Below are 69099 nucleotides of genomic sequence, written 5' to 3'. Positions count from 1 at the left end.
GCCCCGCTGAGAGGAGAGTATTCTCATCTCTTCTCCTCTTGGCCCGGGGATGGGGCAATGTCAACTGCTTTAGCCAGGATTTCAGCTGGTGACACTGCCATAAAAGCAGCAGTTGCTGTTTCCAGGAGAGCCCTGGGCAGGGCTGTGGAACACAGAGCCTGTGTTTGTGCTGGAGTGAGCTGGCTTTGGCTGCAGGGGGTGGGTTCTTCTCTTGCTGCTTTGGTGTCTTGTTGATGCTGTGCCTAGAACTGTACAGGATTTTTTATTTTTATCAGTTTCTGAGAAACGAGCATTTTCCAAATCTCTTAGGTTTTGGTTTGGAGGAAGCATCTAGAAAGGGTTTTTGAAGTCCAGTGTTGTTTTTCTGGGCTTAAAGACATGAGTGGAGCAGAGAGCCCATGTTCCTGGCATTTGGAAGGGGAAGGTTTTGGTAAATCCCCTGTCCAGTGCAGACATGGAGCATGCTGGGCCCCCTTTCCTGGGCTGCTGCCGTGGTTGCCACCACCATAACAACCTTTCAGAGTAAGTGTCTTCTAGTGTGTGTTTTCTGTGTGGCCAAGAGGGGTGGCTGGGTCAGCTGAAGGAGTCACTGCAGTGTAGAATGGGGAAAATCGTAGAAGTCAATTTTCTTCCCCCAGGCAGTTATCTCCCTGATAAGCTCTGGGTGATGACCTTGGTCCTGGTGAGGAGCTGGATCTCTCATTGATTTACAGAATAATGTTTTGGGCTTTCTGCCGGCAGCACCAAGCCCTTGTCCCGTGAGTGACTCCAGCATCACTCCAGGCTGCCTACCTTCCTCCTTGCTCCAGCACTGCTGAGGACTTCTGCTTTCCTAGAGGAGGCTTTCAGAGACAGACAGACCAGTCAGATGCCTGACTAATTTTGTCCCTAAAAGAAGAAATCTTTCCCATAACTAATTAGGATTTCTAAATTAGGAAGCCACAGAGAATGACCTGTTCATTAAAGGGCAGGGAGTGAGCTTGGCTGGTCCCAGGCTTGCTCCGAGCTTCCTGCTCAGACAGAGGCATCATTTGAGTGTCCTTTGCCTTAATTCTCTTTGGCCATGGACTTGGGATATTTCCCTGCTGCCTTGGGCACAGTGCTATGGTGCCAGAGTGACAGCTGGGATGCCGATGGGGAAGCAAGTGTGTGCGAAGAAATGGGCTGAGTATTGGGCTTAAGCTTTGCACAGAGCAGCATGGGAGGCTGTAAGGCCTGTGTATAGTAGACTTTCATGGGGTGCCTGCCACTTGGAGGTCTAAGTTGAACCTGGAGCTCTGTTTTAAGCAGAGATGGCAAAGAAGAAACACAAAACAGCGGCAGTTCCTGAGTCCCTGGATTCTGGAAGCTCCTGTGCAGGGAGACCTGTGCAGCTACAAATACCTGACTCTCATACGGGCACCTAAAATGTGCTTGCGCTGAGGCTGTGACAGTGACGGCTGCGTGGCTTATTGTTCTCATTACAGCAGTCGGTGGCTCTGAGTCAGCAGGTTTGGATTTGTCAGAGCTGGGGTGGTTGCACCGAGGAAGTCTGTGCGGATCTGTGGTGCTTAGTGAAGGGTCTGGCCCCGATTCTCTCCTTCTGTCAGGGGTCATTGGCTTTGAGCCTGGACCCACAGTCACTGTTGGCTTATGCTGTCACTTGAGCCTGGAAGGGGTTGTATGTGTGGAAGCTGGAGAAGAGTCTCCCTTGGGAACTCCTTCCCAGCCCCTGCCCTGTGCTTCTTGGGTCTATAAAGTCTAGCATCAGTGCTGCTGGTGAGGCACCATGCTGACCTGTCCAGTCCTTCATCATCACCTTGACTGAATTACAGGTGGTGGAAAGGATGGTGGAAAGAGACTGTCTGATGGAGGCATGTTGCAGTATTTCCTTAAGCCTGAAGATCCATCCTTCCTCTCTTTCCAGCCCTTGGGTGGATATTTGTGGGTTGTCCAGGACCTACGTGTGCCTTAAAGTGAAGAGTGGGAGATCTGAGCAACCATGTCCTTCACCGTGGGAGCAGTGTCTGCTTTCTGCAGCATGTCTCCTGTCCTGGTACAGAGCAGGGTGCTGGACCCAGCCTCCATGGATGTCCCTTGTCTTGGATGGCAGCTGCTTCCTCCACCCTGCCTTGCTCCAAGGAGGTGAACTGTTTAGGGGTGCATGGTGGCACGGAATCATGGGTTTGGGTTGGAAGGGACCTTAAAGCTCATCTCATTCCAATCCCACTGCCACGGGCAGGGACACCTTCCACTAGCCCAGGTTGCTCCATGCCCCATCCAACCTGGCCTTGGACACTTCCAGGGATAGGGCAGCCACAGCTCCTCTGGGCAACCTGTGCCAGGATCTCCCCACCCTCACAGGGAAGAACTTCTCCCTAATATCTAATCCCAAGACGAGCTGTTGGGCTGAAGTTTTGTATGACTGGGACAGGAGTCAAAGTTCACTCTCCTTGCAACTTGGCAGGGAGCTGTGGGACTGTGTGGAAAGGGTCAGACATGTACTGGGAGAAGCAGACATGGGTGATTTGGTACAAATTGTCATGTCTACTTGTCCCAATACACAACTGAGGGGGCTCTGAATGCAGCTGACGGTACCCTGCCTGGTGTGCGCACGCCCATGAACATGCTCATGTAGACTCCTCAGGGGTGGGAGCAGCAGACAGAGCCTTAAAATCTGGATTATAACGCTCTGGAAGAGGATTTTCTTTTCATCTTCTGCTGATGGTCTGGGTTTTGTCCTCTGTAGGGCAATCCTGGCTCCCCAAGGGGCTTAGCAGTGTCCCAGGCGGGGTCTGCCCTGTGTGGGAGCTGCAGTGTCTGGGGGCAGCTGGCTCTGGGTGCGCAGCATCCCGGGTCCAGCAGGATCACAGTGCCAAGAGGAGACTGTGCTGATTCTTTTGTGCTCAAAACACGAGATAAATGAGGCTGAAGCTGCAGATCTGCAGCTGCCAGCAGGTCAGCAGTTTTGCTTGGGCACTTGGCCTCTTTGTAGTGATGAAATGAGGTAGCAGGTTGGTCCATCCCCCGTTCAGAGACCAGCCCTCTGCCCACCAGCTGTAACTGGACCCTGTGGCCATCTCAGTACACTGAGATGTCCCTGATGCCTCCTCAGTCTCAATGCTCCTTTGCAAGGTGCTGGCGATGGGGTGGAGGTGCTGTGCTAGTGTAAAGCTCATCCTGCGTCTGAGATGATGCTGAATGAGGATTCACAGCCCGGCCCTGCTGCCAGGTTCCTCCCACCGACTCCTTCCTCCCTCTGCTCCTACTAACCCACTGCCAGGGCCCCTCGCTGCCTGGCAGCAACAGAGATGTCTGTTGGTATCCTTCCCTGAGCATCAGATGGAGAGGAAAACACAGGGTGGAGTCAGCTCTCGCACAAAGGAAATGTTGAGGTATCATTTCTGCCTTCGATGCATTTTTTAGGTGGCTGGGGAGAGATTAAACAGGATCTTAACACGTTCGCAGCCCCCTTCCCACCTCGTTTTCCTGTGAATCTGTTGCTGTCGTGGTATCTTTCAGATGATATTTTTAGCTTTGCCTTTTCCTTTTTCTGCCTCCTCTCCTCGTATCAGGCTTTTGCAGGGAAACACGTTTCTATGGGAGAGCAGAATGAGCCATTTCATGAGACATTTTGTTATGGGCAGAAGGGCCGGGAAATCTGATTGTGTGTTTGAAATGACACATTCCCCTTTGTAATCAGCTAATCGGACTTGTCAGGGCGAGTGCCAGCAGCGAGGCCAGGCCGGAGGCGGCTGCAGGGTGGGAGGGGGATGGACCAGCCTTTCGCATCCTCCTCAGGCCCATCCACAGGGGACCATCACCCAGGTGGCCACATGTGAAGGACACCTGCAGGTTTTTCTCCTTAATGATCCTGTGGGAAGCACTACTATATGCATAAGAGAAGCAACTGGATTTTCTAATTAGGTGTACTATGGATCTGGCAGTGTTTGTGCCAGCAGAAGCCTTGCAGAGCACAGGGTGGTGTAGTACCTGACAGAACTTTGGGGATCTGCTTTAATGGTGCTGACAGGGGCGTAGCAAAGGTCTCAAGGTGGGAGAGGGGTGGTCGTACAGCTGGGTCTGCTTCTCGCTGACCGTTTTTGACAAGGATGCAAACCTAAAGTTGATGGTGAACTTTGGTGGGGGAAAATTCCAGCCTGAATTCTCAGCAGTGTTTCCCTTTAGGAGATTTACTGCAAGTCCTGATAGGTGAAGGTCCTGTGGAGTGAACTGGCCAGAACAAGAGAAACCTCCTGTGAGGGCTGATCTGGCTCTGGGTATGTGCATCCGTATGTGGGGCAGGGGCTGTTACCTCTGCCAAATCACTGGAACTGTTCTTCAGGGAACCAAAGAATGTTTTCCAGTGCTATGGTATGGTAGCATGGCATCTCTGGAAGCGTCCAGGGCCAGGTTAAACTGGGCTTTGAGCAACCCGGTCTAGTGGAAGGTGTCTAGTGGAAGGCTGTGGAACAAGATGAACTTTAAGGTCCCTTTCAACTCACGCCATCCTATGATTCTATATGATGATTATAAATCTCTGTTGGTCACCTTGGTCTCATGTGTGACCTATATGTAAGAAATACAGGTGACTTCAGGTGACTGTGGGAAGTACCACAGGATGCAGAGAAGATGCAGCTGCCCATGCTGTGTTTTGGGAGCATTATCTGCCCCTTCAGTATTGCTGTAAGAGCTTTGGAGCTCAGTCTCACCCTGGTGCGCTGCTGCTGGCTGTGGGTGTGGGCAGGGCAGCCTGGAAGCCCATGGTGGTGTGGTCTATGGGCCTCTCCTGCTGGGCGCTGGCTGGGCTGTTCCCTCTCGGCTCACTGAGCTGCTGTGATGCTGAGTGGGCAAATCTGTGCGCAGCTGGACTGCTTCTCCGTATGTGCTGCTGCACTCCCTGCTTCAGGTGTGCTCCTGCTCTGGTGCTCATGTGAAGGGGACAGTGCGAATCCTTGTCCCTTGTTGGACCCATCAGCATGTTTGCAACATGCTGGCCCAGATTTGAGTGAGCTGGGCCAGTGCAGGGCTCCCTCCTAAGCCCAGCCAGCAGCTGAGCTGGCCCATGGTGCCAGCTGGGCTCTGCCCTGGGCACAGACTGGAGCCTTCATCTGGCTGCTGCCGTGTCCCAGCGCCTGTTCCCCAGCCAGCACTCACACTGACCCATCAGGACCAGACTGGATGATTGTGATGACGATGTTGTGACAATGTAGGTCACTGTGGGATGTTTTCGAGCCTGGGGCAGTGTCTATGGCTGCGATGGTGTACTCAGTGGCCGGGTGCTGGCAAAGCTGCGTGGCAGGAGGTCAGGATACAATCCAGCATGGATTTTCTGTTGCAGGAGTGTGATGGGGAGCTACTGTTTGCAGGCAGAAGTGAGCAGGGTTGGGGAAGGTCTTGCTCCCACTGCCTGTATTCTCAGAACACTTCATTAATGATACTAATTGATGTCTATATCTTGGAGCCTGCCATAATACAGTCAGTCCCAGTGAATGCTGCTCACTCAGGGAAGCCACAGTCAGTGGCTGATGGAGAACACAAGGGCTTTGTGTGACAGCATCAACACAGGCAGGTTGGGGAGTGTCGAGTGCGACTGCCCTGCCTTCGGTGGCTGCATCCTCCATCCTCCCTTGCAGGAGGAACAGGGTGCAGGCTTGGGAGCCCCAAGTGTCATACCTCTTCTTCTGGGTCTGTGGAAAGCTGGCTGCTTTTGTACCTGGCTGTGAACCTGCCTGCCCATCTCTGCTTGGCTTCTGTTGACTCGCCCTTGAGCTGGGATAGGAGAAAGCTGAGCTTACAAACCTGAGAGCAGCACAGAGTACCCACAGAAATTGCTGGGCTTGACAGAGAAGGAGCAGGGCCACAGAGGCCAAAGGAGGGAGAGAGCTCCACAGATCCTTGTGTGTCTGGCCAGAGCCCATGGGGGAGCTGCCCAGCTGTGGGCCAGTCGCTGATGTTGCCATGCTGTGTGGGGAGTTGGTCCACATGGAAAGTGGATCAGCTTTTGTACCTCTTTGGGAAAGCTACTGTGGGTCAGTGTCAGGGCAGGCTGTTGGCCACACACAGCTGTTGTTTGCTTGTGGAGAGCGAAAGGATTTTTCTGAAGCCATGGGAGAGGTGGGAGCTTTGCATAGGTGTGTCATCCTGCCTGCTTTGCTTCTGCACTGGTGGGAGGCTGGGCCTTGCCTGTCCAAGTATGTTTGAAAATTAAACCTTGGAAAAGTGGGAGGTATCCCTGCTGTGCTGTGAGACCGTGCTTCCTCTTCCATGTCACTGTAGTGCCTGCTGGGCAGATTCTTCTCTCCTGTTAGATGCATTTGTCATATAAAAAGTGACCCTGAAAATGCTGTTGCAGGATGGGGGCTGTTCCTGTTCAAACTGCTCATTTTCCTCCTGGTGTGCCAGACCTGCCAGTGACTCCATGGATGAGGGATCGGGACTGCCTTGTGTAGGTCCCACATCACTGACCTGCATCATCACCTGCAGCCAAAGCCCTGCTGACCAGATGTCACCCTTGGTGTCACTGTGGAGGCCATGCCATGAGCCGGAGGGATGGGTGACAATGGGGTGGTACAGATGGCCTGAAAGGAGAACACTTGGGTCACACCCAGGGGATCAGTGTCACTTCTTGGAGGTGTGTTGGCTCTGCAGCACTGCTGTAGTAAATATTTGCTTTTATCCTGGAATGAACAGAGCTGGCCTTCACATCAGGCTCTTGGAGAGCAAAATGACATCTGACACGATCTTGAGCAAGGACATCTGTATGGAATTTAAACACAGTGCTCGAGCTAGGCACCCTCTTGTGACAGCTGTAGCTGTCCTTCCGAGAACTTGCTATCATCTTCTTTTTAACCAGATCTGATTTCTTCCTTGCAGGTTCTGAATTGTGCCTGAACCGAGCACTGAGAGCAGCCCCCAGAAGCAGCGTGAGTTTATCCAGAAAACTTTTGTTCTCCTTTCCAGATCCCAGATGAGGCTGAGTGGGTTTTGCAGTGTAGAACGGGTTGCTCAGCATGGAGGCTTGTCTGCCAGGAACCCCCAGCAGGACTGGAAATCTAGCCTGCTCCCACCAAAGCACCACACTGCTGGGCTTGGGCTTCTGGCTTTGTGTTGGGATTGTTTCCTGGTTTAATTGGAACTTGGGCCCCTTTGCCAACAGAAAGGCTCCTATGGGCTGCCCGACTCCTTGTCCACTGACGGAGCGGCTTTGGGATATTACTCGTGGTGTTGAGTTTCCATGCTCTTGGTTTTCATACCATCTTTTGTATGGAGGATCTGAGGAAGGCGGTGTGTTTAAAAACTAGCTGTGGTGTTTTGCTGGCTCAGGGCTCAGGTCCTTGGGCTCATGAGGCTGGGCACAGCTGGCCTGAGTTGCCTCTGGCACTGCTGGGCAGCTGGGAGCGAAGTACAGGAGAGGTCTGAGCTGCAGGATTAAATAGCTGTGATGCCTGAAAGAGTTAAGGGCTTGTGGTCCAGGCTTTCTCAGAGGCCCCACAGTTCTTCTGACTGGAAGGGCTGCTCTACTCCAGGGCCCCACTGCACAACACAGTGACATCCATGTGAAACCAGATGTGAGGAGCTGCTTCTGTGCATCCTGCCACCAGTGTGGGGCTAGTGATGGTTGGGAGGACAAGGTCTGGCTTTTGCTTTTGCTGTCTGACCTGTGAGGTGAGCCTGGACAGAGCTACACTCCAGTATGATGCTTACCCAGGACTGAGATGGGAGCACGGTTTCATCATCTAAAAACGGGGAATGAGGAACTCCATAGCTGCACCCTGCTGTCCTGGCTCTTTCCCAGGCAACAGGGCCATGTGGCAGTGGAACCCTGCTGCCCATGGGTTTGGCTCCTGCCCACATGAGGCAGTGGGTGCAAGTTCTTCCCCCAGAGGGTGGTCAAGCACTGGAACAGGTTCCGCAGGGCAGTGGTCATGTCATGGCCCCAAGCCTGACAGAGTGTAAGGAGCATTTGGGCAACGCTTTCAGTCACATGGGGGGATTGTTGGGGTTGTCCCTGTGCAGGGCCAGGAGCTGGACTCAGTGATCCTTTTGGGTCCCTTCCCACTCAGGAGATTCTGTGACTCTGTGGGCACAGATGCGGATAGGGGATCCATGTCCCTGCTGAGGACTGTGATAGGCTGCTGTGATGGGCTCCTTGGGGCTAGAGATGTCTCTGACTCTGAACAGGGCAGGTTCTCATGTTTTATGAGCAGTTTCTCACCATCTGGTGTCTCACCAGCTCTCCTCCTCCAGGCATTTTGTGCATCCAGTGAGATGCCAACTCCACCCGTACCCTGGAGTGCCTGTCTGTGGGGAGAGTAAGGAGAATAACTGGGTTTCCTCTCCTGTCTCTGTATGCTGAAGAGTTTGGGTGCTGGATGACCAGTTTTGGAATTGGTTGAGGCAGAGGTGCAGGCCCAACTTCAGTGGTGGATTACATTGTGCTCCTGCATTGCTGTGTGCCTCAGTTTCCCTGCAGGATGGGGTCAGGGTACTGTGGGCTCCATGCTGGGGCTCAGCACGAGGAACACTGCATGGGAGGCTGGGCACCAGCCACCGCTGACGTGGCAGTGTTCGGCTCCTGGGTGATGCCCTGCAGGAAGCTCTGCCCTTACATGGGGATGCAAGTCCCCGTTGCAGTTCCCCACACTGGGGTGGCATGAGGAGCAGGAGGACATGTGCCACCTCTGCGGTGAGCCCTTGCTTTTGCTGTTGGCCTTGGTGCCCCAGGTGTAGCTGGGGGCAGCTGCCTAGGTCTGTGTCTTTGGTTTCATGATTTCCCCTTTCATCTTGTGAGCTGGTGCTGGGGACTTGGGGCAGCTGTAGCACAGCAGAGCTACTCTGTGTCTGTGCATTCCAGGCAGGCTCACCCAGCCTGTGCCAGTCACCCACAGGTCCCAGCTCCCTAGCAAGTCTTGGCAAGCAGATCCTTCCCAGCACACCCCAGGCCAGCTGCTGCTGTGTGCCGAGGGAGGTGTCCCCCTGCTTCGTGAAAGATTGGTGACACTTTGGTCACGGCACAGTGATTGTGCTGGCAATGAGCTTCTCCTTTCTCTGTATTCCTTCATCTCCATCACAGCTGATGCTGTATCCTACTTCCTGGGTGTCTGGAAGGGCTTGCTGCTGGGATTGGGTAGGCAGCAGTGAAGGGAAAGGGGTGGTTCCTTGGGAGCTTGCTCAAAAGAGGTGGTCATCCCTCATTTGGACTGATGGTTGTTGTAGGTCTCTTCCAATGAAACTACTCTGTCCTCCTCAAAACTGGTGACAAGGTGTGATCATTGCCCTGGGGAACATGGCTCTTCGTACTTTGGACCCAAACAGGTCCCTCCTGGGATTGCAGAGCAGAAGAAGATGACTGTGGGAAGAGCCCTTGGCCCTTTGGAAGGAAAGAGATGATGGGAGAAGGCCAAGCCTGTGCCTGAGCTGGGCTTTCTTTGGGGGCTCCCCTTCATCCAGGTGCTCTTCACCTCCTCAAGCTCCTCTCCTCTTCCAACACACTGCTTCCCAGGGTGTTCTTGCACAGAGAGCAGCTGATCTCTCCTGGCTGCCACATCCCAGCACAAGGTGGCTGAACCCCTGGTCTCTGCCTTGCTCTGAGGGTAGTGGCTGCTGAGGCAGCAGAGGACCTGCAATAGGATGGGAGCAGCTCACTACTGTCACCAGTGGAGGAAGAGCATTCCCTGGTGGTGGGTGGTCCGTGTGGTCTGCCACACCCCTGCCTGCTCGTGTATCTGAGGTGCCCTGCTGATGCCCCGTGGTGGTCAGTGGGAGCTGTGTTCACAAAGCCTTTGGTTCAGTCTCCCCTCCTCTGCTGCACCAGAACATTCTGGGGCTCTGCTCCAGTGCTGTCCCTGTGTGAGGGTTGGAGTAGGAGGGGAGGGATGTTCTGCACTGCTGGTGGTGGTCCCAGGGTCTCCCTGGAGAATCTGGTCCCTACCTGGGCTGACTGCTCCACTTGGCTATGGCACCTCTGGGACAGCCCCTTCCCCATCCCAAAAAGCACAGGAGGCCAGCAGGGCAGGGCCAACTCTTGGGCACAACTACCCTGTCCCCAGGCAGAGCTCCTAGCACTGTTAAAATGTGTCACTGAGGTGGTTTAGCCCCAAAACTCTGTTTATGGGCAGTTTCTAATGGCTGCAAAGTGCAGGTGGGCACAGAGCAGCTGCTGGGGTGCCTCCCCAGCACCTTGGGCAAGATTAGATTTTTATTAAAAAAATTGGCCCAAGGCACTGCACAGATCACCTTAGGCCTGAAAAACACTGTCAGTCTGTTTTATAGAGTAGTTGGGAAGATGAAGCTGTTCTGTGCTCTGTGCCCCCCACCCCCACAGAGCGGTGGGACCCCAGCAGGGGGTGGGAGCTGGCAGTGCTGCTTACAAGGTACTGGGGCAGTGCCCTGCCTGTCCCCCACCCTGCCTTGGGGCTGCTGGTGCACTTTCCTCTTGATTTGGGGCCCATCCTGGCTGCAAGACATGCCTTGGTCAATGAGCCTTGCTCTGTGCCATCCCAGCTGCTTTGGCTGGGGCTGAGCAAACAGGTTTGTGATATGTGGCCGTGTGTGCCCTGAAGGCTGGTGGGAGCTCCCTCAAACTCTTGGGAAAGGCTGGCTGCTGGACAAGCACCCTGCTTGTCTTGGCTGATCCTTTTAACCTCTTCTGCATCACACCACTTAGGAGCTGAGCTTCCCCCATGCTGTGTCATGGTGGGGCGAGCTGGGGTGCCCACCCATCTCTGACACCTCTGCCCGGCTGTTGGAGGCTCCTCTTTCCAGAACTGTACTGGGATCTTGCCCCACCTTTGACACGCTGGGCTATCTGCTTGGGCAACAGGAGATGGGGCTTTCCAGGGAAGACGCAGCTTTGTTGCTCTGATGACCACAAGCTCCCCCAAGTCCTCAGCAAGTCTCAGAGTGACGGAGACCTCTGTTCCCATGTCAGGTAACACCCCTCTCCCACCAGTGCTTTTGACCAAGAGTATGAAGGGCTGGGATGGGCTCCTTCCTTGCTAGACTGGTGATTCCACTGGGGCTGGATGGAAAGGAAGAACTGTCTGTTCTTAGATCCCTGTGGAGGACTTGCCACCTGGGACTGGTGTTTCAACAGCTTTTTTGGCACAGCAGGACCCAAGGGATTTGAAGCTGTAGGCAGCATCTGAGCAGACATGGTGTGGGCTGGGGACCTGCATGACTTGCTCCCAAGGGTAATGCACAGGCTGGGCCATGTTCAGGAGAGCACCTGGCCCTGGTGCAGGTATGCTCTGGGCCACCATCTTCCAACGGCTAGGTACTGGTGGTGGCACCTCTCTGGGCTTCTTCCAGCCAATTTTCTTGACACCCCTTGCTGCTCTCTTCTTTATTCTGCGACAAATTTTCCTATCTTGGCTTTCCTCTCTGTTGCTGAAGGGGTTGAACGGTGTTTGGGCCACTTCCCATCCTCAGCAACCTGAAGAGCAGGTGCCAAGCACTGCTTGGCAGGAGCCCAGCAGGTTCTACTCCCCTCATTGCAGCTGAAGGGTGCAGGTCTTGGGTACCAGGGCTTACCTTCCTCTCTGGTGCCTCCCTAGGGGATATTCAGTCTGGAGGGGTCAGGTGTTTGTCATGCCTCTGTGCACAGCATCTCAGGCTCCTGAAAGTGCCCTCAGCATGGCTGGTGCTTGCTCTACCCTGGCATTGCTCAGGGACCTCTGGGCTGGTTCTTCGTGGAGCCATATGCTGCCCTGGAATTCAAGTCTTGGCTTTTGTCCTTCCCCCTCTGTACAGCAGGCAGGATACTTGGTGGGGTGATGGGGATGCTGGTGAGGCATTGGAGGGAGCTCTGTACTGCAGTGAGGAGTTTTGGGAGCCTCTGAGGCCACTGTACTTGCTGGATGGAGAGTGATGTTAGGTCTCACTGCCACTGGTGTCACCTGGAGACGCTTGTCCAGCTCCTATGTACATGTAGTTATTCAAGGTAGCTGGCACTGAGACAGTGTTGTCACTCCACATTTGGCTACTCCACAGGTCCCACTTTCCTCCAGCCAGAAGGCTAATGTTTCTCAGTACACCCAGTGGTGGTGGTGGTGGTGGTAGGCAGGGTGAGCAGGAGCACTGCTACTTCTCAGGACTCTGGTGTGATGCTTCTTGTTCCTCACTGCAAGGTTATGTTTAATGATGAATTTTGGATGGAAAATTTGGAATGGATGAATTTGGGAGGATGAGGGAAGAGGAGAGGGCTACCATAATTCTGCTACAGACTGAGCATGGCTTTTGTGCAGAAGCCTGCTCGGCTGCAAGTGAGAAGGCCAGTAGCCGGGTTGCCAGGGAGACAGAGACGTTGATGAGGCAGATGCTGCGGCCATTGCGGGCAGTTTGTGTCCCACCCTTTTGCCGCCACCAGTAACAGTCCCAGTGACAGTCCCTGACCAGTGACAGTCCCTGGCTTGTTGGAGGGGACACAGTGCTGAGTCATGTGTGTGCTGCCCTGTCCCAAGGGGCCTTGATGATGGAGCACCCTCACCAGTGGCTCCTGGTGGCTGTGGCTTCAGCAGTGGATGCCCTGAGGCTGGGGCAGGCTGGGTAGAGTTGGATGGATGTGGATGCTTCAGTTGCGGATTAGGGGTCCATGCTTCAGAGCCATGTTCAAGTAGGTCCCCCTTGTGCTGGTCCCAGTGGGATGATGCTGTCTGGGGGGTAGGTGGCCTTACCACCACTTAGCTCATCCACCTGGTGACTGAGATGGGCAGCTCTATCTCTGTGAAAAGTCCAGGCTACTCTCCTCCTCTGGAAGAGACCCATCATAGACCACCTTCAGGTCTCTGAGGAGTGACCAGGAACTGATAAGCAGAGGCACACAGGGATGTGCCAGCCCAGGATTGTGGGTGACGTGTTACCTCTCTGCCAGGGCTACAGTCCTGCCTGTGTCCCCACATGGCCATCACCCATCCAGCAGCTCTTCCGGGCAAGACCACCATGCTCCTTTCCTTCACACCCAGCCCTGGGCATCCCCTGGCAGCTGCCCCCTCTCTTCCTCCTAGTTGCAGGATGAGCATCCTGCCCACCATCTGAAAGCCACATGGGAAGTGGTGAACATCCATCGGGATGGCTACGAGGTGTAAGAGGCATCTTGTTCCCTTCATATGGTGGTGACAGCACTGAAGCCTCGTGCTCCTGGGAGCTGTGATGTCACTATTCCATGTTCAGCAGCCCTGCTACCAGGCTAGGCTGGGCAGGACAGAGGGCTTAGCCTGGGTTCGACCTGGCTGAGCCTGGAGACACCACTGGCTTTGTGTCCCCTGTCCTGGCTGAGGCTTTCCCAAATCAGCTGGGAGGCCAGGAGCCATGCCACCCTCTGTCCAGGTTTTCTTGGCCTGGTCCATGGTCCGGGACCTCCTGGACACAAATTACTCTGTTAAGTAGTGCTGTAGTGGGACCAGCCCGGCTATGGGATCCCAACTCCAACTCCCAGCCCGGCTGTGGTGATTGGATCTCAGCTCCTAGGCTGGCTGTGGTGCTGGGGGTCCCTGTTCCCAGTATGGGCCTGGGTGCAGCACCCTGTTTTTTGGGAGCAGGGCTTTGTGCTCAAGGTGTCTGGGTTAGGACCTTCCTCTCAGAGCTGGAGGCTCTGCCCACCTTGGGGCTTTGCTCACCTCGAACTCTGCCCTTGGGTGGGGTGGGGAGGAGGGGCTTTGCTCAGGTTTCTTTTTGTTTCCCATTCATTTATTTATTTATTTTTAAACTTCTCCTGCAGCCCTTCTTTCTGTTGTCATTTAATTGCCCAAGTTCCCTGAATACTTGTCACCTGCCTGGGGGTAGAATTTGAGACACATCAAAGGTAGCTGAGCTTCTGCAGGCAATGAGTGAACATCCTTTGGGAGCTGGGGAGAGATTAAACAGCCAAGAAAGACAACTGCTCTGCTCAGGATTGTCCAGGAGGTAAAATGGAAAGGTTGGGGGAGGGGGAGGGACAACCAGCAATATTTGCTTCCCAGAAAATGTCAGTGCCTGGGAGGAGACTGATGTGGTGGGTCCCTCCATGGGGGAGGCCTAGCGGGTTCTGGATGGGGGAACATGAGGCTGGAGCAGCTCTGCAGTGGGAACTGAGTGTCTCCATTCATCTCTCCCAGTTGACCCTGGAATGGGTTTGTCCAGCTGTTTGTCAGAATTGTGTCTGTGCATTGTCTAAATGACTCAGCTTCCTGCCATCCCGCTGGCAGGGCTGAGAGCTGGACCAGGGATGAAAGGGACTCCAATGAAGTGTCAAACCTGGTGTCACACTTGGGCTGGAGTCCTGTCTGGCGTCAGTGTGGGCAGATGTGTGGGGAGGTGGGAACGGTCTCGCACCCACCTGGCTGCCTGTGGGCACTGGGTGCTGCTGCCAGGGCTGCTGGGAGCTGCCTCCACACAAAGGATGAATCAGACTTGAACTGCCAGTTAAAAAGTGAAAAAAAGGAATTTTCAGCTTTGTCTTTGAGAGTAACACAAAGCAAATGGAATAAATGCCAAACAGTGGCATTGTTCTTAGTGTCAGGACTGGATCAAGGCAGCGCTTGGAGAGGTGTCAGCACCTCCGTCTCTGGCAGAAGCCAGTGCTGGCTGCATGTTGTGCACCACTGTGAGCCTTGGCAGAGCAGTCTACCAGGCTCCTGGTGGCTGCCCTGGACCTGCTTGGGCCTGTGACCAGCCCCCTGAGCCCTGTTGAACCTTCATTCAAAGAAGAATGCGTTTCTGGGGTTTTTTTCTTTGGTTTAAAATCCCTATGGCAGTAGTCATTTTGTAGCATAAAATATCTTACAAAAAGAAACCAGACAAAAACCCCTCCACCTAAGATATTCTCCTCCACTTCACTGAAAAACCTTTGGTTTTGATGGTACTGGTGAGTAAGCTGACATGGGATGCTGTGCCCCAGCATCCAGTGCATCAATATACCAGCAGGGAATGCCTCCCCTGCTGTCAGCATGGCCCTGGGAATGCAAGGGAAGCTGGGAACTTTTGGGGGGCAGCCTCTGGAGACCCAACTGCAGGTATTTCAGGCTCCTTTCATGCACAGAGTCACTGCCAGCAGTGCCAAGGTGTAAGGGGGCTGTTACCAGAGTGGGAAACTCATGGAAGCCCCTCCACTTTTTTAACGAGGCCTTGGGGCAGTGTGCTGGTGGGTGCATTGATTTCTCGCAGCGCTGTTGATTAGTTAGGTTTCAGGGTGCCAAGTCAAAGGGAGAGTTTGGTTTTATTCTCTAGCTCTGACGTGTGAGAGGTCAGACTTCCGCTAGGGACACCAGTGCTGGGAATAGTTTAAAGAAGCCCCAGAAGGTCTATTTTCCAGGTATGATTTTCCGTGGTTATTATGGCAATTTCCTGCTCCTCTTTCCAGTCAGGCAGTCTGTCTTCCCTTGGAAGTGAGATGAGCAGCAGCATAAATTGCAGGCAGTGTCCAAAAAGGTGTTTGCAAGAGCAATTCTCTTTGCTGAGCTCCTGCCTTTTTCACTTATTGATCTGTCGCTCTTCTTCCTGCGAACTTGTGGCATTTCCTTCCCTGGAAAGAAATTTTGAGATCTTTGGAGGGATTTTCCCAGGCATATTGGCCTCTGTCAGTTAGTTGGGAAGCAACAGTGATGCTGAGGCTTGTGATTTGCCCTTTGCAGCTCAGGGACTTGCAGGAGGAAGCCAGGTGTGAAGGATGATGCTGACCAAAGCCCAGGGAGGGCTCAGACACGTGTCTCTGGGAAAGCAGGTTGTGTGGTGCTGTGGGAGAGCCCTTCTGCCCTTCCAACATGGGGTTACAGCACTGATGGATGAGGAAAGAGCAACCGATGTCATCTACCTGGACTTGTGTGAGGGATTAGACGCTGTTCTGCGTGGCATCCATGTCTCTAAACTGAAGACGCGGATTTGACAGATGGGCAACTTGGTGGATAAGGAATTGGTTGGGTGGTCACACTGAAAGGGTTGTAGTCAAGGGCTCAATGTCCAGGTGGAGCCCAGTGGCAAGTGGTGTCCTCAGGAGTCAGTGTTGGCACGGGTGCTGTTTGATTCTCTGTCGGTGACACGGGCAGTGGGATCGATGCGCCCTTGGCCAGTTTGCCGATGACACGGAGCTGTGGGGGCGGTCACAGGCTGGAGGGAAGGCACCTGGGCAGGCCAACAGTTCAACAAGGCCAAGGGCAAGCTCCTGCGTTGGGGCAATCCCAAGCACAAATGCAGGCTGGGAGGAGAGTGGATTGAGGGCAGCCCTGAGGAGATGGACTTGGGGGGGCTGATGGATGAGAGGCTGGACAGGACCCAACCATTCTGTCCCTCTGCTCTGCTTTGGTGAGACCCCACCTGGAGCAGTAGGACACGGAGTTGTTAGAGTGAGTCCAAAGGAGGCTAATAAGATGCTCCAGGGGCTGGAGCACTTCTGCAATGGAAACATGCTGTCCAACCTGGAGAAGAGAAGGCTCCAGCAGGACCTTAGAGTCCCTTCCAGTGCCTAAAGTGGCTCCAAGAGAGCTGGAGAGGGACTTTGGACAAGGGCCTGGAGTGACAGGACAAGGGGGAATGGCTTCCCAGAATGCCAGAGATTTAGACTGGATATTGGAAAGAAATTTTTCTGTGTGAGGGTGGGGAGGCTCTGGCACAGGTTGCCCAGAGAAGCTGTGGCTGCCCCATCCCTGGAAGTGTTCAAGGCCAGCTTGGACGGGGCTTGGAGCAACCTGGTCTAGTGGAAGGTGTCCCTGCCCGTGGCAGAGGGGTGGAACTGAATGATGTTTAAGGTCCTTTCCAACCCAAACCATTCTGGGATTCTATGCTCATTCCCAGTCAGCTGGGCTGGCTGCTTGAGGTGTGCTCAAATGGCATGAAGGCATTTCCATGTGTCCTTTTCCTTTCCCTATCTAGCACTTATCAGCCTGTGGAAGCAGCAGTTGGACCTGGAGTAGGAGGTCTTTCTCATCTAAAAGCGTTGCTCCCTTTCCTGAAGGCCTTTGTTCCGAGGTGGACCTGGGCCTGAGCCATGGGGCCCAATGGGGAGCAGGGACAGACTGAGCGGAGCACATCCCTGGTGGAACCAGGTTCCAGTGCTTTAGTGGGAAGGGGGTAGCTGGTGGGTACTAGGTAGTGGTTTCTGGGCTCATGTCTGCTGCCAGAGCTGATACAGCAGAGCTGGTGCTGCTGGCAGGGACATGAGGGCGAGGTGGCTCCTGCGGGATGCTGGTTGCTAAGCAACCGGCAGAGGTGGAGCTTTCTGGATACCATTCCCAGCACATCCCTGCCTGCATCCCTTCCTGAACCACTCCTTGCCTGCTCCAGCATTGCCCACATCCTCCCAGGCAGTATAATGGGAGCTCCTACTGCCTGCACCACACCGTCCTGGGGCAGAAGAGCACCCTAGGGTATATCTGGGTATCGCAAACCTTGATTTGGAGTTTCTCTGCCCAAGATCACCAACACCTTTCCCTGAGGAAGGAAGGTGTCTTGAAGCTCTGTTGACTCTTTTGTTTGAGGCTTCTACCTCAGCGCTGCTTTTCTGCCTGGTTCTGGGAAGAAGGGCCAAAAGTGGGAGCCTCAAGGCTCCTGCACCCTGAGACTCCCTGCAGCCCTTTGGCTGGGCTGGGAGCTGTGGGTGTGGCTGTGGAATGCTGTGGGAGCCTGTTTTCCCTCCAGGGCAGTTGTGCTGTTGAAGCCTGGATGCCTTCAGTCCTCCTTAGGCAGTGGCTATGTTGGGACAGGGATGTTGAGGCTAATATGGGAGGGCTGGGTGGTGCAGAAGGGTTTGGGGAAGTGTCAATGGCTGCACTACTCATGTGTCCCTGCTTGGAGCTGTCCCTCAGGGTAACCGCAACCCTGTCTGTTGTGGTCTTGGGTCCTGTTTCTTTATGACTTTCCCAAGGATAGGTGTTCATAAGGCACTTGGAGAGTCCTTGGTTCAGACGACATCCCACAGCAAGGGAAGGAGCTGTTGGTGGCTGCTTGGGGGCTGGCGGACAGGGAGGTTGCTCTGAGTGGTGGCTTAAAACCTTCAGTGCCTCCACAGGGCTGGTTCATCATGTGCCATTGCATTGGAAGATGTTGAGCGCTGAGTGTTGAGCAACCTGCTCTACCAGGCCTTCTCCTGTCCAGCCAGTGCTTCTTGCTGGACTTTGCTGGAAGAGCTGAAGCCCCAGATGCAGCATAGGATCATAAATCTCTCCACTCCTGGTGTGCTCCTTTTGAAAGGTCGGTGTTTGTCTGGAGGAGGCACATTCCTGGCTTTACAGGGCTGCCTGGAGTGACAGAGGTGACAAGCTGGGCAGCCTTTTTCTGTGCAAGAAGCCTCAGTGGACTTCCAGACCTGCCTGGGTTCTCCCCCAGAGCAATGCGCTGTATGATTTCAGGCACAGGGGCTGCTGTCAGATCCTGCCATGAGGATCTGTCCTTGATGCGCCTGTTGCTCCTGAGTGGCAGAGCTGCCACACTGCTGGTGAGATCCTGTGGTCTGGGATGAGTTTTGGGGTCCCTGTGAACCTGCAGGCTGGTGTGGCTGTACTGGCAAAAAGGTGCTGCATGGCAGTGTCTCCAGTCAGAGAGGGGACTGGTGAGCAGCAGGGATGGCTCTCAGGGAACCAAGGCTCTACCTGGGAGCAGGGGATGGTTTTCCACCACTGGTGACAGGGAGACACTTCTGCTTGTACTACCGAGTGGGTGTCACAGCTGAAGTGTGAGGCAATTGGACTGAAAATGGAGAGCTCTGGAATAGCATCAGCCCCATGGCACCTCCTGGGACTCTGGAGTTGCTGCCCTGGCTGAGCTGGGCAGGTGCAGGCAAGGCCCTGGCGGTGCTGAGGGCATCAATAAGGCTTGGCTTCTTTAGGGGAGTGCAAGTGAGACTGGAGGGACCCAAGGGTGCCAGGGAAGGTGGAGAAGTCCCCAGAGCACTAAGCAGACAGGTTGTGCTCTGCCCTGAGGATGATGTTGCGGCACCCAGGCTCAGTGGTGGCACGTGACGTGCTGTGGCAGTGCTGCTGGTCCCATCCCATGTACTCCAGGGAGAAACCAGGGGACAGGGGGACTGGAAGCTGCAGCGTGCACTGGCTCTTTCATCTCACAGTCGCATGGTGTTTGGGCTGCCCTTCCATGTGGAGAGGCACAGGCTGTTAGCAGGGGCTGAATCACTACTCTCCTGGCTCACCTGCAATGAGATCTTGCTTTCCACGTTAGTGAGGTTGTGGAAGGTGTTTCTTGGCTTCCAAGGAGTCACAACAACTTATTCCTGAACCTATTTACTCAACTGGGGCGCGTCATTCAAAACCTTGTTCAAAATGGCCCCAAATTTCCCAGGTCTTGCAAAAAGACTGTGTCCTGCTGTGCGAAGGGGAGCAGGAAGGAGAATGCTCCGCCTTTGCATTCTGGCAGGCTTGGAGGAGGAGGAGGCACCTCAGTTCTGTCCCCTTGGGATACAGCAGAGGTCATGCTCCTCTTCCCTGTTTTTTCCTGGTGCCAAAAGGGCTGGGGCCAGAGCGCAGCGGGAGCAAACTGGAAGGAGGGTTGGGTCTCTCAGGACAGACTCTGCCTCAGCTGCTCTCGGTGCTGCCAGCCGAGCTAAGTGGTGGTGAGTTACCATCTCTGCCTGACTCCAGGCTGACTCAAGGGACAACTCCCTGTCAACTTGTTGGCTTCTTTTTTCCCCCTCCAGCTTTCTCCTGATTCATTTTTGACATGTGGCACAATGCCTCTGGAGCCGCAGGGATTCTGATCTCAACTCCCAGGGTGTAGTTTTGTGAAATAAGCTCAGGCTACTTTATTAACTCTGGAGCAGGGGATGGCACCGTGGGCAGCAGGTCACTGTCCATCCCCCACAGGGGATGCCAGGGGAACGCAGAGCATTTGTGAAGAGAGGCACTTTGCTGCCTGTCAGCTGTGTGTGCAGAAGGCCAGCATCCTGCTCTGGGGTCAGATGTCTCTGCGATGCCTGACTTGGGCATGATGAGCAAGCAGATGTCTGGGCTGTTGGCAACTGCTGACATAATGTAAATACATAATTGGCCAAACAAGGATTGAACCTTGTCAGTTAAGACTGAACTGGCTGCAGCAGAGCAGCTTCACCAGCCCCACGCAGGGAGGTGGGATAGCCTCACACTGCCGACTCCTTCCATGTGGTGGATTCCAAAGCTTGTGGAGGTGTTACACAGGACTACTGCACTCATTTGAGTGTGTTCCCACAGGATCATCCCATCTTTGGTGTCTTTGCTTTCCTTTTTTTCCCGAGTTGACCCAATTCTTCACTGGGCAGCTCCAGCCTGGCTGTCATACTCTGTGTCAATGATGAGCCACTGTCTGCTTCAGTGGCGCTCAGTGGCTGCCTCAGCCCTGGATTTGGCTCCTTTCCACCAGCTTGGCATCCATCGGGAACTCCAGGTCTGGTCAGTGGAGCTGAACATACCAGCTCAACTACCTGAGCTTGCCAGGCTGGCTTGGGGCTGGAGAGCAACCACCTGTTTGGACAAAAGTGTCTGAAGTCACCATCAAAGCTCTACAGTGAATTAAGGGACTCTCCCCAGGAACGGACTGATCCAGACAGCCTGGATGAGCCCTTCCTGCCCTCCATGGCCAGGCAGGCTCTGGACTAGACCCATCACCTGTGCAAGAGGGACGGGAGTGGATGTGTCTCTGCTGAGAACAGCCTCCCATGGTCAGTCCACTGGCAAGTTCAGACCTCATTGCTCTTCCCTACTTTAATTACAGAATCATTAAGGTTGGAAAAGACCTCCAAGATCATCAAGTTCAATCTTTGACTGATCACCACCTTGTCACCCAGCCCAGAGCACTGAGTGCTGCGTCCAGTCATTCCTTGAACACCTCCAAGGATGGTGACTCCACTACCTCCCTGGGCAGGCCCTTTCCAATGCCTGACCACCCTTTCTATGAAGAAATTCTTCATGGAATGTTGAACCTGATGTTCAACCTGAACCTCCGATGGCACAACTTGGGGCTGTATCCTCTTGTCCTGTCACTTGTTCCCTGGGAGCAGAGCCCAACCCCCACCTGGCTCCACCCTTCTGTCAGGGAGTTGTAGAGAGTGTAGAGGTCCCCCCTGAGCCTCCTTTTCTCCAGGCTGAGCCCCTCCAGCTCCCTCAACTGGCTTCTCATCCGGCTTGTGCTCCAAACCCTTCCCCAGCTCTGTCTCCCTTCTCTGGACACACTGCAGCCTCTCAATGTCTTTATCGAAGTGAAGGGCCCAGAACTGAACACAGGACTTGGTGAGGAGCTGGCTCCTCCTGGTGCTGTGCTGCCATGGGGTGGGACAGCCGTGGAGTCATTGGCAGGACAAGGTGGCACAGCTCCCCTGGGCCAGTGAAAAACCCACTCACAGGCTGGGAAGAAAGGTGTCAGGTGAAGACGGACTACTCACACTATCCTTCATGTTGCTACTGGGATGTTCTTGAGCTCATATCATCCTGCTGGGCAGAAGAACATTGTGTTCTGTTAGTCTGACATCTCCTTTTCAACCGCTCCTGGCAAAGAGTTGGGAGATAGCAGGTTTGGAGGTGATGGGCAAAGGGTGAGTTGGGGCAGTGGGCCTTGTCAGACACTATGCGTGCGAGGGGGGACATGGATGGACGTGTGGTGTGAGGCTCACGGAGGTACAGAGGGACGATGCCTGCAAGCACGTTGTGGCTGCAGGGAGGATGGGATGAGGTGGTTGATGGTATCAGGGGAGCAATAAAGCTTCTCCCAGCACCCCAGTGCTCCTGTGGGAATTGAGTCCTGCCTGCAGGGTACCCGTGCTCTTGTGCTTCAGTCCTTCCTGTTGTGTGCATGTGTGTTTGCTGGGCAGAGGAGCCAGGTGTGTAGGAATTGGAGGCAAACTGCTTTGCTGTAAATGAAGAACATCAGAAGAAATTGTGACTGTCTGGAAAAAGACCTGGAGGCTGAAACATCTATCTGTGTGACTGACTTGAGGAACAAAGAGAAAATAGTGGGATGTAGAGAGGGGGCTTGAGACAAGTGTGTAGGGATGAGGGGTGTGAGAAAGTTTTGCACCAAACGATAAATCTTGGTGCTGCGATCCCAAAGCTGTGCTGTCCCAGCTAAGAAGGACCTGCAGGAACCAGGCTGAGAGGAGAAGTGAACCCCAAGGTCCATCCAGCTACAGGCAGCAAGGGCAGGTAGATCAGACCCTCAGGGAACAGCCAAGACGCTGAAGGCAGGAGGAAGAACCAAATGCATCCGGTTTGAGCTCAGCAGCGCTCTGTGCCCAGCTGCCTCTGCCTGCTGGGTTCTGCTCTTTCAGGCTGAGCCAAGAAGAGCTGCCGGGCCTGGCACAGGGGCTACGGGGACCTCCGTGAGCAGCTTTGCTGTGCTGCACTGGCTCTGGAGGTCTGCTGCTCTCGAGGGCCTCCACATCACCACTGGGAAGGACCAAGGCTGGAACCTGATGGACCCAAGCAGGCACTTCCCCATTGGGGTGGAGGCAGGTCCTGCTGATTGGATGGTGGCTACAGAGAGCTGTTGTCCTGGGCTGAGTGACCCACCCTGGGTGTTGCCTTCTCCGGGTAAGGCTGAGCTGCCACTGATACTGGATCTGCAGGGTTGGTACTGTGGAGGAGTCATGGTGGCCTGGGGACAGTGGGGAGCTGTGAAGCTTGAAATAGTGGGAAAGCAGAAGGAACTCTGCCCTGGCTGCTCAAGACAGGGACAACCACAGCCCAAAACTAGGGGGAAGGAGGTTTGGTGAGATGATGGAGAACACCTCTCTAATGGGATGAGGATAAAACCCTGGTGCAGGTGACTGTGTGTGAGAGGAATTGCAGAACCACAGAATGGTTTGGGTTGGAAGGGACCTTGGAGCCCATCTTGTTTGGAACCCACTGCAATGGACAGGGACACCTTCCACTAGACCGGGTTGCTCCAAGCCCCATCCAACCTGGCCTTGAACACTTCCAGGGATGGGGCAGCCACAGCTTCTCTGGGCAACCTGTGCCAGGGCCTCACCACCCTCACAGGGAAGAATTTCTCCCTAACATCCAATCTAAATCTCTCTTCTTTTAGTTTGAAACAGTTGCTCCTTGTCCTATCATTATTTCTTCATGTAAAAAGTCTCTCCCCCTGTTTTTTTTAAGCCCCTTTTTGGTATTGGAAGGTGATTTAAGGTCTCCCCACAGCCTTCTCTTCTCCAGGCTGAACACTGACAGCCCTTTCAGCCTGTGTCCATAGCAGAGGTGCTCCAGCCTTCAAAGATCTCTGTGGCCCTGGGAGAGGAGACTTATTCCACTCTCCTCTCAGTCACTATTAAAGGCTTGTCAGGCCAGTATGGGTGGAGCTGTTCCCTGTGTTGAGCTGAGTGCTTTAAATGATCTTTTGAAGCATCATATCCCTTCATAGTTGGGGGCTGCTGCTGCCCCCCCGGGGCTCGCAGAGGCAGGGGGGGGGGCTGGTGGTGTCTGGATGAGGTTGGCAGAGCTCCCTTGTAGGAGGTTGCAGGGCCTCGGGGCTCCCGCATCAGCTGCATCCAGAGCCTCACCTGTGAGTCAGTGTGTGGCTTATGATGATTCACAGCAGCGCCGCAAGACAGCCACGGGCTGGTGCAGGGCTGGGATTAATGGTCTGGAAGGAGGGCAGTGTGGGAGGAGGGAGAGAAGATGTTTTCCCTCATCAGCATTTCCTAAGTCTAACTGTCAGGTATGTCAGCCCTGAGCTGGAGAGATGTTCTCAGCTTGCAAAGGAAGCTCCAGCTGTTGGTCCCCTCCCTGGCAGCACCTGGGCACAGGGTTTGGTGCCCTGGCACCTTGACAAGCTGTTGGCTGCACCCAGCCATCACTGTCCTAACGTGAGAGCACCATCCCTGCTTGGCTGGACCTTCTGGAAGCTCATGACATGCTGCTTCAGGCACAGGCAGCCCATGCCATGCCCTGACCCGACCTGGCAGGAGGATGAGGTGACATCCCTCCCAGAGGGAGGCGTCTCAGGAGCTGGGGGCTCCTGATTGAGCAGGTGTTTCTGTAATTCTCATTGAAGGTGAGGGTCTCCTCTCTCCCTTTTCCAGGGATGACCCAGCACATCTGGCACAACTGTGAATCATAGAATCCAGCCCCTGCTTTCCTTCTGAAGGACTTTTGCAGACCATGTGTCCTGCAGCAAACTGAAACCTGATGGTGGGGGGTTTTTTGTGTTGCATTTTGCAAGTCATTGAGGAGTTTTCAGTTTGTCCCCAGTTTGGGTGTCCATAGTGTCCAGGCACTTGGTTGCCAAAGGCTGGATTCTCACCAGTTCTGTGGGGACACAAGTGCTATTGCTGTAAATTTGTACAGAAGTGAGACTGGTGAAGTATTTTCTTAGCAGAGTTGAGTCAGAGCCAGGTAGGAAAGGTTGTTCAAGTCTGTGAACCTCTTGCCCTCTATTTCCACCAAGGCTGCTTTGGGGCAGCCTGAGGTGCGGATCTGGCCGCCCATGCCGTGGTCCTTCCCAGCGCCTGTAGCCCAGGCTCCTGGATGCTATTCTTGGCTCCTGCTCAGCCCTGTGACTTGTTCAAGCTCCTTTGACACCTTGTCGATTCTTTTGCGTATCTGCGAGATACTTCAGAGGATGGAAATTTCCAAGTTCCAGTTTCCCTGCAGCAGCTGGGCCACACATGTATTTTAGGACTCAGGTGTGGGAGTAGGCACTGCAGTGCTGGGCACTGTGGGCACCTCTGGAGACTGGGCTCATGGTGGCTTTGGGACTCAGACCAGCTGAAGTGAGGGTGCAGGGAGCACTGGGTGCAGGATAGTGACACTGCACTGATGTGTGTAAAACATACATTATTTATACATCCTGAAGAAATCAGGCAGGGAAAGCAGCCTGGGCAGGGCTAATCGCTGCTGAAAGACAACAAGGAACACCTGAAGGATATTAAGCAGGAGAGAATCGGAGTCACTCCATCCCTTCAGAACTGGTTGTCTGGTGTGTAGGCACTTCTGATGTTGCACCACAGCTAAGCTAGGGCAGGGCTGGGAAGAGGGGGTCCCAGCTCTTGGGGGATGCAACTTGGGAAGAATACAATGGGAGAGAAGAGTACGGCTGAGAGCATGTGGGGCTCATAGAGTTGGGCATGGGGCAGCTCTGTTCCTATTCCTCCAGGCTTGCTGGCATGGCCTGTCCCCTCCCTGTCTCCTCCATGGAGGGTGGCAAGGGCAGGGGGCCCCTTTCCTCCCTGCCCTTGAGGCTTATCCTATGCAATGGAGCCCTGGTCAGGTGAAGTGGATGCTCCTCACAGTGAGTGCCTGCCAGAGTCCTGGGTCTGGCCAGCACATCTCCTGGTGAGCTTTGCTTCAAGGGGGTGTCCAAAAAGTCTTTGGGGATTCCAGGTGCTGGAGTACTGTCCAAGATAAACTGGAAAACATAAGGATAGATGGCAGTGAGCTTGGCTAGTGTGGAAGCCCTGAAGGCTTCCCTGAGGAGTGGGGCACCCACTGTCCCATGGAACCCAGGGGCATGGCACAGCATGCCCTGCTTCTGGGGTGGTGGGAGGCAGGACCCTGGTGTGGGCAGCACTGGGGGGTCTGAATTGGGTTGGGGGGGTTCCCTGCAGTGCAGTTTCAGTCCTGGGGTAGATACCTGAGGTACCTTCTCCTCTGCACCGTTTGTTTTCTCTGCTGTAGCCCCAGCTCTGCTTGCATGGCCCCAGTCCCTGCTGTGTCCCAGTGTCCCGAGGTGTCCTCTGCGTGGAAGGTCAGAGCCAATGAAGGAAGCCCATGTGCTGCTCCCCACCCCGCTGCAGCTCTGAGCTGACTTGCTCTTTCTTCTCCCTTCTCTGTGATCCCTTTTCCATCTCTTCTGCCCTTTAAAACCTTTGTCTCTTATCTCTGATAATTGCCTGCAAGGCCTGAGCATCCCTGAGGCCTCCAAGCTGCCCTTGTGTTGGCAAAAGCTAAAAAAAATCTCCTTTCTCCCATGTCTGGGCAGTCACAGAGGGTCCGTGTCCTTCTCTGCAGCAGCCTGGGATCCACCGGAGAGATGTTTCCATGCATAGCAGGGGATTCCTTCTCATCTGTACTACAGATCCTTCTTGGGGTTGCAGGTCTTCTGTCATGGACAGGCTGCTCCCTGGTGTTCCTGTCCTAGTGGAACCAACCTTGTCCTGTGGGTCTGTGCCCTTGACTTGGCTCCTTAGTGGGATGTGTAATCCCAGGATGTGCTGTGTTGTGCGTGCTTTTGTTATTCGGTACCATGTGGAGACACTCTGGGGTTTTTTAGGGTCCTGATTCTGCTTCAGTCTGTCACCAGTGGGGATAGGGCTCATGGCTGTGTAGCCAGAGGGGTGCTGTTGGTCCCCTCTCACCAACAAATGTTCCTTGTGGCTGAGAGAGGGTCAAATGGGGAGGAACCAGAGGGAAGCCTGCATTGGTGTCTTTAGGTGTTCAGAAAGCATGAGCCAGGCATCCCAAAAGTGGGGAACTGGGTTAAACCCAACAAATATTCAAATAACAGCCCCTCCAATGCTTGGTTTGAGGTAGGTGCCGAGGACGGAGCTGAGCTGATGTTGACAGGGACACGTGGTCCAAATAGGGTGTTTTGGGAAAAGACTGTTTTGGGCATAGATCAGCTGTGCCATGCCATAGCCCCTGACCCTTCAAATCCTCCCTCCTCCTGCTTGGACTGGGGAGGGCATTAGGAGCACACGTGGCCATGGTGTCCCCATGTGACCAGGGTGCCAGCAGGTGCCTCTGATGGCAGGAAGTTATGAGGAATGGTGAACCCTCACTTGGATTTAAACCCTTGAGGATTAATGACATGTTTTCCCCTATGCCTGTCCTTCCGTGCCCTCTCAGGGGGCTGCCAGGCCAAAAGAGGCAGCTGGATGCGGGATGAGGCCAGTCCCAAATACCAACATCCAGTGCTGGGATGTGCCCAGTTCGGATGATATTTTTCAATTGATTTTCCCACCTTTCCAGTGCAGGAATTGGCTTTGCCAGCCCTCCCCTTCCCCCACCTCAGCTTAATTTCTACCAAATAATCAGGAACATGTTGATGCTTGAAATCAGAGGCTCTATCTGGGGTGGAAGAAATGTTGAATCAGCTTGTAGCTTGAACTGCTCTATGCAGCAACCACCACCCTGCCTTCCTCCAGGTTCCCAAATGCCTCGAAAAGAATGCCTGGCAGCCAGCTTTGACAAGGTGGTGGTGGGAGGGATGAGACCGGTGCCCCTCCACCCCCACAGCATCCTTCACTGGGATCCAAGGACTTATTGGAATGCTGAACTAAAACCTAGACCCGGCTTAGCCGTGACCTCTTCCAGGACTTGAGCTGTGTCCCACTGCAGTCCAAGGGAGCTGGCTCTGTTTCCCTGCCTGAGTCACCAAATCATGCTCCAAGTGGCAGTGGAGGATGCAGATGGTCCCCTCCTATACTGGGTAGGATCACAAGGATATGAGGAAACCGTGTCATGGGGTCAGCAGGAGCAAGGAGGGACTCTCCAACAGCACTGTCTTTGCAGGAGCTTGGCTCAGTGCTTGCTTAGGGGGCATCTCTCTGGCAGGGGGGGCGCATGTCTGGAGTCCTCAAGCTGCTCCCTGTGCCAGGAGGCACTTTGGTGTGTTTTTTTGTTGGGTGAAGAGGTGCAGGATCAGGATCAGGCCACGAGCCACATCTCCATGGGATAACTCAGGCATTAGCTGGGTCCTTGTTGAGCCCACTGGCACGACAGCAGTTTTGGGGGCTCTTCTGGGGGTGGTCCTGTGGCTGATATCTTTCTGCTGGCCCGAATCCTGCACTGAAATGCAGATGAAGATCTCTTGGGCTCTGTCTCTCCCTCTGATGTGCTACCTGAGTTAGCCTGTGCCACCCTGAGAGGGGTTAATTTGTTTCTCCTTAGATAAGTGAGGGAGCTTGTCCATGGGGTAACCTTCCCCTGCTCCCAGCAGAGTGTGCCATCCTTGGCCACTGACAGGCTTCTGCCAAGAGGGTGGAACCAGGCTCTGCTCAGCAGTGCCCAGGGACAGACCCAGGGGCCATGGGCACAAACTGACACACAGGAGGAGCCCTCTGAGCATCAGGACACACTTTTCCACTGTGAGGGTGGCTGAGCACTGGTGCAGGTGCTCAGGGAGGTGGTGGAGTCTCCATCTGTGGAGAGACTCGAAAGCCACCTGGGCACATCCTGGGCAGCTGGCTCTGGGTGGCCCTGAGGGAGCAGGGACTGGGCAAGGTGACCTCCAGAAGTGCCTCCAACCTCACCCAGCCTGTGATCCAGTCCCCTGAGCACAGCCCAGTGGCCTGGGCAGTGTGCATGGGGTTCAGCACGATGCAGTGGGGTCCTCGATGGGCTTAGAACAAGCACTGATGCCACAGGGCCCAAGTGCCAGCAGGACCCTCTTTGAAACCTGTTGCTGTTCAGGTCTCCCCAATACATTTGCACCCTGTGGGTCTCACTAGTCATGGAACCACTGAGGTTAGAAAGGAGCTTTTAAAATCATTGAACCAGTACTGCAAAGACCACCACTAAACCATGTTCCCAAATGCCTAATGTGTCTTTTAAGTCCCTTCAGGGATGGTGACTCCTGGTGTGCCAGTGCCTGACCACCCTTTCCATGAAGATTTTGAAACCAAGAAGGGCATTTCTGTAGGCACTTCCGCAGTTAGTTGGTAGTGGATGCAGTGGGTCCCTCCCACTCTGACACCCCAGGGCCTGAGCCCCTCTTTCTGGGTCCATCATTGCTTCTTGCCAGGGATGGAGGGAAAATCCTTCCTGTCCTTGTTTTCCTTAGGCTACCTGATGGAGCCAGCTCAGGGTTGCTGTTCAGTTGTGGATGCTCAGAGATGGGTGATGTCAGCCCTGAACAGTGGAGAGCAGCCAAGAACTGATAACCCCCAGCCCCAAACCCCTATGGCTTCACCCTCATGGAGAGGGGGTAAGGGGGAGATTCAGGGCTGGAAATGCCACTGAGGACACTTAGGCTGCCAACACTGGGAGTCCCTTACAGGGGCATTCGTGAGTGCTGCTCCCATGGGAGCTGCAGAGGCCAGGGAAGCTGCAAGCCCCACTGGTCCCTGGCCTGCCGAACTCATGGGGATTGTACTGCCAAGGTCGGGGTATCCGGTTAGGGTGCAAACAGACCAGGCAATGATTTCAGAGGAGGGGAGCTTGCTGGGAATTATGGGATTACTGATTCTTCCTTGCTGCAGATTTCTGTGTTTCAGAGTGAGATCCCTCTGGGCTGTCCCAGTTCACTGGCTCAGGAGTCCCTGTGCAAGGTGACCAGCCCTGAGGAGGGCTCATGGGGAGGTCTCTCCAGGCTCTGACCTAGTCCCTGCCCATCTGGTTCCCCCGGGGCAGATGTCCTTGGGTGAGGGGACAGTCCTTGAGCATCCCAACCCATGGGTACTGCTTGGAGAGCTCATACTGATGAGCAGCTGGGCAGTTGGGGCTGAACAGCGGTTTCTCCCTCTGCATCCGGCACTGTCACCCGCATGGGTGGGGTGACTGTATCCTGACAGCCAGAGCCTGCCGGGAGCCTCCCAGCAAGTCCCCAGACTTTGTCTGGCTTGTGCTTTTTCCCCTGTGGTTCTTGATGGCTTGGTGTGCCTGGGAGTTTCCATCAGTATGTGTCCAAACTACACTGTGGTGGGTCCTACCTGGACACTCTGCTCCCAGCAGGCTGCCCACACCTGGTCAACATAACCCAGCCCCTGCCAGCCCCCATGGGCTACCTGGGTCCGGGGTGTTGGGCAGCACCTGCTGTCTGGCCAGTGTCCCTGTGGGTGTTCCTGCCTGTGCTCTGGCTGTCCCCACTGCCTGCTGATGGCAGGATCATTCCCTCTGCACAGCAGGGTCAGTGCTGGGCTTCCTGGACCTCCTGTGCTCTGTGTTGCAGGGTATGAGCACCCCTACAGTGCGTGGTCCCAGTGCTTGCTCTGTGGTGTTGTGCCTTCCAGGGGACAAAGGAGGGATGAGGAGCTTCGGGCCCAGGAGACAGGGATGTGCTGGGTGTCACACTTGGCACTTCCCCCTGGACAGGGCTGATGAAAGAGCTTTTGTTGAGCCCCCGCTGCTGGGACATCTCAGAGCAGACTGGTGCTAACACGGTGCTTGGGGACGTGGTTTGGAGGGTCACAGTGTTTGCTGCCACAAGACCCATGAAAGGGATGAGTGGGATGCAGGACTGTGCCAGGTTAACTTGGGGTGAAGATGTACAGTGGATCCAGTTCCCATGGAGGAGCTGAGCTCTCCTTCCCTGCCAGGGCATACACGGGGAAGGATCCTTGCAGGAGCACAATCTGGTGCCTGGCCTGGGATGAGTCAGGTGTTTTCAGGCAAGGGAGGTGATGGGGCTGGTGCCAGCTTCCCAGTGGGACCCTCCCACCATGCCAAGGGCACTGGTGCAGGCCCAGAATGCCTGGGAGTGGGGAGCCTGGCAGAGGGCTGGGAAGGCAGCCCAGCTCCCAGCCCAGCTGCAGCTGCAGTGCACATCCATCCGTCACTGCGGGGGGAGGGCGGGAAGAGGCGGCTCTGTATAAAGCACTGCCTCGGGCACAGCGACAGCCCAGCAGGATGAGCCATGCTGGAGCCATGGGGAGCTTGCACCAAGGTAGGGCCCCACCATGGACATGGCCACTGCACAATGCTCGGCACTGCTGCTGATGCTCTGGGCTTTAGCCAGCAGTGGGTGCCCTGGGGAGAGCTGGGTGGGATGCGAGTCGTGGAGCCTGGGAGGGGAGATGATTGGACTTGCTCTTAGAGGTCTTTTCCAAACTTAGTGATTCTATGACAGGGCACTTTTACAGCTGGGAAACCACTCAGGGCACTGCAGATCTCTGCCTCTGCCAGTCACCGGTGAGGATAAGTGGGGTTCGTTCTTCAGGAGCTGGGGATACTCTCTGTTTCTGATTCCCCTGCTTCACCATAAATAGCTCATGTGATTCTCTGGCCCTGCTGCAGAGCAGCACAGGAGAGCTGAGCTTTGCTGCAGAGCATTTTGGGGATTTGCACGTCCTGTGCCAGGGGATAAGTGCTGGGGGGCAGCAGGGCTCAGGTTGGCAGCAGGGCTCAGTAGGGGCAGTGGGGCTCAGGGTGCCATATATTGCCAGGGCTTTGGGGCTATTTTCCCTGTTTGCTCTTTCTGTGTCCCCAGAGGATCCCCAGGACTCCTCACCAGGCTCCTCTCAGGTTTCCAGGATGGCTGCATGGCACTGCCTGTGCTCCTGTCCTGCCTGTCCCCTGCCAGCACAGCCCCTGCCCCATCAGGGGTGCTGGGTGCCACAGCTCTGGTGAGCACCTCTGTCCTTGGGGGCTGGCAAGTACCTGGACCCCCTGACCTTTGTCACACAGCCACTGCCACCCCTACAGGGTGCTCCTCATCTCTGTCTGTCTCTGCAGCAGCCATCTGTCCCACAGCACGGTGGGGAACTTTGCTGCCAGGATCAGCCCTATGGACCCTCAGTGGTGGTGAGGTAGGAGGGTGCTGGGGTGTCATCCAGCTCTGTGCACCCTAGTTATGCTAGAGCCTGCAAGGCCCCGTTCAGGCACTCAGCATGGAGCTAGGATCTGCCCAGGACTGTGATGGTCCAGAGGTTAAACCTCAGGGATGGGCAACAGCCTCGGCAGAGAGTGGGGGGGGAAACAGAGCCAAGTAGCAAAGGGGGATGGTCAGCCCTGGAAACCATCCTGGCAGCTGGGAGTGACTGGGCAGGGGAAGGGGAGAGCAGGCTGCAGCAAAACCAGCTTGGAGGTGGCAGGGAAGGGAAGGTTCTGAGTGGGGAGCATTTTGGACGCTGGAGGCAGGATGTGCTGGGGAAGTGCTGGGGCAGAGCATCTGGGAAAGCTGTGAATCCATACTCTGGCTTGAAGGGGGAGGAAGAGGAAAACACCAAGGGAAGGAGGAGCAGGCAGGGAGATGAGGGGAGGAGATTGCAGGCTTGACCAGCAGGTCTGCCTCTGATCCTGCTAAGGCTTTCTTTGCAGTTGCCATTCCCACGTGCCTGTTCCAGTAGCCTGGGGCTCCTTTCAGCTCCAGCCATTTCCCCTTAGGAGAACAACCCCCAGTCCATAGGGGTCCAGCGGCAGCAGAATTGAGCCAGCCCTTGCTGGAAACTGGGCTTGTGCTGAAAACGTGGCCTTACTGAAAACTGGGTGCATGGCACCGGGGCCGATGGGTGCAGAGGAACCCTTCGGCCATCATCCTGCATGGGGAAGGGTCTGGGGGGACGGTGTCCGATGCCTCCTGCCTTCTCCAGCTGCTGCCAGGCAACTGCCAGCCTCAGCATGGGAGCTGCTCCAGCCTTGGCTGCACTCCCAAGGGGACATGCACGAGAAAGGCTAGGTACTGGGAAGGGCTGGGACAGCCTGGTAAAGGCTGGCACCCAACGGAATTGGGTCCTGCTCCTTCTGTGGGAAATATTTAGAAAAAAATTATTTGGGACAGCATCTCTATTTGTCTCTACCCAGTTCGCTGCAGTTGTGGTGTATATCTCTTTTAAAGGTTTGTGGTGGAAATCGTCAGTGAAACTATTCCATTGGCAGCACGCTGGGACCTGTGTCCTTTCTCAACCCATGGTCCCCCACACCAGAGTCTCCTGCATGGGGAGGGCAGCAGAAGCTGAGTTCTGCATCCAGAAGGTGCTGTGTGATAGGCAGCACTTCACGGCTGCTGCGTGCTGTCTGAGGTTTGCTTGCCACCTCCACATCAGGGGCAGCTCCTGTCTGAGCCACAGAGCTGCTCCCATGATAACCAACATCTGCTTCTGGAGCTCTCGAATGCCACAGAAAAGGCCATGGGGAAAAAAGTGGGGAGAAGGGGCTGAGGCAGGTTGCAGTGATTGCCTCACTGTGAATCTCAGGTCCCTTCAGAGCCTGCAGGTGCCCTCAGGGTGCTGAACACTCCCAGCCTGGCACAAGGGACAGTTGGGGTGCTGGTGGTCATGTTGGCCTTGGTGTCCTCCCACAGCCTCGGGAGCAGATGACCAGGCTTCCATGGAGGGTGGATCCTACTGCTGGCCAGAGCTCTAGGGGCTGGTGCCACCATCCCCAGGGGCTTGGTGCTGCCAGGCTGGTGCTGACCTTCAGTGCCAGCCAGCCCTGAGCCCCCTGGCTGCCAGTAGCATTGGGGTGAGTGGCAGTGCTGGCAGAGGCCTGATTCCGTGCTCCCGACCTCTCCACTCAGCCCCACTGTGGGCAGCAGCACTGAGCAGCAGCACTGCCCACGCGGCTGTGGCACCCACACCCACCAACCCCTGAATGCAGACATTGTGGCTGTGCCCAGGAGCGTGGCGGTGCCAGTGTGGCCCCTCCACTGGGGCCGTGCAGCTGCAGGGCTCAGCTGCAGTAGTGTCATGCCCAGGGCCACTGCCCCACTGCCAACCCCAACTCCCTTGGGGCAGCTCCCTGACCCTCATACCCCAGCAATGACCCTGTGTGGGGACTGGAGTCTCCCCACCATGGCTGCAAGGTGAGAGATTGAGGGGCTCCCTGCTCCTCCTGAGCCCATCCAAAGTTTGGAGGGGCTTGATCCTCCCCCCTGTGTTCCACACTGCTGGGGCAGGAGCAATGCCACAGGGATGGGCTCAATGGGCCCTTTCTGGGCTGGGATCCATCTGAGCTGGGGTTTCCTCTGTGGCTGTACAGAGCCCTGTGTCTCTGCCCAGGCACAGAGACACGTGGTGCTGCAGGAGGGAAGAGCGTGCAGTGGGAATTACTGGGACCAGGGAAGGGGGATGGTGGCCAGGGTTCCAAAGCAGGGTGGCAGGAGAAGCAAGGTCATGATGTGAGCAGGGAGATGGTCCCTGGGAGTTTGCCAGCTCCTTTACCAGGGGTCTGCCACCCCGGCACTGCTGTGTTGTGCTCTCACGGGCTTCAGCTGGTAGTCAGGGTCCCTAGGTCAGGCTCCTTGCTTGGAACTGGAGCTTAATATGCAAAAGTAGGTCTGGCTGGGCAAGGTGGGATGAATTCCTAGCCTACTACCCTTAAAAAAAGACCTTATTTCCTCAGGGATCAATGCTTCCCACTGCGGAGGGAAAAAGTAGTTTGGAAGAAAGTTTAGAAACCTTAAGTGAAAAACCCAGCGTCTTTTTGGCCTGAAGGGATGGTTATCATTTGAGAGATTTCATATTGATTAAAAAATTCACACACTGAGATCCAGGCAGAAGCACTTAGGAATGATCCAGACAAAGATTGGAGCTGGGAGCATGCAACTGCTTGAATTTGCAGTGGAAAAACAGCAGCCCTGTTTTCTCTGTGGAAAAAACCAAACCACTGGTGACCCTTGAAAGCTTCTGGTGCCCTTGGCCAAGCAGTGGGGTCTGTCAGGAGGAGCTGAACTAATGCTGCTCAGGGGCCTGTGGCAGGTTGTCCTGCCTGTCATGGCCAGAAGAGTGTGGCCCTGGGGCAGGGTGGTGAAATCCTGGGCCTGTTGGTGTGAACAGAGTCCCTCTGTGGTGACCACACAGCCAGCATGGCCAGCAGCAGCGTCACTGACCTGTGTGCATGGAAGGGGGATGCTCCCAGATGATCCTGCACTGCCGAATCTGGTGGCAGGAGGCACAGGCTGACTCCTGTGTCTTCTCTGTTACCTCCTCTCTGTTCTCTCTCACCCCTGGAGTCAGTTTTAGCCATTTTTATGGGTAAGGTTTCATATTTTCCCACTGCTGAGGACACCTGAAGGGCGGTGGAGGAACAGGAGCTGTGGCGTGGGATGGGTTTGCTTTGTAACAGAAAGTCAGCAAGTCCGTGGGTGACACTGAACTGAGCCTGAGCAGTGCAGCAGATTCACCAGGGATGTGGCATCCAGAGGGACCTGGGCAGGCAGGAGGAGTGAGCTCATGTGAACCTCATGCAGTTCAACCAGGCCAAGTGCAAGATCCTGTATCTGAGTCAGGGCAGCCCCGAGCATCAGCACAGGCTGAGGGCTGGGTGGGTTGAGAGCAGCCCTGGGGAGAGGGACTTGGGGGTCCTGGTCAGTGACAAATTGGATGTGACTTGGCCATATGTGCTGGTACCCAGAAACGAGTCATGTCCTGGGCTCATTCCACACTGTGGGCAGCAGGTGAGGGTGGGATTCTGCCCCTCTGCTCTGCTTAGGTGAGACCCCACCTGCAGTGCTGCCTCCAGCTCTGGGGTCCTCAGCACAAGGACATCAACCTGTTGGAGGCCACGAAGATGCTCCAAGGGCTGGAGCCCCTCTGCTCTGGAGCCAGGCTGGGAGAGCTGGGGGGGTTCACCTGGAGAAGAGAAGGCTCCAGGGAGACCTTAGAGCCCCTTCCAGTGCCTGAAGGGGGCTTGTAAGAAAGATGGAGAAAGACTTTTTTACCAGGGTCTGGAGAGACAGGACAAGGGGCAATAGCTTCCCACTGCCAGAGGACAGGATTGGATTGGATATTGGAAAGAAATTCTTCCATGTGATGGTGGTGAGGCCCTGGCACAGGCTGGCCAGAGAAACTGTGGCTGCCCCATGCCTGGAAGTGTTCAAGGCCAGGTTGGATGGGGCTTGGAGCAACCTGGTCTAGTGGAAGGTGTCCCGGCCCATGGCAGGGGGTTGGAATTGGAATGGGGATCAGAAATATCCTGTGTGGGCTTACACACTCCACTAAAGTGCAGGTTTTATGGTGCTGCAGGCATTACTCAGGGCTGCTGGTGTGGCTGTTCCATGGGCAGGGTGGGTGATGTGACCCCAGGGAGATGCTCTGATTGAGCTGCCTCGTCCAACCACAACCTTCGGACACTCCAATGGGGGCAATCCCAGCAGATCTTGCACAGACTGATGGGGAGCTGGTGGGGCCTGAGCAGCCTGAGTGACAGGTGGGTGATGGTCCAGAGGGTGCTCCATGACCTTGGTGCATGGATCATCCCGGGAGCTCTTGCCAGCCCACACTACATTGGCATAAAAGGTTTCAAAAACATAAATGTTCTAAAAACATGTTGCTGAGCACCCCGGCATGGAAAGTACCTTCCCCTCGCTGTTCCTGGCCCTGGGTTTGTTTTTGCATCATACACTGGACAGGCAGCTGGGGCTGGAGGCAGGAATCTCGCTGCTCCACAGGGTCCCACGCCGACCGTGGGAATATGTTTGTCATTTCCTTTGTCAGTGCAGGCTTTCCCCTGACTCACAGCCTTGTTTTTCCTCCCACTGCTAAAAAACATGAGTGAAGGTACCTATGGGTGCAGGGCTGGGGGGAGCAGGGGGTCAGGGCAGCCTCACTGCCCACTGTGAGTGCAGAGATGGGGCGTGAGCCAAGCCCTGCCTGTGGTGGGTCCCTGTCACTGGGCAGCAGATCCATGAGTGGACAGGGAGCCGAGGTCTGGCAGAGTATCCATGCAAGAACAGGGAGCTCGTATCTGGCAGTGGATCTGTGCATGGACAGGGAGCCGCGGTCTGGCAGCGGATCCGTGAGTGGACAGGGAGCCGGGGTCTGGCAGCGGATCCATGCATGCAGGCAGTGGGGCAGAGATGGGCTTGTCCCAAGGCTCCCGTGCAGCCAGGGCATCCCAGCTGCTGGCTGCCTAGCCAACGTCGTCCATGCCCGTGTGACCCCAGTGACCCCTCCTGTCTCTTCCTCGGGTGGCGGTGGCAGAGCGAGGTGACCAGCAGCCATGACCACGGAGACGGGCCCCGGGTCGGAGGTGAGGAATGCGCAGGAAGAGGCTCCGCAGCAGCAGCTGGAGGCGGCTGCCCACGGCCCCACCGCAGCCCCCAACCCCACCGGCCGGGACAGCGACGCCAACGAGAAGCCCGGGGCACAGTCCGATGCCCGAAATATGGAGCCAGTGAGTGGGTGACGGACGGGTGCCACGAGAGGCAGGAGGGGGAGGCGCAGCAGAGGAGAGGGTGTGCCACCGCTCACTGCTGTCCGTCACTGTGGCCTTGCTGCGGTGCGGGGGCTGCAGGAGCCCAGTGAAGTGGGCACATCCCTTGTGCCCGAGGGGAACGTACTGGAGGGGAGCCCCCCCAGCCAGGGTGGTGGTGGCTCTGCCAGCTGCCTGCACAGCTGCCCACACAGCTCCTTGCAGGCAGGGCAGGACAGGCAGAAGGAGCCATGCGGCAGCCTGGAATGCTGACGGGGCTGGGAATGGCAGTGCAGGTCGGGGCACAGGGAGGGAGCAAGTGGTCCCGTGTCCCCTGCTGAGCTGCCCTGGGCAGGGCTGGGAGCAGCAGCCGCACCCGCTATTGGCTGCAGAGTTGCCAGGGAGCTGAGCTGTCGGGCAAGGAGGTTTTGGGTGCTGAACTGCCCCCAGGTGACCATTTTCCAGGGACCTGGCTTGTGCTGGCAGTGTGGGTTGGGAAAACTAGGCTCGACTGAGGACTCCTAAGAGGTCATCAGCCTCCCTGCCACCAGCTGCCTGCTGTGGAGGGCTTTCCCCCTCTGTGTGTCCATCCTGGCGGTGGTGCCAGGTAACATTCTGTGTCTCCCCATTCCAGGGCACAGACATGGAGGACAAGGACTACAGTGAGACAGATGGGCTCTCTGACAAAACAACCCCCAGCAAGACCCAGAAGTCACCCCAGAAAACCACCAAGAAAGTGAAGAGTGCCCTGTGCAGGGTGACCCTGCTTGATGCCTCCGAGTATGAGTGTGAGGTGGAGGTGAGTCTTGGCTTTGAGTGGCTGTGCTAGCACCAAGGAGGGGACACTCTCAGCCCAGGGAATCTGCCCAGCCCAGCGAGTCCTCATGTCAGGGCTCTTGCAAGTAGCTTTGTCGTACCTCTCTCCTAGGGAAAAGTATCCACAGAAATAGCCATTTAAGTTGAAATTTCAACATAAGGAAAAAATCTGGAAAGACAGACCCCAGCAGGGAATTTCAGCCCAGTGAAGGCAAATTTGGCAGCTACTCACAACAAAAAACAGTGTCTAAATTGGAAACTTTATGGCTGGGGGTAGAGCTCTGCCTGACAGTGCGTGCACTACACACCTGGTGCCAGCCCGGCTGCGGCACCTCCAGAGCACGGTGTGTTGGCTGTCCCATGTGTGCAGGGGTTGTGTGCACACGGGTATCTGTACACGTGTCGGTGCAAAGGAGGTGACATGCAGGGGCCCTCCTGGCTGCCCCAGGTGGTTTTGTGTCCATCTTCTCTGTGTTCATCTTCTTCTCCCTTGCTGTCCCTCCCCATGGAGCTGGTGGGCCAGTGAGCACACGGCGAGGTAGTGTCACGTGTGTGCATGTGCACATGAGAGTGAACACATGTGGACATCCTTGTGGCTGCATCTTCGTGCATGCAGGCAGGGCAGGGTGCACAGGCAGGTGGTCCAGCACCCTTCTCTGGGTCTGAGGGCACCCACTCGTTAGGCATCATCACAGGCACATGGCATGGGCACACACGGGTGTACGTGGGTGTGCACTGTTCCCTGGTAGTGGGTGTCACGGCAGGGAGGGACAGAGGGGACAGACACCAGGCAGTGCCTGCAGTGAGGGACGGAGGGAGCAGCTGTTCCATCTCCAGCACTTCCTTCTGTCTCCTGCCTGCAGGCTGAGAAGGCAGTGCTGCTCCAATGTGCGCCATGAGCCCGGAGGGAGGGAGGGACATTTTTAGGGACTAGCAACTTTGCTTAAAAATGAAAAGCTGAGGTTGTTCAGAAGAAGAAATCTGAGAGCCTTTTCCAGGGAGACCTTTGCCCTTGCTGTGGCAAGTAGGTAACCGGGTGTTTGCTGTCAGTAGCTTGAAGCTGGCTGCATGGAGAGGATCTGTATGCAGGTCCTGGCTGATCCAGGTCTCAGCTGCGTGGGATTGATGAATGTAGGGAGTGTGGCTGCCTGAGAGGAGGGAACACCCCGAGGAAGCCGGGGGAGGGGATGTCCCTGCCCATGGCACAGGCAGCAGAGCCTTTGATCTCTGTGCTCCAGCAGCCCTGGCTGTCACTTTAGTGGTAAAATTGTTCACAGAGCTGTAGAAGGATGAGTTGGCAGCAAGATAAAAGACTTCCCGAAGGAGGAAAGGAGCAGAGCACCTCAAGGAGCTGACAGGGCACAAGGGTGGCTCATGAGCCCCAGTGGGGTCATCTTTCCCCTGGCTCTTCCCAGAGCACTAGCCAACCAAACGGGGATGCCAGGAGAATCTCAGGTCACAGGTGCTGGCAGAGCAGAGCAGAGCAATACCCCTTGCCACATTGCCCAAGAATGGGGTCAACTTTTAGACAGGTGCTGCTCTCCATCTGGGGCACAGAGGACAGGGTTAGGGGTAGAAAGTCCAGTGCTGCATTTCTTCTTTTTTCTGGCAGACGCTGTTGGAATAGTTGTGCCTTTTTCCTATGTTTTAATTAAACCTTAATTCAGTCAAAATCAAATGGGGGAGTAAAACTGTTCAGTGTGACACCCCAGCGTGTGCCATGGGTGAGCCCCTACCTTCAAACCCAAGTTGGAAGGAGGGAGAAGACCCAGGAAAGTTGATGGCAAGTACTGGAAAAGCTTTGGAGGGCAAGCAGGAGCCTGTGCTGTGCTGCTTGCTGTGCTGTGCTGCCATCCTAGGGGGCACCTGGTAAAGTTGCTCCAGTAAATGGATGTCTTGGAGGGGGGAGATTGGAGATGGGAGCTACCAGGCTGGAAATCGGGGAGATACACACGTGGGAAGGGTTGTTCTTCAGTGTCCATGAGGGAGCCTGGGCCTCACTGCCACCAGTAACAAAGAGAAATTCAGGGGAATTCCAATTCCTCAAAGTGTTCAAGACTGGGTTGGATGGGGCTTAGAGCAACCTGGTCTAGTGGAAGGTGTCCCTGCCCATGTCAGGGGGGTGAAACTAGACAATCTTTAAGGTCACTTCCAACGCAAACCATTCTGGGATTTGTTTATACCAAGGGTGCCCTCCATTGCTGCACATGGCCTGGGCTCTTAGTGGCTCTCGTTTGTCCATGCTCTACTTGGGAATCCCACCACTGCTACCACCAGCAGCCCATCCCTGCAGCCCAGGGACCACCTGGGTGTCCCCAAAGTGGTGCAAAGCCCAGGTGATCCCAGGGCTGCAGGGATGGGGCATGGTGAAACCCACTGCCAGATGAGAGCACCTTTTAGGGGTCACCTGAAGGGTCTCCCTTGAGCCAGCTCACCATCAGCCTCTCCATGTCTCTGACAGAAACACGCCCGAGGCCAGGTCCTCTTTGACATGGTGTGCGAGCACCTCAACCTCCTGGAGAAGGACTACTTCGGTCTCACCTTCTGTGACTCAGACAGCCAGAAGGTGAGCACGGCGGGGTCCCTCTACAGCTGCCCCTTGCATGGTGGGGACCCCCCTGACCAGCTGTCTCCTTGTTGCAGAACTGGTTGGACCCCTCCAAGGAGATCAAGAAGCAGATCCGCAGTAAGTGCCCAGGGAGGGTGCATCCTTCCCAGCCCTGGGGTATCCCATGGAGCTCCAGGATAGCTCAGCTGTGGCTGTCCTACAGTGTGTCCCCTTCTCACCTGCTCTAGAGAGGACCTTTGCCAGCTGGCCTGGGGACAGGGATGCTGATGCTCATTCAGCTAAGTGTTACCCACCTCTCCTCTTACTCATGAGAGGCGCTGGGGGGCAAAGGACCTCATCTGTGCCACCAGAGCTGAGACATGGTGCCTCTCTGAGCACCACTTGCCCTGAGCAGGGAGGAGAGGGACGGGGGGAAAAAGTGGGGGTCCTTGCTGGGACACGTCCTGGGGCCTTTGCCCATGATGTTGCATTGCTGGGATGGCAGAAATGACACCTATAGTCCAAGGTGTCATTTTCTGGGACACAGGAGGCTTTTGCTGTGACAGTGATGCTGTGATAATGATCAGGAGCTGATGGCTTCTGAAGCTGTGATGCTTTTCTCTCCCCAGCCGTTTGGGAAGGATTAACCAGGTCATGCTGGTATCCCAAGGGCTGTGCTCCAAGCAGCTTCTGCAGCCCCCTGTCCCTGCCTTGTGCCAGGCTTAGGGGATGCATGGATGCTTCTACACCCTGTGTGCAGCCTCACGGGTGCTGTCTTGACTGCCCTCTCCCCTCTCTAGGTGGGCCCTGGAACTTTGCCTTCACTGTGAAGTTCTACCCTCCAGACCCTGCCCAGCTCACAGAGGACATCACAAGGTGGGGACCACACACCTCCTTCCTGGGGAGCCCCGGCCTGCATTGAGGGGCACACGTCTCCCTCCCAGGTAGCCCCAGCCTGCTCAGGGGGCACATGCCCTCACCCTACTCTCACCCTCTCCCCCCTCCTGCAGATACTACCTGTGCCTGCAGCTCCGTGCAGACATCATCACGGGGCGCCTGCCCTGCTCCTTCGTCACCCATGCTCTGCTGGGCTCTTACGCTGTCCAGGCCGAGCTGGGCGACCACGACACCGAAGAGCACGTGGGCAACTATGTCAGTGAGCTCCGCTTCGCCCCCAACCAGACACGGGAGCTGGAGGAACGCATCATGGAGCTGCACAAGACTTACCGGTGAGCTCCAAGAGGGGATGGCACTGGAGAGCTGACCCTCACCTGGTGGGGCACCTGCCTACGTGTCCCCCTCTCTGTTTCCCTGCAGCGGAATGACCCCTGGGGAAGCAGAGGTCCACTTCCTGGAGAATGCCAAGAAGCTCTCCATGTACGGGGTGGACCTGCACCACGCCAAGGTATGGGGCCATGGGGCTCCCAGAGCCGTGGTCAGCACCATCCCACCCTGCTCCTGCACACCCCTCTTGCCCACCCCTTCCTCCCAGAGTGAAGGCTCAGTGAGGACACACTCCTGGCATGGCTCTAGGTGGCTCTGAGTGTTGGACCAGAGGAGCTCCAGAGATCAACCAACCTGGGGTTCAGGGCCCCCGTAGCACCTAGCAGGAGGGAGCACGGCACTATTGGCCAGGCTTGTTCTTGCTTCGCTAACTGAACTGTTCCCTCCTGTCCCCTTCCCTCCTCCAGGACTCAGAGGGCATTGACATCATGCTGGGCGTCTGCGCCAACGGCCTCCTCATCTACAGGGACCGGCTGCGCATCAACCGCTTCGCCTGGCCCAAGATCCTTAAAATTTCCTACAAGAGGAGCAACTTCTACATCAAGATCCGCCCGGGTGAGGTGGGTGCCAGGTGCCCATGCAGCCCTGGGACACAGCAGAGTGCTTGTCCTGTGGGACTGGGGCTGATGGTGGGCACTGGGGCTGATAGTGGGGATGTCCTCACCTGGCTCCAGCCTCTGTCCCAAGGGTCCCACATGAATGACCACACTGTCCAAGAGAGCACATCTCCTGTGGCGTGGATTTTCTTGTCTATGCTCTCGTGACTTCAGCAGCTGAGGGGCCCCAGGTTCCCATCCCTACCTGACATACACCATGACCCTGCTGGTGTGGGGAGTTTGCCCAGGAAGGGAAGTTGAGGGCCATTTTTGGCGTGTCTTCACAAAAAAAACATCAGGAGATTTTTTCATTCATTTTCAGACTTTATTTTTGCTCTTCTATGTGCACTGGTGGGAGAATGCATTTCCCCCCGGGTCTTCCAACAGGCTGGAATGGCAGCACATCTGAAAGGGAGAGCGATACCCTCACACCAAAACAGCTGTAAAAGCTTTTGTTTCTTGGAGGAATTCATCTTGCACTGAAAAGCCATTTACAGCTGAGGGAAGTGCCTAGGCCAGAGGCGTGGGCAGTGATCCCATCACCCTGCTGGGTGGCATGGACCTTCCCAGCACAGCTTTGAAGAAGACTTTTGGGGTTTTTCTGTATGGTCATGGCTCCTGCCAGGGGAGCCTGAGGGCTTTGGCAAGGTCCTATCCCATCATGTCCCCTAGGGCAGGATGTGCCTGTAACAGCCTATATCCGTCTCTCCCAAGTATGAACAGTTTGAGAGCACCATTGGCTTCAAGCTGCCCAACCACCGCTCAGCCAAGCGGCTCTGGAAGGTCTGCATAGAGCATCACACCTTCTTCAGGTGAGGACACCTTCTCCCGGCCTCCCTTCTGGGAGGCAGACATGCTTCTGCTTCTGTTGCAGTGGGTACATGTGGGGCACAGTGCCGGGGGGCCTGACTGGGGTTTGCTGATGCCCCTCCTCCCCTCTGACCCCTAGGCTGGTGTCCCCAGAGCCACCCCCCAAGGGCTTCCTGGTGATGGGCTCCAAGTTTCGGTACAGTGGGCGGACGCAGGCGCAGACGCGACAGGCCAGTGCCCTCATCGACCGCCCAGCTCCGTTCTTCGAGCGCTCCTCCAGCAAACGGTACACCATGTCTCGCAGCCTTGATGGAGGTATGCCCCAAATTGGGGAGGGGGAGGGAGATTGGTCCGCTGGCGGGAGCAGTCGGGTGCTGCTCGGCTCGGTTCTACTTTGCCTCATTGAGTTGAGCAGGGTCACAGCAGCATTGGGCTTCCTTCTGGGGGCTGTCCCCAGTTGCATCCCCATGGCAGAGGGTCTATCCCCACCCCAAGTGGTTGCTGAGATTGTGTGTGAGCAGGGGGATATGGCAGGGCTGGGGTTGGGCAGCTTGGGGACACCTTCCCCCCAGCTCCCTGTGCCTTAGGACACCTGGGACCATCTGTCCCTGCTGCAGGGCGTTTGGGGCTCCTTGATCCCCAGGTAAGAGCTAGCAGGGTAGGGGCAGGGGGTGGGGGAATGGGGGAGGAATGGGGGTGGCAGGGCTGCAGTGACCCGGGCTCTCCCCCACGGGCAGAGTTCTCACGTCCAGCCTCCGTCAGCGAGAACCATGATGCTGGGGCGGAGGGTGAGAAGCAGGATGAGGACGGTGAGTTTGGCAGCAGGAGGCAGTCTGAAATGGAGGATGAGGAGGTGACCACCCCGACGAAAATCAAGGAGCTGAAGGTACAGCCGAGGTGGGCAGAGGAGGGTGGGGGTGGAGGGGTAGGCAGACAGGGACCAGGCACAGGCAGCAGGGCTGGGCTGCAGGCAGGAAGGGTCACCTCGGTGCACAGTACCCTGCAGCCCTGCCTGTGTCAGCTGAGCCCCAGGCTGGTGGGACCCCTGGGATATGGCTCTTGGCCCCACTTGTGGAAGTGAGGCGGTCAGAGGGGTTTGGTTTAACTGAGTCCCCAGAGCCCTCCAGGTGATCTAAAGGCTCCTCCCCAGGCAGGGCCAGATCTGGGAACAGTCCCGGTCTGGGACAGGGATGGGGATGGGGACAGGCCAGGAACATGGGTGCCCGTTCATTCCCCCCACTGCCCGTGCACAGCCCACCCACTGCCTGCCCTGGTCCTTGGGCTGTCCCAGCCCATTTCAGCCCCACTTCGAGGGGAGAGGGTGTCCCTACCAGCCCATCAACTTAACTGTGATGTTTGTGACAAATTCCTTCGTAACCTGCTGGTTACTTTTAACCCTCTCTTTGCTGCCAGCTGGAGCACGAAACAACCCCCAGGCACAAGCAGGAGGTATTCTCTGTCTGGAGTATCTTAGTCCTCATTGATGCATCATATTGTCCATCCTTCCCAAAACAACTCCATGTGTCACCCTATTTACTGGAATACAAGATGCGTCGGGCAGGGGGTTGGGTGCTGGAGGAGCCCAATGAACAGACAGCTGGGGATCAGCCCAGCGCGTGTGGCATCTTCTATCCCACTAAGTAAGGTGGTCCTGATCCTACCTGTGAGCCCTCTCAGGGGCAGGAAGGCCTTGGCCCATTGGGGTGACCTGGCTTCTGTTTGTGTTACTGACCCTGCCTTAACCTTGCCTTGTGTCTCCTGTGCAGCTGGTCCCATCGCTCCCGCTGCCACCCTGACCCACGCTCTGCTCTTGCCTGACCCAAACTGACTCATCACCGCCCTGCCTGGTGGCTCCGCTCTCCTGCAGCCCCCCACTCCCCATGAGAGCCAGGCTGGGGCTCCCCGCAGCGCTGCAGCTGCCATCCCACCCTCATGGGGCAAAGGGGCTCTGAGCTGCCCCAAGGGGCCAGCACTGGCACCCACCCAGTGTCTGTCCACCCTGAGAATGGGCTGAGCAGAGAACAGGGAAGCTGAGCCCTCCCTGTACAAACTGCCATGTCCCTGGTGGCCCCATCAGGAATGATTCATCCTGGCCTAAAATCCACAGTTGCTCCCTGGGAGTTTCCCCTCCAGTTACAGTGGGATGTAGATCCTCGCTGCAGCTGTTGATGGGAGCAAGCATGGCTATGTGATGTGGTTGTCCACGCTGGCACCACACAGCCTCACCATCCTGCTCAGCACCACAGGGGCAGACCCCGCCAGGGCAGTGGGCAGTGGGCACTGGTCCCAGCCCCCCCACCCACCTCATTGCTTCCCCACTGCATGTGCATGTGCTGCGCCCCGGCCCGGCACACCCTGAGCCCAGAGGTGGGCACACTTGAGCTCTCCGTGGCTCACACATGTGGGTCCAGGTTGGGAGTTTTCCTGAGTTGTGCTGAGCCTTTGGGATCTGGAAAATTTGGTGGGCTTTTTCCTGAGACTCTCATGGGTCTCTGGGCTGTTGCTGACGAGGTACTAGGGAGGTATTTAGGTGCCTCCTTTCAAACCTCAGAAGAGGTTTGAATTTGGGTTGGAAGCAGAAACCAGGGTTCCTGCTCGGAGCTGGTTTGCCCACCTCTGTGGCAGGATGAGGGGGCCACCCTGGCGCCTGGGCCCTCGCTATGTCCTGCTCTAACACCTGAACCCCACCTTGCACTTGAACAGTCTGAGCTGTCCTCTCTCCACAGCAGGTCAGACCCACCCCACCCACCCCAGGCTGGTCCATGGGGATCCAGGCTTGGATCCATGCTGGATATCCCTGCCCAGGCCTTGACCTCCAGCCCTTTGGCAGAGCCCATTTCAGAGCAGCTCTGCTGGAAATGTTGGTCACCTGCCCTGCTGGGACAGAGCCTGGGGCTCCCTTTGAGCCTGGTGCCAGAGAGGAGCAGAGGAGGCTACTGGTGTTTCCAACGGGGCCCCATCCCTTGCTGATCCCAAGGGAGAGCCCATTCTCCTCTCCAGGAGGCTTAGTTTATCCTCAGCCAGGAGGACGTGGAGTCCTGAAGATGCTGCCAGGACATGCCATGCCCTTCCCCTGCCATGTGTATTTGGCTCTATGCTGCCTTTCTGCTACCTCCTGCAGTGAAAGAGCTGCTCCCCCCGCAGTGAGACCTGCAGACCAGGGGTCTCCTACACGCTCCTCATTTGGCTACTGAGACTAAATTCTAGCCCAGGGTGAACAAACCCTCCCAGTGCCCCTGCTCATCCCTTTGGCCTTGGCTGCTGCTTTAATCACTGCTCCTTTCCTCTCTCCTTCCCAAGTTTTTAGACAAGCCAGAGGATGTTTTGCTGAAGCATCAGGCCAGCATTAATGAGCTGAAGCGGACCCTGAAGGAGCCCAATAGCAAGCTGGTTCACAGGGACCGGGACAGGAGGCTGCCTTCTTCACCAGCCTCTTCCTCACCCAAGCATGAGGATGAAACACCAAAGGGAACACCTGAAAAGGCCAGTGAGGTTTGTTCTGCTGCTTCTCTTACAGAGGGGATCAGGATCCGGTGGGGAGGTGTCCCTCAGCTCTGGGGCTCTGCTCCTGTGCTGCCCCGAGTGGGAGTGCCATGCTGGGGACACAGGGTGCGGGGAGGGGTGTCTCTAGGTTTTGCATCACACTAACCATTTTTACACTGCTGGCAGGAATCTCCCTGTGTGCCTGGGCATTGTAGGGGACTGAACAGCTCTTCCTCTGGGGGTGTTTTGGGAGTACCTGTGGCTCTATTGGCCCATAAGATGGGGTTTTCCTCACCCCTCACACCAGCAGCCTGCAGGGCAGTGCTGGTGCAGCTTCTGCCTGAGGGTGTCTCGAGCAGAGTGGGACCAGGCACCTGCACAGAGGTGCCCTGTTGTGCTCTCAGCAGCAGGACCTGGGTGTTGCGAGGAGGTGGAGGGTGAGTGGTGCTGTGCTGGCATTCTACATTCACATCTTCCCCTTTGGGTGTTCTGCCTGCTGGCTTTGCACTGGGACCATGGGAGTGATAGGAGGGTGCTGGAGTTGGGGTGCCAGGACAAAGCCCCCAGTGCTGCATGAGTGATGTGGATGTGGCACAGTTGGGTGCTCTGTGGCCTGTGGTCCTGCTGGGCTTGGTGCAGGCAGTGTGTGCCAAGAGTGTCCCCACTGCCACTCTGGATGCTCTCTCCCTGCCAGGGACCCTTCCTCCTTGCTCTCCCCTCCAGGGGCATCTCTGTGCCCGCAGCAGTGGCATGGCTCTGGGCAGGGTGGGTGCCACACAGAGAGGCTGCTCTGCCCTGGCTGCCCCTCACCCCGAAACAGCCTTGCCATGGGGCTGGGCTGCGGGGAGGGCTTGGGGCACTGTGGGTGGCTGGGCTGGGGTCTCTCTGCAGGGGATTTGGGACATGCCTGTGTGCCTGCTGGTGCCCAGCACGACCGGAGACCGAGGGCTCCAGGGTGGGCTCGTGCCCCCCCTCATCAAAATGCTCGGCTGTGAAGAGGAAGAGGGATTTCACCCCACATCTCTTTTATTATCAAATATATCAAGTGCAGAGATGTGAATGGAGCATCTAAAGCTGGCACAGCTGTGACCTCTGTCTGTCTATCTGTCCATGCATCTACCCATCCTTCCACCCACCTACCCACCCTTTGTTCCTTCATTCCTTCTCAAATTCTCTCTTTCTCTCTCTCTTTCTTTGTCTCTGTCTCTCTCTGTCTCTCTCTCTCCCCATGGGTGCTGGGGTTTCCGTGCTGGCACAGACGATGGAAGAGGACACCCTAGACGATTTTGCATCAGAGCATGGACCTTCCCTAAGCATGGAGTTTTTCACACAGAAAAGCCTTGTCTCCTCTCCTGAGGTTGTCACTGTCCTCTCTCCCCCCACTTCTTGCTTTCACATTCTGCCCCTGTCACTGTGGGAGTCCCCGGCCTGCCAAGGGGGCTCGTGCCCTCTTAGCAGAGCAGCTGTTTGCTGCCCCCCAGGGTGGGTCCCCTCTCTGGTGACGGGCAGGACCCCTCACAGGACAGGGCTATTGGTGAAACCTGCTCCCCTGACTGTTCTGGCTGGGATGTGAGATGGGGCCCTGGAAAGACCTCCCAGTGCAGCCCTGCTGGGTGTGGGGCCATGCTGGAGCCCACTGTTGAGGGTCCCAAGGCAAGGGTGACCCAATGACACAGGCACTCTGTTGGTGGCTGCTCCAGGTCCAGGCAGGCAGCCTCAAGCTGTTCTTAGCAATCCCTTGTACTTTCCCTGGGCCCAGGAAGCCTGAAGAGGGGCATCTTTGGAGGCATCAGGTGTGTTGGACTCATTCCTGCGCACAGCAGGGTCATACTGCCATCCATGTCCTCACGTGGTACCCATGGGTGAGGAGCGTGGGCTCTTGGCATTGCTTGTGTGCCAGTTTATCTCAGATGAAGGGGTGTTTTCCTGGACCTTCAGGGACCAAGAGTGGTACCTTCACTGAGCAGAAGGAAGCTGGTGTTTGAGCCTTGGTTCTGGTGTATTGGCCGCAGGCCCCAAGGGTTGGCCCAGTGGTGCTGGGGAGCACGTCCGGCCTGAGCGGCCCAGGGAGGGGCAGAGGCAGTGTGGGAGAGGGGGCAGATGGGGCAGGGGCAAGGCTGAGTGCACTCTTGCTCCCTGTCATCGCCCGTTGTCTATGCAAATTGCCAGCATGGGCAAGAACCTGAACCTGGGCTGACTGGAGCAGTCCCCAGATGGGTGTGAGGGAGGCTTGGGCACAGCCTTGGGCTTCAGTAAGGGCTCTGCAGCAGTGTCTCCTGTTCATTGCTGGCACTCTCTGTGTGCCAGTATTTCAGAGCTGGAGGACAGAAACAGCAGAAGTGAGGTGCACACACATCTCTGGATTCAGAGTCTTGTCCTCTGCTCCCTGAAAACCCTTGGGGTGCCAGGTATCCATCTACAAGTGCCATGGTGGCCTCACCGGTGATTTCTCTCCAGGCATCAGTGGCTGAGACTCAGCAGTTGATATGTGGGAACTTGTCCTCCCCTGACCGGTGGTCTCCATGAGGAATTCATGGCCCCAAGAGGGTGATGGCATGAGGACAGCACATCTGCAGAGCTTGGATCTCTCATGACAGCCGGAAAGTCCCTCAGTTCCCATGGGCTTCAGGCCCACTGAGGTTAAGCAGTCTATCACCCCTAGCCATACATGTTGACCCTTCCCTCCATCCCTCTATCCCCACTGCTGCTGCAGGACTGGAATGTTGTGCTGTGAGGTGCCAGGAGCCTCTCCAGCTTCAAGTGGTAAAACAGTCCAGTGTGTTGTCTCAACATCTCAGATTCCCTCATTCTTGCCACAAGGCTTGTGCTTTCCTCTTGGGTGAGCTGAGACTTCTGAGAGCAAAGAACAGAAGAGACATTGAAGGATCTGAAGGGAGAAGCCTCCTGCATGCCCTGGGCTCTCCCAGGTTGTGGCCCTCATTGGCAGGGGCAAAGGCTGTCTCTGCTCCCTGATATCACCTCTTCCCACTCTATCAGCTTACTCTCCTGTGATGCATAGGCCACAGTGGGAATGGCCTTCCTGTTTCTAGAGCAGATGATTTGAGGGGAGAGAGGGCAGGGAAGTGTGAAAGTAAATTATCGCTTGGGAAGTCAAGGTTGGTCTATGGACAGACCCTTCCCAGTATCATCACTTCTGAGCCTCAGCTCTGCCTTGGCACATACTCTGTCTTGCCAGCCCATGGACCTCCAAAGCTCCACAAGTTCTCTGCTTTGCTGGAGGACATGCCCAAGTATCCAGATATTTGCTCCAAGAGTCCTCAGGCTCTGGAGACACAAGGGCTGTCACAAGCTGTGGAACCAGAGCTGTGGCCAGAGCTGGCATTGAGCCCTCCAGAGCAGAGTTCAGTCAACTACTCCCGCACACCACAGAGTACCTGACTATTCCCTTGGACTGGGCTCACCCAAGAGTCTGAGGAGAAGGAAGCTGGTTTAGAAATAAATCTGAAGCTTTGGGGTATTCCTTACTGGTGAAGAGGTGCTGTCATGGATGAAGACACTGTTCCAGGCTTCAGCAGAGTTTTTGATCTATCTATCTCAGGCCTTAACTCAGAGAAGCAGCCCAAAGAAATTCATCTTTGCCCAGGGAAGGTCTCCTCCAAAAGACTGGTTTGCAGCTGGAGAAGAGGTGTGAGAGGGCTTTGCTGAAGAAATTTGTACGTATGCCCACAACCTGTCCATCCTTGTCCTGGCTGAGAGAAGGTTCAGCAATGGGACCACAGGGCAGGAGCAGGAGAGAAACTGCTGCACCCTCAGGAAAGTGAGCAGTCTCCTGGCTGAGTTGCCCATGAGCATTGCTGCTGAATGGAAGGATGTGCTGAGGGAATACCAGAAACCAGCCTGGGCATCCCAGCAGCCCAGCAAGCTGCCCAGTTAGGGATGATGCTGCCGTTACAGGTCAGACCTGGCTGTGAACATCCAAGGTGCAACCTGGTGCTCATGAAAGGCACCGACGCGCTCTATTGTGATTTCCGCAGACTAAGAAGAAGCAAAATCTGCATTGGAGGCAGGTCTAGAGGAAGGGACCTGGAGAGCAGATGGTGCTTGAGAGCGCACCGTGATGGAATATGGGAGAGGCTCATGCGAGCGATGCTGTGGGGAGGTGGGAGGGATGGGTCTGCTTCAGACCTGGCTGCTCAGCAGGGTAGCCTGGCCATGGCAGGGTGCAGTTGCCATGGCAGAGTCCCTGGCAAGGATCCATCTGCCACCAGTGGAGGAGAGTGACCTTCCTGCCCTGCGAGGAGCACAGCTGGCAGTGCACAGGGCCAACCCCATAACTGTCCTGGCACTGCAAGGAGCCAGCACCTCCGTGTCCTCAGAGGGCTGGGTGTTTACTTGGGGACTAGCAGGCTGTACCCCAGCACAGCCCCCTGTGTGCTTCTCTGTGGGCACTCAGGGGGATTTTCAGGGGCTGCCAGGCTCTTGGCAAAGCCCAGGGCATGGGGACAGACAGAGGGGCTGTTGCAGGGTGCTGCAGGGCAATACCTGGGGCACTGTGCTGAGGGATCTGTGCTTCCTTTGGCAGCTGGTAAAGAAGGCAGGAGCTGGGAATGGCATTTTTCTGCCAGGGACTTTCACCTATTTCCTTGTGGAAGCCCTACCACTAGTATCTGGTTTTCCTTTCTTTCTCTTCTGATGTTATCTTCTCTTACCTTCCCTCTGGCTCTGCTCCCCTCTGCCCATGTGTTTCCCATTATCCAGTATAAGTCACTAGGTTTCCATTTTGGGTGCAACTGCTCCAAACATTCTTCCTGAATGGGTCATGGCTCACATTTCCATGGATTATTGTTCCTGATTTGAGCAGGGAGTGGGCAGCCAGCCCTCTCGCTGGGACTGGAGCGCATCCTGGTGCCCCCAAGGGCCATCCTTGCTTCTGCTGCAGGCAGCTCTGCCTGGGCAGGCTGTGCCATGGGCAGTGCCAGCCCCACGGTGAGCCCCCAGCATTGCCCCCATGTGTGCTCCCTGGGGCAGCTGCAGAGGCCGCTGGGCTGCCTCATGGTGCACACGTTCTCCTGCCACTATATTTCTGTGGTTTACGTTCTACTGGCTGTTCCAGAAGTGGCTGGATTTTAACAGTGCTTCGTTCTTGGCACTCGTGAAGCCTTCTGCTGACCTGCAGGACAAACATGGGATGTACTAGGTGTCCATAGCAGCAGTGACCTGGTATCCCCCCACCAACATCACAGATACATGGTGTGGTGTGCCACATTCCTGCTGTGTCCATGCTGTGTCCATGCAGGACTCTTCACAGCCTTTGCTTGGTCCTTGCTGCAGCCCCTATACCTGTCTCAGCTGCCAAACCTGTGGTCTTTTACACTTGACAGGTAACCTTTTACAGGTTACATTTTCTGAACTGCTTGGTTTCAGCATTGCTGGAAACCTCTGCTCAGTTATGGCTTCTGGAGATGTCCCTGATGAGCTGGAAAGGAGGGATGGTCTTTGGGGGGAATCTGAGCTGCAGCATCTGGTAGGAAGGGGAAAGGGCCTTTCTGATGGCTAAGGGTGGTTTCTTTCCTTGCTCATGCTGTTGGCAGTCTGACATATTCTTAGGGCACGTGGATGAAGCTGAGCGTGAAGCTACCCAAAACACAGACCCTTGCTTCCAATGAAATCTCACCCCTGGGAATTGCTATAGCCAGCTGAAAACAGGGGGGCCCAGCTGGAGACAGTGGCTTATTCCCTATCATGGCATCAGCCCCTTATTTTCAGTCCCTATCTCCCTCAGCAAGTTACCAGGATCTTTGTATAGACCCTGTTTCAACTATAACATTGAGAACACTACTACTAATACTACTAATTAGAATTATAATAATAATGACGTAGCCATTGCTGTGTGAGGCAGACCAGCCGTGCTACTTGTGCCAGCAGCAGTTGGGTGCGGTGTGTCTGATGCATTTAACTCTTCTTGCTCCAATTGCAATGCAGGGCTCAGAGCATTGGGTATTTATAGAGAGAGAAGCCCCTAGGCTGGAAGCAGTAGCTCTGAGGAAAGCTCTGGGAGTCAAGAAGGAAGAATCACGTGCAGGTACCTCGGAGGTGAACACGAGTGTGAGCCTGTTGAAGGTGGAGGTGGCAGTAGGGAAAGCCAAGGAAGTGACAGGCCAGGAAGAGCCTTCAGCTGCAGCCCTGGACACACGGAAGAGAGCCAAAATGATTGCCAGTCCCGAGGATTTTGAGTCTGTCTGGGAGGATGAGATCTATGAGAAGGAAAGCAGAGACAGTCCAGAGACAGCACATCTGCCCACTGACAGCACAGAGAAGGAGCCCCAGGGTGAAGGAGCAGCCAGTGGTGAGCCGGGGCTGCCCAAGCCCTGTCAACAGCCTGAAGAGAGACAAAGGGCCAGGATTTTAGGACCAGAGCATCCCAAGGGAGAAGGCAAGGTGCTCTCCAATGAGCATGCTTCTGCAGCCTCCAGGAAACAGGAGGCCAGAGTGCCAGGCACTGCCACAGAGCTCCTGAAAACCAAAGTGAAGGCTGGAGATGACAGCTCAGAGACTTCTGCGACCCAGAGGATCATCTACTTAGGAGATCCAGAGGGAGAGGAGAAGGACAGTAAAACACAACTTGTCTTGGACACCAGTGAGTGGCTTGGCTTGGAGGAAATACCAGAAGCCACAGTGAACACATCCAGGGAGGGATCTGGGCACGCAACACCTGCAGCAGAAGGGTTCCAACCCCCTTCTTCAGCAAGTCACCAACACAGGGCAGTGTCTGGAAAACCTACTGGAGCACCAGAGCAGCCCAGGATGGGCTGTGACAGGACCAACCTGGTGGGACGTACCCTCTCAGGGTGGGAGAAGGAGTTGTCCCTGCAGCCAGAGAAAGCATCTGCTGGGATGCCCAGCTATGGAGCACCTGCAGGAAGTGAAGCCCTGCTGTATTCCCAGGAGGTGGGACCAGAGGAGACAGAGCTGCAGAGCCCAGTGGGAGGCCTAAAGCCATGTGGCCTGGCAGGGGATGGCCACGGGGCTGAGGAGCACAGAGGGAGCCCAGCACAGTGCACAGCAGGGGAGGAGCTCTTGGGAGCAGATGGTGACAAGGAGGAAAGTGCCAGAGTGGTTCTTCAGATGGAAGAGATAGAGACCAAGTCTCCTCTCTCAGCTGTGTCTTGGCCAGGCCATGCTCACACTGTGGGGTTGGAGGGAAATAAACCCAGTGCTCCTGCCCCTCCACCCATTCCCCAGCAATCCAGCCCTGTCCCTGTGGATCCAGCTCCAGGCACCAAGCCCAAGGGCACAGAGCTGTCCCAGAACACCAGCCCTGTGAGAGGGGTGGGCATGCCCAAGGATATGGGCCCCTCCGTGGAGGTGGCACTACCCAGGGAAACTGATCCTGAATCTGCAGAACAACACCAAGATACAGGATTTACCTCATGGAAACCACAACAAGGAACAAGTCCTGGTGCAGCAGAACCACCCCAAAACACAGATATTGCAGCAGAGTCAGTCCAGGTCAGAGACACAGCCACCAGGGAGGTGGCTCAGGACATGGACCCTGCCACAGCACAGAGCAAAGTCCCTGCCCCCAAAGTGCCACTGCAGGAGGAGAAACCCATGATAAAAGAGTTCTTCCAAGGTTTGGGGCCCACATCAGGGAGGCTGACTGGAGATGAAGGCTGTGAGATGGAAGAACTGCCCCAAGATAAAAGCCCTGGTGTGAAAGGGCTACCACCCCAAGCAGAAGAACCAGAAAAACAGACAGAGGCCATCATGAGAGACCTGCCCCAAGAGGGTTCCATGGCTGGGGAGCTGCTTCACATTGCTGATCCCAAAGCACAGGAGCCACACTGGGACTCAGAGTTTAATGTGGGACAAGATCTGCAGGGCAGGAGCCCAACAGTAGGAGAAACCACCAGGGCCAGTGACCTAGCTCCAGGGCAACCACTGCAGAATGACTCTCTTCCCAAAGAAGCTGCTGACGTCTCACACTTCCAGTCCCCTGTATTAGGATTGTGCCAAGGAAGTGAGACGTTCCGGCTCTCTGCCTTGGTGGATGAAGGTGGAGAAGAGCTGCAAGTGAGTGGTGGGACACATCAAACAGAGCCTGAGTCGTTGGTGTGCGTGGCTGGGCAGGCAGGTGCTGTGTCCCAGGGGCACAGAGATGTCAACGTGGCCCCAGGAAGCTGGGAGGACAGCAAGAGCTACGGGAAAACCTCTGTGGCCTCTAAGATAAAGATGTTCGAGCAAAATGAAGTGGAGCGAAGGGAGGCCCAGGAGGGACAAGAGCGTGTGCCTGAAGCTGGGACATCAGTGAAAGGGAAGACAGGTCTGGCACAGGACATGCCTTTGAGCACCTACCTTGCCTCACCACCAGCGGTGGAACCTGTGTCCAGTGTGAGCTCCTTGGCCCTTGGGCAAGGGGCTGGTTCAGGAGACATCTCCCAGCCTCACTCCCTGAAGGAAGATCTCTCTGTTGATCTGGAGCACAAAGAAGACAGTGCTGATCTGGCCTCCCCTGACTCTGGCTGCGAGCTCACCCTGGCTGAGGCCATGGTAACTCCAATGAACTGTCCGAATGGGACATTCATGCGCATGTTTTGTGGCTCTCTGACTATGTCCAGTGGCTCCTCACACATCCATTGACTGACAGCAGGCGCTTTGCATCCCTGTCCTTTCTGTCTGTTTGTGTGGTCAGGCTTACTGGCTGCATGCAGACCTGCTGCCCGGTTGGTTCATCAGCTTTTGTTTTGCGATCCCTGAACATTTTGGCTCCCTGGAGAATGCCGCTCGCTAAACCCAAGAGCAGGCAGCCAAGCTTTATGTCCAGGAGCCGAAAAGGGCGACGGTGGGTGGCTGAAGGAGCTGCGACTGTCACGGGCACGCACCCCTCGGCAGCAGCGTGTCCATGCTTTCAGCTTCACCCTTGCATTTCCTACGTTGATACCCCTTCTTGCTTGGCTCACCAGCCTCCCCACCCTTCCCTTGTCTTCAGCAAACTGGTGGCTGGGTGATGAAGTAGCTTTCCTTGTTCTTGTGGGTGCTAGATCAGCTCCTGCAGAGTTCATTTCCTTACAACTAACTCTTTTCTCTAATCCAGAGCAAATTTCAGGAACTAAATGGGAGAGAAAAGGATTTATCTGACCCATCAGTAAAATCCAGCCTGAAAGAAGAGAATTTAAAGACTGCTGTTCCAATGGTCTCCCAGGTCTCAGTGCTGTTTTACTAAGTACTTCTCTCTGCAGTATGAGTGCAGCCGAGGGCTGTGCTGCCAGCTCCGCTCCTATTGCAGGGCTGTTCTGTATGTATTGATACAGACACACACACACGAATGTGTCTGCGTGTTCCTCCTGGGGCTCTTGGACACCCTGTTTCTCATACCTCTCAACCTCCCAGCTCTGCTGAGGGAAGGGTGTGCCAGCACAGCCTGGCCCATAGGGGATATGGCTCTGGCTACAAACACTTGGGACCAAGGTCAGGAGGTGGGTTTCCACTGGGATTAGTGGGCTTAGAGGTCTTCCTAAGGGAGAACTGAGTCTAGCTGGGTCTAGATTTCCCATGGCTTCATGGCAAAGCGTGGCGAGGGGATACATACCCTCTGATGGTGGAGTTGAGAGGTATGTCTGTGTCTAGAGCAGAGCTGATGGAGGGAGGACATCCCTTGGCTCTGACCATGCTGTCAATTACACTGACCAGACACTTAGTCAGGTCACCCCTGAGACTCCTCTGAGGCCTTTGGAGGGGGAGGTGGTATCAGTGGGGAAGACTCACCCCAGGGCAGCTGGTGGGCAGCTTTGGTGGGGCTGGTCCTCACCCTGGGGTGAGGATGCTCTGCAGGGCCAAGTGGATGTTCAGTGGAATTAACACACTACTTTCCTTCTCCCTCACTGTGCCTGGCTGATGGGCCCTTTTCTTTCAAACTCTTCTCTCTTTCCCTCATTTGTTTTTTTGAGTCACTGATATACAATAGCCCCAGCATCTGAGCTCCTTCTGAATGTCTCCTAACAGACCCATTGTTTTGCATCCATCTGCTTCCACTGGTGCACTGATGTGCCTCCAAGCTGGCCGAGCTTTCTTGTGTGACTGACCCTTTCTGAGATGATTAATTAGCAATAGATTTTTGGCACCATCAAATTGAGTAGCCTTCTCTCCCCACCCCGCTGCAAAGCCGCTGCTGTCAGAAAGGTTTCGGTCTCCATGCTTGAGTTGTGTTTGACTCTACTCTGTGATGTTTGCTGCAGCCTTCCTCCTCCTCCTCCTACTCCCCTGCCCCTGCCAGCACTGCCAGCGCTGCCACGTGGTGTTCATGGGCTCCGTCTCTCTCCGACATTGTGTCTCATTCAGAGAGCGGGTGTGAGGGAGGGCACCGAGGAGAGACCTAAACCACCTCGGCACAGGGCCCCCGAGAGCGACACCGGCGACGAGGAGCCTGACCAGGAGAAGGACTCAGTCTTCCTGAAGGACAACCACCTGGCCATTGAGCGCAAGTGCTCCAGCATCACGGTCAGCTCAACCTCCAGCCTGGAAGCAGAGGTGGACTTCACTGTGATCAGTGACTTCCATGGCACAGCCTTTGAGGACATCTCACGAAGCCTGCCCGAGCTGGACAAAGACAAGAGCGAAATGGAAGACGAAGGCCTGGTTTCCTTCCAGCACACTGACAAAGTAGTTCCTGGACTGGAAGAGGATGTCAAAGGCAGGGAGAAGGTCTCCCAGCCTAGCCCAGATGTCTCCCATCTAGAGGTACCCAGGAACACCATTCACCAAGACGGTCCCAGTGTCATCGTGCCTCCGTGTTCCTTGTGCCGGTGCCTGACATTGCCTCCCTGGAGTGCACTTCCAGCTGGTTTGGAGGAGCACGCTGGCTTCCAAACCCCCTCAGTTCCTGCCTGGTGTATTTCCCCAATGCATGCTGTGTCTGTGGTGCATGGCTCTGTTGCGTGCTTCCTGCATCTGCTAGCCAGGAGAAGTCACTGTCACCTCTTGGTCCCCTGTGTTTGGCTGCCCTGTCCCTTGCCCCACGACAGCATGTCATGCCATGGGAAGGGCACGTGGCACTAACCATTGGCACTGGTCTCGTGTCTTGCATGAATTCAGTGACCAGTTTGTGTAGTGAAGAGCCATGTGCTGCCCACTAACCTTTCTGGTCATGCTGAGGCTGGGAGGGATTTACCAAGTGCCTCGTGGGAGTCACATCAGAGCTCCTGGAGAGTCACTCCTGTGCTGGGAGGGATTATAACAGGGCTAACAAAAATGCATGTGCATGCATGTGACAGATGAGTGTACACACAGGGAGAGGATGGTAGAGCCAGCTGCAGTGCAGTGAAATGTGGCCTTAGCTCTGTGCTGGGCCAGGGCCACTTCCTGCCTGGGCAGCCTGGGGCAGACTCCAGCCCTGGCAGGCATGTCCCTAGTCCTGCCCAGAGCTGCCAGGGTGCTGGAACCAGGAAAAAGCTGCAGAATTAAAGGGAGCTTTCTCTGAGACAGCCCAAAAACCTTGTGCAGAGCATCTGATGCCATAGTCATGGGAGATCTGCTCCACGTGCCCCACGGCTAGTGTGGGCAGGGGGCTGCTGGCTTGGGAATGCTGAGCACTGGCTAAGCATCGCCTGTGCCCTTGGTAGTACCGGTTTCCTGTAGTGGGGAAGTGCTGGAAGCCTGTCTCTGTTCCCCTGAGGCTCTGACACCCCAGGTGTAACCAGAGCCTCCCAGAGCTGGTGCAGATCATAAACTGGCTGCAGGACATGGGTGAAACAGATTTGATGGGTCTCACGTACCTTTTGAAGACCAGTTTGAACTAACCCATGGTGTCTCTATAGATCTATCCAAAAAACCCCAGAAAACCCCAGATAGAGGGCATTGGGTCTCATTTGGGGTGTGTGGGTCACAGGGCACTGTGGGTGGTGGCTGTCTGCCCAGGGCGGCAGCCTGGCCCCTGCTCTTTGCAGGGTAGGGCTCAGTGGGACACTTGCAGGACATCAGATGTGCATGTCAGGGTTGCTCTGCTAGGGGGCCTGGTGTACAAGGAGCATAGAATCAGAATGGTTTGGGTTGGAAGGGACCTTAGAGATCATGTTGTTCAAACCCCCTGCCATGGGCAGGGCACTCAGAGCTACTGGCATTGTGCCCCAGGGCCTGACTCGCTCTGTTTCTCCTGCAGCCATCAGCCCCAAAAACAGATGCTGTGATGGTCAGCCTGGGGCTGGGTGTGAAGAAGCCTGAAGCAGATGGCTCTACTCCCCACCGGGTTAGCACCACAGACACAGTCCAGGTGATGTGGTGGATCTGTCTTCCTGTGGCCCTGCTCCCCAGTGCCAAACCTCAGGCAGCTGGGAGGGTGGGCGGGCTGAATAGGGTGGTTGGGGCCTCTGCTCACCCTTGGCTTGCTAAAGTCCCCGAAACACTAACCAAAGCCCACCCAGAGATATTTTCTGTGTCTCTGGCCCCGTCTGCCATGCTGCTGGACAGTGCTGGCACACGGGAACATCTCCAGAGGGTGACAGCCACCAGCTGCGCTGCATGTGTCTGTGGCCTGATGGCCCTCCCTGGCATCCTCTGGCAGCAAGGGACAGCCACACTGTCACTGTGAGTGTCACTTACTCCATGGCACCTTCAAGCTCACCTGGTTTCCTTTGCCCCAGCAGGTGGACGGAGGCACCCCAGGCAGCAGGGACACCACTGCCACTGCCCAGGCTGGCACCACAGAGATGGCGCTGGTGACCTCAGTAAGTGGGACTGGCCTCTGGAGGGGCAGAGGAACCACTGTCTCCTGTGGTCCCTCTGCTCCAGCAGGGGCAACTGGGGCCAGTTGTGCTATGGGGCACTCTGCCCCACCAGGGGTGTCTGTGCAGGGTGACCTGCCATGTTTGCCCCCATGTTGTGTCTGAGCCAACGTGCCCATCTGTTCTTCTTTCAGGATCACAGCACCAAGGCTGGGAAAGGGGCCACTTCCACCACAGACCTTCGCTCCCTCTCACCGGTGAGGGGGGGACATGGTGCCACTAGCCAGGCCAAGACTTGGGGGGAGGGTGGGGGAAGGAAGGCAGCCTTGTGGGGCTGTGAGGAGCCCTTCCCATCTTCCCAGCACTGGCACCCTTGGCTGATATGTTGGCACTGGGAAGAGCAGAAGGATGCTCAGAAGGATGGGGAGCAAGACAGCAGGGGACCTCAGCCTGTGGCCTTTTTCCTATGCCAGATACACACCTCGAGTATCTGCCTGAGAAGGATAATTCCCAAAAAATACCTGGCCCCTGGTGCAGTGGGCTGTGATACTCCTAGCCCTGGGTGTCCTGTGCAGCCACCCAAGGCCAAACACAAAGTCTTCCGATTCCCAGTGGAGCTGATGGCCACCAACACCCTGCCCAGCAGCAGGCCTTCCTCTGAAAAGGGAGTTCTTACTCCATCACCTTGTTTCAATGGAGTCCAGGCTGGCCAAACACTATATGCTGCCCCAATTTCATCTCTGTGTGCTGCAGGGAGAACACAGCCAGCACTGGGGCCAGGGCACCAGCGCAGCATTCCCAGCCCTCAGCACACACAGCAGGATGAACAGAGCTAGAAGCAACCTGAGACCTGTGTGCTGGGGTGGCCCTGGGGGTAGGTGGGGAAGAGCAAAAAACGGCCATGAGACCCTCTTGCCCACTGCAGAGGCCCTTTTTAGGAGCTCTGGGCTTGGTGTACCTGTGGAAACATCTTCCTTTCCCCCCAGAACCTCTTGGTCCAACTGGAAGCACAATGCAGTACCTTTTCCCCTTGCCACTCTCCTCTTTCATGCTTGGCTGAATAGGTACATCCCAATGGGAAGGTCCCAGCTCTTCAGGAGCCAGCACTGGGGGCTCCTCTGTGACAGCCCCCTGATCCCACTGCTCTGTGTCCCGCAGATCTCCGGCGGCTCCTCTGGGAAGGAGATGCTCACCAGCATATTCAGTGCCACTGCAGAAACCCTCTCTACTTCCACCACCACCCATGTAACCAAGGTGAGAGCAGCTCTAGAGGGAGCAGCCAGAGGGTCTTGAAAGCCACTGGAATTAGAGGATGGGTGGATTTATATTGTGACTAGTACAGCAGAAAGTGCCCCTCTCCTCCTTACAAGCCAAAAGGGGTGTGCTGTCCCATGGGAATGGGGAGCCTGCACAGTGCCCCGCTCTGAGTGCCCTGTCCGTGGCTCACCCCTGTGCGCTGCCTGTCCCAGCCAGCCCGGTGTGACCACAGGGGACAGCAGGCAAGGACAGCCAGGTGTCAGGCGGGCATGCAGCCCAGTGTGGGCCATGGGCAGTGAAGGAGACAAGGCTGCAGCAGAGGATCTCACCCATAGCCATTTCATCCCCAAATTAAGTACACACTCTTCTTCCAGGTAACAATCACAGAATCGTAGAATATGCTGCGTGGGAAGGGACCCACAAGAATCAGTGAAGTTCAGCTCCTGACCCTGCACAGAACACCCCCACAATCCCACCATGTGCCTGAGAGTTGTCCAAATGCTTCTTGAACTCATACAGGCTTGGGGCTGCCCTGGGGAGCCTGTTCAGTGCCTGATCACCCTCTGGGTGAAAAACCTTTTCCTGATATCCAACCCAAACCTCCCCTGACATAGCTCCAGCTGCTCCCTCAGATCCTGTCACTGGTCAGAGAGAGAAGAGATCAGCACCTGCCCCTCAGGAAGATGTTGAAGACCCCAGTGAGGTCTGAGCTCAGTCTCCTCTTCTCTAGGCTAAACAAGCCGAGTGACCTCAGCCGCTCCTGACACGGCTTCCCCTCAAGACCCTTCACCATCCTTGTGGCCTCCTTTGAATGCTCTCTAATGGCTTTTTATATTGTAATGCCTAAAACTGCACACAATATTCAAGGTTAGGCCGCCCCAGTACAGAGCAGAGCTCAACGGGCTGGCATTGCTTTGCCTGGTGCCCTCCAGGACACAGTTGGCCCTCATGGCTGCCAGGGCACTGCTGACTCATATTCAGCAAGTGACGGGACAAGAGGAAATGGCCTCAAGTTACATCAGGGGTGGTTTAGACTGGATATTACGGCAGTTTTTTTCACTGAAAGGTGGTCAGGCACTGGAACAGGCTGCCAAGGGCAGTAATGGAGTCATCATCCCTGGAGGAATTCAAAAGATGTGTAGCTATGGCACCTGGGGACATGGGTTAGTGGTGGCCTTGGCAGTGCTGGGGTGATGGTTGGACTTGATGATCTTAGAGGGCTGTGCCAACCTAAATGGTTCTGTGATCCATTCTAGGATCCATCCTAGGGTAATGAGGGAGCTGGCAGAAGAGCTTGCCAAGCCGCTCTCCATCATCTTCCAACAATCCTGGCTCACTGGGGAGGTCCCATATGACTGGAAGTTGGCAAATATCACTCCAATCCATAAAAAAGGCTGCAAGGCTGACCCTGGTAATTACAGGCCTGTCAGCCTGACCTCAGTGCCTGGCAGAGTTATGGAGCAGATTATCCTGTGTGAAATCACACAGCAGCTACAGGATGGACAAGGGATCAGACCCAGCCAGCATGGGTTTAGGAGGGGCAGATCCTGTTTGACCAACCTGATCTCCTTTTACAATCAGGTGACCCACCTGGTGGATGAGGGAAAGCCTTTGACACTGTCTCCCATAGCATACTCCTGGAAAAGCTGGCAGCCCACGGCTTGGACAGGGGCACTCTGTGCTGGGTCAGGAACTGGCTCGAGGGCCGGGCCCAGAGAGTGCTGGTGAATGGAGCTGCATCCAGTTGGTGGCCAGTCACCAGTGGTGTTCCCCAGGGGTCAGTGCTGGGCCCAGTCCTTTTTAACATCTTTATCGATGATTTAGATGAGGGGATTGAGTCCACCATCAGCAAATTTGCAGATGACACCAAGTTGGGGGGGAGTGTCGACCTGCCGGAAGGCAAGAGGGTTCTACAGAGGGATCTGGATAGACTGGAGAGATGGGTTGACTCCAATGGAATGAAGTTCAACAAGGCCAAGTGCCGGGTCCTGCACTTTGGCCACAACAACCCCCTGCAGCGCTACAGGCTGGGCACAGAGTGGCTGGAGAGCAGCCAGGCGGAAAGGGACCTGGGGGTGCTGATCGACAGGAGGCTGAACATGAGCCAGCAGTGTGCCCAGGTGACCAAGAAGGCCAATGGCATCCTGGCCTGCATCAGGAACACTGTGGCCAGCAAGAGCAGGGAAGTGATCCTTCCCCTGTACTCTGCATTGGTGTGGCCACACCTTGAGTATTGTGTTCAGCTCTGGGCCCCTCAGTTCAGGAAGGATATTGAGGTGCTGGAGCGGGTCCAGAGAAGAGTAACGAGGCTGGTGAAGGGACTTGAGCACAAGTCCTATGAGGAGAGGCTGAGGGAGCTGGGGTTGTTTAGTCTGGAGAAGAGAAGGCTTAGAGGCAACCTCATCACTCTCTTCAACTACCTGAAGGGAAGTTTTAGTCAGGCGGGGTTGGTCTCTTCTCCCAGGCAACCGACAATAGGACAAGGGGACATGGGCTCAAGCTCTGCCAGGGGAGGTTTAGGTTAGATGTTAGGAAGAAATTCTTTACAGAGAGGGTTATCAGGCATTGGAATGGCCTACCCAGAGAGGTGGTGGATTCACCATCCCTGGAGGTTTTTAAAAAGAGATTGGACGTGGCCCTTAGTGCCATGATATAGTAAATGGAGTTGGATCAGGGGTTGGACTTGATGATCTTGGAGGTCTTTTCCAACCCAATCTATTCTGTGATTCTATGATTCTATAAATGATAGCAGAAACTCAGTGAGGGACCTGAGCAGAAGGAGGGGTGCTTGGCACCTGCCACCCAACCCTTTTCCTTCCTCTCACCTGTGGCCAGCTCTGTCTCATTAGTTCTTACCATGCACTGAGTCATGGATAGTGGGAGATCTGCTGAATTACGGGGTCAGTTCCCAGGATGATGCTGGTGTTGTCCCTCCTCACGTGGGCATAGCTACACCCGTCCAGAGCTGGCTAGTGGCACAGCTGGGGTGAGTGCTTGTGCTTTCTTTCTCCTTGTGCAGACTGTGAAAGGGGGATTTTCTGAGACCCGGATAGAGAAGCGCATCATTATCACAGGAGATGAAGATGTGGACCAGGACCAGGTAGGAGCAGGACACCCTGGCTTTGCCTAGCTCTGCCTGTCCCCAGATGCTGCACCGCATAGTTCTACTTCTGGCTCATACTTCCTTACTCCTTCTCTCCAAAAACTGACCCTTGAGGCCCCTACCTTTTCCAGCAGGGCAGGTCCCCATGGGTGCAGCGACACCTAGCCCAGCTCCCACAGTGACACAGCAGTAAAGGTCACATCCCAGCACAGAGCCCAGTGAGGGCATCACCTTTTTATTGTCTTAAAACACATTTCCAGGTGCCCTTTCTTTGTTGAAATACTCCAAAGTAACCCAGGTGTTTTCCTTCTTCCACCACAGTCTCACTCCAGGTGATGCCTCTGTGAGAGGAACAAAAAGTGACACACTTTCACAATGAAATAACAGAGACTGACAGAAATCTCTAGGGCCATGGGGTCATTTTCCTGTGGCCTAACCCTTTGGGATTTGTTGCTTAAGAAGAAAAATTATAAAGTAATTAAAAGGATCTAAATTAATTTTTAGAATTATAATAATAAATCTGATAATTCTTGTAGATTTTTCTAGTGGTTTGCTGCTGTTCCTTTGCCCAGGCTTCAGTAGGAAGCCTGGGATGAAGCACATCTCTACAGAAAAATCAGCAAGAGAAAGACAGCGCACAAGGGGTCCCCATCAGTGCTGGGCTCCAGCCTCTTCTGCCAGGCTGCTGTGGGTTCAGCTCTGAATCCCTGCATCCTTATCCTCCTGGAATCCCACTCAGCTCCCTGGGATCCCACTCAGCTCCAGCTGCTTTCTGGTTGCGGTCAGGGTATCCGATTGCAGGGGAGTGAGTATAAATGCTTTAATCCTTCTGTTTTCTAGGCACTGGCTTTAGCAATCAAAGAGGCAAAACTCCAGCACCCTGACATGCTGGTAACCAAAGCTGTGGTATACAGAGAAACAGATCCCTCTCCAGAGGAAAGGGACAAGAAACCTCAGGTAAGTGAAGCTGCCAGGTGTGATTTATATCTGTTGGGTAAGGAGGGTAACTGCTTACATGTCTCTGGTCCCCACCAGCTGCAGGTGTTGGTGCCCCTCGGCACTGAGTGGCAGCTCTTGGCATGGTGGCTCTGGGCATGGCCACCTGGTTGTGGTTAGAAAGCAGATGCCATTCCACCAAAAGGCACCTTGCTCTCCTGCTCAGCACAGGGCTCACAGTCATTTCTATGTAAAGAGAAAAGGACATGCTTGTCCCCCTGGGGCAGGGAGGGAAAGAGGGGGACAGCAGCTTTTTTGGATGAGCTGAGAAACTTGGCTACAGGTTCTGGCAAAGCAATCCAAAGTATCAGACAAGCATTTCCAAAAAAGAGGTTTTAGTCCCACTCAGATCCCCAGGCTATGTTTTTACACACACAGGTGCAGGCAGTAGCACCTGAGTTTTGCCCCAAAGCTGTCACAGCCCCAGATGCTTTTCTTCAGGGCTTGGGGAGTCCTGCCCCACTCCAAACCCTCCGCTCTGACCCCATTACCCTCCATCAGCTCCTCGGGGGTGGCACAGCCACCAGACCCCCATGTCAGAGCAGTGGGAGGCAGGGGTGCGTGGTGGAGAGGAGAGGGAGCCTCACTGCCAAAAACTGTGTGAGGGGCAGCCAGGGTGCAGGTGCATTTGGAGAGGCTCCTTGGAAACGTGTATCTCTGTTTCTTTATCATATGAATATTTTGATTGTCAGCTTTTAAGCCTGGAAAAGCAAAGAGCTCCAATGCCGCTGAGAAGGTCAGGAGAGCTGCCTAATTGTATGTCCTGTCCCACAGTGCAGACAAGCAAGCCCAGACACTCCCTTGTCCCGTAGGAGCCACCCAGTTTTAGTTGAATGGCTTAAAGTGAGGGAGCAGGGACTCCCCCTTATCACCCCCATACACCAACACCAGCCCAGTGACTGAATGCCTGCTAATTACCAGAGCTCCTGCTAATTAAGTGCAAACTGTGGCCCCAAGTGTTTGCAGTTACTGTCCAGTGCCCTCATACAAAGAGGAACCTTCATGGATTTGCACTCCATGGACTGGCACTCCATGACTGGTCCTTTCCATCTGCCTTGTACAGGAATCTTGACCAACATGTTCCTTAAAGTCAACATCTGTATTCCAACCTGGAGAACAGGGGAGAAGGAGCCTTCATGCTGGATTTGTCAGCAAGACATAGACATCCTAGCTGCAATGTTCATGGCGAAGAGACAAAAATTTTTAAAAAAGGAATAGCAAATATATTATATATATATATACATACATACATATATATATATATATATATATATAAAAACAGGAAACAAAATGCATCCTTGCACTGCTGCTATATGCTGGAAATGAATAGCAAAAAACACCACCAACAAACAAAGTCAACCCACTGCAGATAAATTGAAGAATTTCGTGGATTGGTGATCAAATAAGATTTAAAAAGTAATAATAATAACAATAGTATCGGTAACAATACAGTAAGCAACCATCTTGCATGTTACATTAAAGGACACACAATCATGAGTTCATTTGTTGCACACTGAATGGAAAGGAAAACTGCTTTGCAACAAAGCAAGAAGTAAGCAAACTGAAGTAAAAAAACACAAGCAGAAGCAAAACTATTCCCCACCTCTGGAAAGAAGAGAGAAAAACTCTGAATTTATGACCATAGAGTTATTTTCCAATTCACAAGTGTCGTTTTGCCCTTCTCCTCATTCCATGCTGGTTCTTCTGCATTTTTTTGGGTTCTGTTAACTCTTCCCCTTCCCTTCCTTATCTTCTCTGTGCACTTGTCCAACCTCTTGTTCTCTGAAGGTATTTAGGAATGGATTTCATTTCAAACAAAGAAAATGATATGTATATGGTTTCTCATCTCTAAAGAGCAACCTGTGGGGTTTCATATGGATGTGCATTTCAGTTATGTATATTATTATATATAACAAAGGGGGAGGGAGGGAACAATGCTGAAATAATTCAACAGTGCTGGTAAATATGATGCCGACATTTTTAAATTATTAACTCTTTGATTGACTGTGGTTGGTGTATTTTGAGACTCTTAGATCACACATGGGACTCTGAGTCCTGCAAGAAGAGAACTGAGAAGGTTTCAGCTGCTGCTAGTTGGGGGGGAAATGAAAGGGCAAGGGACAGGAATGTCCCTCCAGCTGATCTGCAGTGTATGGTGGTTAGATTTGGAGGGGCAGCAGTGACTCGAAGGGGTAAGGAAGGGGGTTGAGGCTCCAGCTGTAACAGCTGTTGGCAGAACGGTCTCCTGGCCCCCAGCTGGAGCCATGGGATCAGCAGGACTGTGTTCATTGCTCCCTTCCAGCCCTGCCAGTGGTGGGGGTGGTTTTGCTTTGTTTCTGGATCCCAGTAATGAAGTTACTTGAGCTTTGTAGTAGTGTCAAAGGCAGAGGGGCTGTTTCTGCCCTGTCTGCCCTGCTACCTGAGGTGTGATGGCAAGGGCTGCCCGAGGCACTTGGGCTGGGGACAGCAATGGCAGGGCCGTGGCAGTCCTCCCCTGACCTGCCTAGGAGTGGGCAGTGGAGGGACCGTACTGTGTCCATCACTGCAGAGCGTCCGCAGCATCCCAGGCTGGATGGGGGAGCCCAGGCCCTCTGCATAAGCAGATGTGTGTTGAGGAGGTGTCAGTGGAGCTGCTCCCAGCTCAGCCCAGCTCGGCCTTCAGCCACAGGCTCCCCCCATGGCTGCCTTTGGAAGGGGATCATGGACCAAGCCCAGGCCTCTGTACACTGTGAACCAGGCAGTTAAGGTAGACTCAAAACCAAAACCAGAAAGGAAAGGAAATAAATGGGTTTCCTTCTCGAAATCGTCTCTAGCTCCTACAGAAACAGAAGGGCCCATGATTCTGCACCATTTTGCCTTTAGTCTCCTACCCCTCACACAGACCATGCCCAGAAATAGGCATGTTTTGTCAGGTCCTGCCACAGCTTGGAGGATGCCATGGACAGACCCTGCTCACCACCTCCACTGTCCCAGGTGGGAGCTGCTCCCTGGCAGTTGCACTGACCGGTTGCTCACCAGGACGTCCCTGTGAAGTCTGCTCTCCTGGCAGAGTGGTTTCTCCTGCAAGCATGGAAGGCATGACCACAAGCAGGTAGGGCTGCCAGCTCTTGAGGGTCTCCCCAGCTTCCAGCCAAGCACCTTCAGCTACTTTTAGAGAGCAGACCCCCCCAACCTAAAAAGAGTTAAAGCAGTTGCATAGGCTACTTTTCTCTCTGTTGTTTTTCCAATGCACCCAAGCCAGCCATGACCACCAATGGCACTGTCAGAGGGTAAGGGGGTGCTGGAGGGCTAGTGGTCTGCCCACTGTGCTGGTGTTCAGCAGCACACAGCATCTTTCAGACATGGAGGAGCCCACTCAGCTTGGACAGTGCCCTTGGACACCTCCACAACCCCCTCAGGGCCACTGGGACCCTCGAGACTTGCTTTTGGCGTTGTGCAGAGTCAGGAAACCGAAGGTTCCTGTGGAAGTGAGAGGCCTTACACAGTTAGACTTCATGTGTGCTTGGACTGAAGTGAGTTCTGTTTGCAGTGAGCAAACCCAGCCCCTGGCTCCCAAAGCATGTTTATGGGTGGCAGTGTCTAAAACTTTTCTAAAAAAAAAGGAAAAAAAGGAAAGAAAAAAGCTCACTGCTTGTTCCCTGGGTGAGGTGTGGTTTTCTGATGCTCAGCTCAAGCCCACCCATCACTGCGCTCTGTTTTTAATAGCTGGTCACTGCTTGTTTTCTTCCAGGGGCCTTTCTGTTGAAAGGGGTGGGAGACATGAGTGCCTGTTTTTATCCAATCCCACAAATTCATTCTGAACGTGGCCTGCAATTGCATGAGTAATATAACAATAACAATAATAATATTTATTTTTATTTGAGAAGCACCTTACCAACCAACTGCAATGCTCTGTTGTTCCTTCACTAACTCTCCTTTTCTCTTCCCTTGTTCTCCCTCTCCCCCTTTGGTCATACTCCTTTTCAGTGCTCAGTGGTGTATGCGTGTGTGCTCACTGTTCTTGTATTCAATAAAAGTGAAATAAATGTGTTTGATGCTAAATCAACTTGGGGCCTTGGTGACCTCTTTCCTACTCAGAGGACGGAGAAGTTAAGGGAAACCTTGCAGCTGGGGTCACTGCACATGGAAATACAGAACTCTGTCTAAAGAGAAGATCACAAAATCATAGAATCCTCAAATGGTTTGGGTTGGAAGGGACCTTAAAGCTTGTCTTGTTCAAACCCCTGCCACAGGCAGGGACAGGTTGACTCCAAGCCCCATCCAGCTGGGCCTTTGAACGAGCGGTTGCGGGAGGGATGGGGCAGGCCAAGCTTCTCTAGGGCAACCGTGCCAGGGCCTCACCACCCTCACAGGAAAGAATTCCTTCCCAATATCCCCATCTAACCGTGCCCTCTGTCAGTCAGAAGCCATTCCCCCTTGTCCTGTCACTTCCAGGCCCTTGTCCAACAAGTCCCTCTCCAGCTCTCTTGCAGCCCCTTTAGATACTGGAAGGGGCTCTAAGGTCTCCCTGGAGCCTTCTCTTCTCCAGGTGAACACCCCCAGCTCTCCCAGCCTGTCTCCACAGCAGAGGTGCTCCAGCCCTTGGAGCATCTCCACAGTCTCCTCTGGACTCACTCCATCACTCCACATTCCTTCTGTGCTGAGGACCCCAGACGTGGAGGCAGCACTGCAGGTGAGGCCTCATGGGGGCAGACAAAGGTGCCACCAGGTCGGGAATTGTGGCTGGTGGAGATGGAAGCAGCTTCATGTGGGGGCTGCTGACCCTCATACAGTCGAAGGTACTTTTGAGGTTGCTCAAAATGCAGAGGCAATGTGAGCTGCCCTGCTCTGTCTGTCATCCTGGCCGGGAGAACAGGGTGCTGTGGATGGTCTGTCC

The 69099-nt window shown here is 55.2% G+C and overlaps 1 protein-coding gene across 9 annotated transcripts; it reads left to right on the top strand.

Moving 5' to 3' along the window:
• The first annotated feature begins 30448 nt into the window (after positions 1 to 30448).
• Positions 30449 to 68268, top strand: EPB41L1 (erythrocyte membrane protein band 4.1 like 1). Of its 9 annotated transcripts, none has more exons than XM_029965305.1 (20): positions 30449 to 30468; positions 37288 to 37452; positions 39931 to 40035; positions 40113 to 40155; positions 40818 to 40893; positions 41028 to 41246; positions 41335 to 41422; positions 41709 to 41861; positions 42612 to 42709; positions 42847 to 43022; positions 43445 to 43593; positions 46008 to 46199; positions 47449 to 47547; positions 56490 to 56888; positions 58306 to 58416; positions 58790 to 58870; positions 60026 to 60121; positions 63144 to 63224; positions 64068 to 64184; positions 67197 to 68268. In XM_029965305.1, exons 2-20 carry the CDS (start codon positions 37297 to 37299, stop codon positions 67224 to 67226), a joined length of 2469 nt encoding a protein of 822 aa, XP_029821165.1. In that variant the 5' UTR covers positions 30449 to 30468; positions 37288 to 37296; the 3' UTR covers positions 67227 to 68268. The 9 variants fall into 9 exon arrangements, with proteins under 9 accessions (XP_029821165.1, XP_029821169.1, XP_029821168.1 ...); XM_029965302.1 differs by lacking the exon at positions 30449 to 30468 and adding an exon at positions 36416 to 36635; XM_029965310.1 differs by lacking the exons at positions 30449 to 30468; positions 47449 to 47547 and adding exons at positions 36416 to 36635; positions 44121 to 44156.
• Positions 68269 to 69099: the final 831 nt, after the last annotated feature.

The sequence above is a fragment of the Manacus vitellinus genome, unplaced genomic scaffold (assembly GCF_001715985.3).
Source record: "Manacus vitellinus isolate BGI_N305 unplaced genomic scaffold, ASM171598v3 scaffold_97_pilon, whole genome shotgun sequence".
NCBI classification, from domain to species: Eukaryota; Metazoa; Chordata; class Aves; order Passeriformes; family Pipridae; genus Manacus; species Manacus vitellinus.
The sequence above is the reverse complement of the archived record's forward strand: the minus strand, read 5'-3'. Positions and strand labels throughout refer to the sequence as shown.

What these genes read in the sequence shown, in the direction of transcription:
- EPB41L1 (XM_029965302.1), top strand. Translation starts at nt 36,462, where the DNA reads ATGACCACGGAGACGGGCCCCGGGTCGGAGGTGAGGAATGCGCAGGAA. An exon ending in GTGACTCAGACAGCCAGAAG is followed by an intron (nt 40,036 to 40,112) that starts GTGAGCACGGCG and finishes TCCTTGTTGCAG; the next exon opens with AACTGGTTGGACCCCTCCAA. An exon ending in CAGATGTCTCCCATCTAGAG is followed by an intron (nt 56,889 to 58,305) that starts GTACCCAGGAAC and finishes TTTCTCCTGCAG; the next exon opens with CCATCAGCCCCAAAAACAGA.